The sequence below is a fragment of the Coregonus clupeaformis genome, unplaced genomic scaffold (genome assembly GCF_020615455.1).
Source record: "Coregonus clupeaformis isolate EN_2021a unplaced genomic scaffold, ASM2061545v1 scaf1891, whole genome shotgun sequence".
NCBI lineage: Eukaryota > Metazoa > Chordata > Actinopteri > Salmoniformes > Salmonidae > Coregonus > Coregonus clupeaformis.
The window spans coordinates 9438-81526 of record NW_025535345.1 but is presented as its reverse complement, the minus strand read 5'-3'; the positions used below and the strand labels follow the sequence as shown (position 1 = coordinate 81526).

General features: G+C 41.8%; 1 protein-coding gene across 1 annotated transcript; it reads right to left on the bottom strand.

Annotated features, from left to right (window-relative positions):
- Window positions 1–24182: 24182 nt before the first annotated feature.
- Window positions 24183–63226, bottom strand: LOC121563981 (C-type lectin domain family 4 member E-like). The gene is made up of 6 exons (XM_045218900.1): window positions 62917–63226; window positions 47521–47622; window positions 47126–47263; window positions 24817–24959; window positions 24549–24655; window positions 24183–24427 (listed from the first exon to the last, which is right to left on the bottom strand). The coding sequence occupies exons 1-6, from the start codon at window positions 63017–63019 to the stop codon at window positions 24295–24297; spliced, it is 726 nt and encodes a 241-aa protein (XP_045074835.1). The 5' UTR covers window positions 63020–63226; the 3' UTR covers window positions 24183–24294.
- Between the last annotated feature and the right edge of the window lie 8863 nt (window positions 63227–72089).

The following is a 72089-nucleotide window of genomic DNA, read 5'->3' as shown; positions in this document are numbered from 1 at the left end:
ATTTTGGACCCTATTCCATGTTTAGTGCACTACTTTTGACCAGGGCCCATAGGCCAGATATGTATTATATTATCACACTATAGTTCTGTTCTCACAAAGCAAGGATCATAATTCCTGTAGTTTGTCAAAACTGTTGACACACCATTTTTTTATTTTTTTATTATGCAGTACAAAGAAATGTGCACTCTGTTTACAATGGTCTATTCCTAGACTGTGCATGAGTTTCAAGTTTGGGAAAGTTTACAATTTATCCAATTTCTACTGATCTGCGTGCCAGTTATGATTTTCATATGCATGTTTTAGTGGAACTGTTTCATTTCAATAATAACGTTTTTGTTTTTCAAATAATTGTCACGTGGTTAATAATACAAACCGGAATTACATTTACATGATTTAGGAGACGCTCTTATCCAGAGCGACTTACAGGAGCAATTAGGAGTAAGTGCCTTGCTCAAGGGCACATAGACAGATTCTTCACCTAGTCGACTCGGGGATTCAAACCAGCGACCTTTCGTATACTGGCCCAACGCTCGTCACCGCTAAGCTACCTGCCGCTTCAAACCGGAATTAAAATGATAAACATCTCAAAGTTAAAATTCAACTAATGCAAGAGCACCAGCCTCTGCCATATGGACACATTTATACACAGTGATTCATTGGTGCCTACAGAAATGAGTGCATGCACTAAGAGATAGCCTATAAGACAATGTAGCAGTAAGCCTAAACCTTCTTTGTCAAGTAACTAAAAATAGATTGCCTTCGGAAAGTATTCAGACCCCTTGACTTTTTCCATATTTATTTCCATATTTCAGCCTTATTCTAAAATGGATTAAATAAAATGTAATCCTTAGCAATCTACACACAATACCCCATTATGACAAAGCAAAACAGTTTTTTAATTTTTATGTTTGCACATTTATTACACATAAAGAACAGAAATACCTTATTTACATAAGTATTCAGTCCCTTTACTATGAGAATTGAAATTGAGCTCTGATGTTTCAATTTATCATCTTTAAGATGTTTCTACATCTTGATTGGAGTCCACCTGTGGTAAATGCAATTGATTGGACATCATTTGGAAAGGCACATACCTGTCTATATAAGGTCCCACAGTTGACAGTGCATGTCAGAGCAAAAACCAAGACATGAGGTCGAAGGAATTGTCCATAGAGCTCAGAGACAGGATTGTGTTGAGGCACAGATCTGGAGAAGGGTACCAAAACATTTCTGCAGCATTGAAGGTCCCCAAGAACACGGTGGCCTCCATCATTCTTAAATGGAAGAAGTTAGGAACCATCAAGACTCTTCCTAGAGCTGCCCAACCAGCCAAACTGAGCAATGGGGGAAAAGGGTCTTGAACTGGGAGGTGACAAAGAACCTGATGGTCGCTCTGACAGAGCTTTAGAGTTCCTCTGTGGAGATGGGAGAACCTTCCAGAAGGACAACCATCTCTGCAGAGTGGCCAGACGGAAGACACTCCTCAGTAAAAGGCACATGATAGCCCACTTGGAGTTTGCTAAAAGGCACCTAAAGACTCTGAGACCATGAGAAACAAGATTCTCTGGTCTGATGAAACCAAGATTGAACTCTTTGGCCTGAATGCCAAGCGTCACGTCTGGAGGAAACTTGGCACCATCCCTACGGTGAAGCATGGTAGTGGCAACATCATGCTGTGGGGATGTTTTTCAGCGGCAGGGACTGGGAGACTCCGTCAGGATCGAGGGAAAGATGAACGGAGCCAAGTACAGAGAGATCCTTGATGAAAACCTGCTCCAGAGTGCTCAAGACATCAGACTGGGGCGAAGGTTCCCGTTCCAACAGGACAACGACCCTAAGCACACAGCCAATACAAAGCAGGAGTGGCTTCAGGACAAGTCTCAATGTCCTTGAGTGGCCCAGCCAGAGCCTGGACTTGAACCGGATCGAACATCTCTGGAGAGACCTGAAAATAGCTGTGCAGCAACGCTCCCCATCCAACCTGACAGAGCTTGAGAGGATCTGTAGAGAAGAATGGGAGAAACTCCCCAAATACGGTGTGCCAAGCTTGTAGTGTCATACACAAGAATTCTCGAGGCTGTAATTGCTGCCAAAGGTGCTTCAACAAAGTACTGAGTAAAGGGTCTGAATACTTTTTATTTGTTTATACATTTGCAAAAATTTCAAAAAAATGTTTTTGCTTTGTCATTATGGGGTATTGTGTATAGATTGATGAGGGGAGGGGGAAACAATTTAATCAATTTTAGAATAAGGCTGTAACCTAACAAAATGTGGAAAAGTCAAGGGGTCTGAATACTTTCCGAAGCTGCCAATTACAATCAGAAAATATCCTGATGAAAATGCAGGTCCTTTCAATCGCATTCATCTTGGGACAGACATAGCTGTTTTTGCAGAAAGAGAGATGTGTTCAGGTATTTTGTAAAATTTCCACTGGATATATGGAATCTATGACATTTAGCTCTTTCACAGGAGGACTGGTGATTATCAAGGGGGAGAGTGTTGGAAAGATTGTTCATATACTGTAAGGAACTAACATTCACAATGGATGTTCAAACTGTGTGAGGTGAAGAAAAAATGACTGAGAAGCTTAGCTTATTAGTGGTGTTGAGTTAAGAGGATCAGAAATCAGACATCCCGTAATGGTTACTTTCCTACATTTGCGCAGCAGGCCAATTAGCCTACTTCTATGCGTGCTCTGGCTTGTGCGCTCCGTCAACATTAAGAGGACAGAGAAACCAAACACATGCTAATTGCAATGACCTCATCAGGGAGGAACACAAACATACTGACTTCTTCCTGCATCTGAACAATCTGCAGAGAGAGAGGGAGGAAAGGAGAAATAAACAGGGAGAAATAAAATGGAGAAGGGGAGAGATCAGATCAATTGGAAAACATGTTTATGAACAATAAGAAGTCTTTTAAATGTTTTATACTAGGCTGTGAGAACAAATGAACTGTACTTACTGTACAGCCCAGGTCTGAGTTGATGCCCAATTTCACTGGGTAATGTTCCTAGGTCATCATGGCAATGCAGGTGAGCGCCTCCCCATCTAGCTGGACATCCTCTATCCCTCTACTTTGACTGAACCGAGTTATCCATCTATCCAGACACACACGTAAATATGAGGTGTCGTATCGAGTGAGTGGTGGCAATTATTGCTGATGAACAAAAGGAGTCTGCTCATACTGAACGTTGATCATAAGGTTTATTCACAAGCTTCAGCATGAGTAACAGACTCGCGAGGTCTGGAGAGCAGTGTCCTCCCATTCTAATGGCTGCTCTGCCCTATCTTCTTCGTGTACCCCTATTTATAAACAATGCAACAAGATGGGCTCCCTCTTCTGGCCAATCACCAGTTTACAACACACTTCCTGTCTATTATATGTGACATTATACTAAACATTGCCTTTTGATACTAACATAACCAACATTCCATTTCTTCATGAAAAACATTTAACAAAGACATAATCTTAATACACTACATATTCCCCCCTTCGAGACGAACTAAACGTCTCGAAAACAAACAGAATAGGATTATGACTAGTAACCATTTATCTTATTGAGTATCTTTAACATTAAACCAAAACCATTCTCCTCTAGAGTGTAAATACCTTTCTATGAAATAACTGTTTATGAAATGTGAATACATTACTATCTTTATGAAGTGTGAATACATTACTATGAAATATGAAGAAATCTCTATGGAGTGTAAGAGCGAAAAACTGTCTGGCAGCCATCTTTTCAGATATCCATCCATCAATCAAGACAGTAAAATTCTCTCACGGTCCCTCTGCCCCAGGCAACCACCGTCGGTACTCCAGATAACCTCATAAACCATGTAAATGCATTTTGAAACTATGAAGCAATTAAATACACATGTAAGCCCCTGCAAACAAAATCCTATCCAAAAACATCCACTGTACGGCTGGTCAACCCATCGGATCGCATACAATGAATCTCTCCCTTCCTAGCCTCTCTGTCCCTAAACATTCACGAAATAAACACAAACATCTAAGATCCTCACATGTATTCAATAACATCAAACATCATTCTACAAAAATTAATACCTGAGACTATTACACAATTATGTATTACACATGTCTATATTTCATTGCAGACACTGGAATGTAGTCCACTACACTTCATCTCCCTGTAGTCTTGACTTGGATGAATGGATTGTTGATGATGAAATCAGCCACACCCTCCTTGTTTCATCTCCTCCAGTCATATTGTCCCTTCATATTGTCTTTGTTTGAGTATTTCAATCTCCACATGTTCTCCCAAATGCTTCTGGAATGAAAAGAAAAGAAACGACCAAACAGTATCTTTTGCAAAACAACCCTTTCAAATTAAACATCAATATCCACTAAGAATATAAACTGATATATAAATGATGCATGAATCACATAAACCTATTCCCCCCTTTGATTCATAAATCATACCAACATCACCCCAATATTGAGAATTTTTTTTTGAAAAATCATCAAATAATCAAAATGATATTTATCCATCAGCTCCACTTGTCCATCTTTATCCAGATTAGGAACAGTCAACACCGGCATCTGAGTGTTGTCTCCCGGCATCACTCTCCAACCTATCTCAATATCATAACTTTCTCAAAGGTCAGTAACAAATTACAAACATCACACAGTGTTATCAAAACTGAACCTAAAATCTGACCCATCACTGCCCCTACTGGCCTAACTGATCTTGCAACCAAGTTTTCCAAATGCATCCCTTATTTAACCCCAGTGATATTATCTGAAAGTATAACTAATATTTATCACTATGATTTTCCCAAATGTTACACCATACCATGAATAAAGTCCCCCCTTCTCCCTTAGACTTATCCTTCAATGATAGGCTTGAAGCCTATGACATGTCCCTTTTCATCCTATTTTGAACTCTAGTTTCAAATTGATCTGTGTTCGGTGCTACTCCTCTTTTAATAGTAAAAGCCTCATATGGAAGCTTCAACGTTGACATGTAACCAAATCCTGTCCATTCATAATGTAAGAATATATATTTTATCATCACAAACCCACCAAATATCTCTAAAATTCTCCATAGTCACATTGTCAGTCAAAAGCTAATCGTTTAACCATCAAAGTCCTGCTCTTCTTACTATCTGGTACCTAAAAGTAAGATATTTCTCATTACTACCCTTAAGGTCATGCTTATCCAAAGTTATCATATAACATCCCAATCTGATCTTCCCATAAACACACCCCCTACCTCACATGTTTCATTAGAACAAAAACAACCTTTAGCCCTCAATGTTTCACCTGAATACTTCAGGATTCCGTTGTTACCTGATTTTCCTTTCCCATTTAAAAATTCCCATATTAATTCACTTAACCCAATTCCACCTAACCCTAGGCTTAAACCACTGTTCTGACAACAACATTATTTTATCTGTCAATGACTGTTGCTGATACCACAGTCATGACAAAGCATAAGACTGAACCACACCTGATAGAGGCCGCGCGACCGTCTAACATGTTTGGTGCTGGAATCCTCAACAGACATGGACCCTCAAGATTCCTCACTGATCTTACAGAATGAGTTAATCTATCTCTAATTTCCACAACAGAAGAACGAGCGGTACTGATCAGATACCTCTCCTTGTCTGTCATCAAAATCAAAGATCTCATCCTGTCCTCCATGATGAATCTATATTCTCTCTACTACTATCTGTTCTCCTATTTTAACCCCATTCGTACTATCATTGACAGCACTCTCCATCCGTAACATAACCCATGAGTCTAAAATTCCCCATTTAATTTCAGAAAAGTTGTTGTCGATGTCATACTCCCTCTTTGCTATTGCCATCGTATCACTAATCCCTTCCAAAGTTACCATTAAAGTAGTTGATTTAATAACCTTAATCACTTCTAGTGCAACAGTTCCCATTATCCTCTGTGTATTATCTACTGTTGGAGTGACTACTATAATCTACTCTTCCTGAACTCCCTCGGTGACTGCGGAAGCTTCAACAGACCTCAAATCTTCCATTATAAGCGTCACTTTACGAATTACATAGCCTTTTAACCAATAATTCTTAACCGGAACAACTTCTAATGCTTGCACTAGATAAGCATACATATATTCTCCCTGTCTTTCTCTGTAACATTACGCCAAATAAGTGAACAGTCACTCCTAACCTCTTCCACTTCATATCGTTGTACAAACTATCCCTCCTTTTGACTAGGTGCAACAGCTTCTACTCCTGGTCCTGATAACAATACTTATTCTCCATAATTATCTCTCCATATGGGAGGAACGTCCCCCATCCTAACCCTAATAAGTATTCTTTCCCTAACATTGGTGCTGTATTGATTCCCTTATAATCAAATGCGATATATTTATGGCTTTAATAACTATCAATGTTGAAAGAGTTAAATTGCTTCTCACTGTTGTTATAATAGACTGAAGTGTTAATGTCCTTAGTTACTCCTAATTTCCCCAGTTTTCCCCTAAGACTTTGAACTCTTTACTTGTACTTCCCTCTATCACCACTAGTGTCACTTTTTCCCCAAATCTCAGTCCTTTCTCTAAATCCCTGACTTTCAAACTTTTGATTACACAAAATACACCTATAATTACCTTGATCTTCCTGCTGGGAACTGTAACTATAGATACTCAATCACCCTCAAGCTTCTCTTATCAATGCATCGGCTCCTAACAGATCTAAACTCCTACCATATCTTCCCACTAAACTTTAAAATGTCCTTCATCACTGTTCTCTCTCTCTCTTACTACTAACTTTGAAACTTAGCTTACTGTCTCAGAGTTCCTTCAACCCTAATCTACTCCTAACTTATTTTAATCCAATCTTTTCTCTCATAACTTTTAAACCTTTTTCCACTGATATATTTACAAAATCCCTTTACCACCAAATGTTAGAATATGTGATTGGGAAAGTTCCCAACTGCCTTTGACTTTTTACACACACTTGGCAAATGACTAAACACATTTTAGCCTAGCCTGAAATCTCTTAGTGTAAGAATGTAACCCAGAATAAACAGTCACCCCTTTTAACTTTGTAGACAGATTGTCTAATAGACAGAACAATAGATTATCATCCTTCCTATGATATTATCTTTTTTAAGCACATGATTCCCAAAAACCCAGTCGTCTAGTGTACATCTTATTGTACAATTCAATTTAAACAATGCATCTCTTCCCAACACTGCCATAACAGTATCTTCTAATATTAGTATGTCTATTTTGATTAACTGTTTTACTACCTCAAATCCCTATCCTAATTAGTTAGCAATTAGTGAGATGTTTAACCTCTTTAGGCTGAACCCAGATAAGTTTTCCCCTATTCACTATCCCTTCTAATGGTCGGTTGTTTCAACTGTTAGCTATTTTGTCTTCTTCTCTAATCGATGCTCTCAGCAATGCACCCCCCTTCCGGATCTCCTAGGCACTAACAGGTGATCTTCACTTGCTCCTTCATCTTCCTCTGTTGTTTTCTCCTGATGCATTTCCATCCCAGGTAAAGTAACCAATCTGTCCACAATTATAACAGTCTTCTGAAAGTTGCTGGAAGTGTAGCTGAAATCTTCCTCCTATTTCTTCTTTGTTCTTCTCCAATTCTTGGGATCCTCTCAGCAGTTTCTCCTCTTCTGTATCTTCAGCGTCTCGAGCTGTTCCTCTAGCTCTCTTACCTCTCCCAAAGTCATCGCTTCCTCCAGGCCTGATACGCCTCGGTCTATATCTCCTATTTCTTCTTTGCCAGTCATTGTAGGATAAAATCCTCTTGAACATAAAGCACCCTTAATCTCCAAATCTTCATCGCTCTCTTCATCAGAGATCAAATCTCGTGTATCCTTCTTCGTTTCTCTCTTGGCAACTTCCTTCTGATCACAGAGTCATATCCACCCATAACCTCTTCATCATCATCCTCATCTTCTTCAACCTCACTCTTCTCTTCCATACATCACATTTTCTTTCTTCTGGAGTTCTGGATTCATCTTCATTGTCGTTTCTGCTTGTCCTCTATCTATTATTCGTCTTCATCTCTGATGCCATAATCACCCTGCTGGATGATCACTGAAAGCTGAGGATAAACCTCCCTAAGCTGTACTTTTTGCTGAATCCGTATGTGAGAAAGGTGTACTAACTTCTGCCATTAGTTTTTCTAACCCTACTTTCTAACCCTACTTTAATTAAAGGATTACTATTTTACTCAATTTTCCCCTATATCAAGCCTTTTATATTCCTTTATTGTGAACTATCTTATTTTAGACTGTATAGCCTAAGGCTTCCCCCCTTAAATTATTAATATAACCCTAACAACCCCCCAAAAAAAAATATATATATATATATAGATTTTTTTTTCCCTCCCCAAAAAATAAAATAAAATAAAATATGAATATTAAAAAATTCAATTAAATGCCTTATTCAAAAACCATTTAATTAAAAATAAAAACCAATTAAAAACTCCATTAAAAATTATGAATAATTTAAAACCAATTTTTTATTCCTATATCACCAATTTATCAATTAGTGTTGGCTATCTTACCACAACCCATCAACTGCAAGTAAATGCAAGTTAGTCATCTTCAGACTAAAATACCCATAAACAAAGCCTTTAACCCCTTGCTCTAACCCCTAATTATCATAAATTTACCGAAGAATGTCAGTCTTCGATTCCCAACACATCTGTAATTAACTCAAGTGATGCACATAGCCTCCAAAATGCAACTTTTAATGAAATAGCATTTGCCAAGCCTATGTAAAATCGTCACAACATCACATATTCTGTCAAAGATGATTCTATGAACTAGCCTGATATCTGATCCTCTCGTCTGCCTCGTCACACCTTGTCACGTCACGTCACGCACACGTTAGCCCCCCTCTCTCTCCTTTGCTCCGTTCTATAGGCTCATATGACAAGGAAAGAAACCAGTACAGACAAGCATTCAAAGTTTATACACTTAATCAAGTTATCCACATTCAATATTCCCCACTCATATTATTCCCTCTAAGACTAAAATCAGAACTAAATAGATCGCTCAAAAACATTTTTATTTTATTTTAATCCGTCATTTAATTCAATTAATTCAATTCATTATACTTCGCCAACATATATTTAATGTATAAATTTACTACATCTCAACAACTAGTGTAACGTTCGAATAACAGTTACTTTAACTATTTAAAAGATTCGTGACCATCTTCTCTTTATCTGTAGCTATCCCACCCCTGAAGAGAAACCCCTTAAAAAACCTATGACCTTAAGCCACCATTTTGTTTTGTAGGCTCAGCGCGACCACATGTCGTAGTTTTAGCCCTGTAAAATCAAACGCATGCGCACATCCATTCAAGCCCATGCTTACCACACAACAGAACGATAGCATTCCGCTACAACCTCACTATTTCATACCTTATAATCACACAATTACACATAACAGAGCTCACATTTGCGTAAAACTTTAAATTCTACACACACATACATATTTTAAGAGGCTTAGTCCATCGCAATGGAGTCTCTAAGGATACATTAGCATGTAGCACACAACACAATTAGCATTTAGCATTAGCCGCCATGTACCATGTAGCATGAAACACACTCCCATCTAGCCCTAACATTAGCCTTAGCCTTTAGCTAACTGCGGCCTACCCAGCCCTAAGTAACCTTGCATTGTCCCCAAATCATTATCCATATATCTCCGTCTAACTTTATGCTGCCTTGAATTATGAATATCATATCGAGAGGTTACCCCCCTGCCAATTTCCCGTCGGCCAGAGGAGGAGTATAACATAGATACAATCGTTCACCTCATGGTTCCCAGAACCAACCTGACCAAGTCGAATACTTCGCCCGGATTTGTAGCCCACTCAATAATAATAATTATTATTATTATTACGAGTCGCCCCGTTTCGAGGTCTTTCCAGATTGACAATGCCCTAAAATGCATACGTATTCCTGACTTCATTCTGCCAATATCTGCCGTTAATATCTCTACCATCGATTGCTCTAAAATTATTTACCGTTTACCCATCAACCAAATTTAGAAATTTTTCAGACTCCTAGTCAACAGCCATAACGCCACCCGAAACACGGTCGTAATGGTACATTCCTCCAGTGTACACAAGCAGTAACAAAACTAACAACTTAGCTGTGTCTGGTCGGGTCATGACTCCAAACCGAAGTCAGCTTGAGTCAGCTTGGCGACTCCAAATGCAGCAAAGAAGGATTGCAAAACCATCTCCTGGCAAGCTCGCCATTTGTCGTATCAAGTGAGTGGTGGCAATTATTGCTGATGAACAAAAGGAGTCTGCTCATACTGAACGTTGATCATAAGGTTTATTCAGACCACAAGCTTCAGCATGAGTAACAGACTCGCGAGGTCTGGAGAGCAGTGTCCTCCCATTCTAATGGCTGCTCTGCCCTATCTTCTTCGTGTACCCCTATTTATAAACAATGCAACAAGATGGGCTCCCTCTTCTGGCCAATCACCAGTTTACAACACACTTCCTGTCTATTATATGTGACATTATACTAAACATTGCCTTTTGATACTAACATAACCAACATTCCATTTCTTCATGAAAACATTTAACAAAGACATAATCTTAATACACTACAGAGGCGATAGGTGAAAGGTGAAAACAACTTCAGGAGATGAAATAAGGACTTGAACCCCAGACCTCTAGTATCTTTGAAGTTGGCAACACCCAGAGCAACCAAGCCAGCACTTCTTCCCAGGGGCTGTCAGGATGTGATCCACCTCGCCGTCAGTCTGGTTGATTGTATAAATGGTCATGCCTGTTTTCAATCTTTCCACTAGGTGGCTCCAACGCTCAATTTTTTGTAAATTTACATTTACATTTACGTCATTTAGCAGACTCTCTTATCCAGAGCGACTTACAGTAAGTGAGTGCATACATATTTTTTTTTATACTGGCCCCCGTGGGAATCGAACCCACAACCCTGGCATTGCAAACGCCATGCTCTACCAACTGAGTTACATCCCTGCCGGCCATTCCCTCCCCTACCCTGGACGACGCTGGGCCAATTGTGTGCCGCCCCATGTGTCTCCCGGTCATGGCCGGCTACGACAGAGCCTGGATTCGAACCAGGAGATGCTCAGTACAACGCTCATGTGCTTTCAAATTGGTCCCGATATTCTTCCGGTAACCGCTGCTTGACTTGGGCAGGAGCTCACCGGAGCTGAGTACCGGCACTTCAAATGTTCTACTGCTTGAGCTCCTGTTTCTTTCCTAACCTGCTGCATAAATTCTCCTAACCTGCTACGCAAAGTCAAATCTGACGGTAATTGAACAAAAGCTGGATCCCTTCTAGCCATGACCCAGCAGCACGGGAACTCTAGTCAGGGTGGAATAGTCCATTATATGAACCAGTCCGTGGGTTATTCATGACACTTGTTTCTACTATTATGAGAAAAACTTGGATTTATTAATATTTATATGAAATGAATGTATATGTAGGTAAATAAATTATTTATCTGTTATTAATTATTATTCGGCTGTATGGATTCATTTACTTTTTTGTAGGCCTTTTTTGTTGACAAAGTGGCCTCATTAACCTGGGCACAGTGGGCGAGCAGAGATTTTATTGTATTATTTTTATTTTTTGTTAATATGCCCAGCTCATGAGGCCCCTTGATGATGTGAGGCCTGAGGCCTCGTCTGCCGAATGGTAAGTCTGCCACTGTCGATCCCAGGTATAGGCCTGTTACTTACCTTCTTCTTCTCACTGGTCAATGGTGCATGAAGATCCCCACGGTTGTATCCCCAGGGTAAAGTGTACAGATCCAATGGTGTAGCTGTGGGTTGTATCATAACTCTTTCGTAACTCATTAACAGCCCTCCTCCACACAATAAAATGGATAATACCGCTCTATAACAAAAACATGAAGGGTATGGATAAATCCTATGCAGTCAATGTACTGTCATTTCTTATTTCCCATGCATAAATCATTTATGAACATTCCTAACTTAAAGTAAAATAATACAGACACAGCACATTTAAGGAAATATGGAAATTGAATTTCCATTTTCTAGAAAACAAGAAAATCCTGAAGAATCCTATTATTTAAAAAAATCAGTTTTCCTTACTTTATTGACAGCTAACAGAGATTCAAATTGAACTCCCCATTTTAGACTCATAGCATTAACTATTTTAGTGAGTGAAACGTTGCTACTAAACAAGGGTGGGTAATCTAGCTAGCTGACATCCCTTCATTGTCCACTAGCTAGATAGCTAAGCCCCTACCTCATTGTTTTTAACACGTTTTCCAAATCTGATCTCAAACTCATGAAACAATTCGTTAACAATTTTATTTTACTATTCTAAGACTTAAATTGTACTTATGCAAATTACAAACATTTTAAAACAGTGACCTTTTAAGAAGACAAATTGTAGAAATACAGTGGGGGGAAAAGTATGTAGTCAGCCACCAATTGTGCAAGTTCTCCTACTTAAAAAGATGAGAGAGGCCTGTAATGTTCATCATAGGTACACGTCAACTATGACAGACAAATTGAGAGAAAGAAAATCCAGAAAATCACATTGTAGGATTTTTATTGAATTTATTTGCAAATTATGGTGGAATATAAGTATTTGGTCACCTACAAACAAGCAAGATTTCTGGCTCTCACAGACCTGTAACTTCTTCTTTAAGAGGCTCCTCTGTCCCCACTCGTTACCTGTATTAATGGCACCTGTTTGAACTTGTTATCAGTATAAAAGACACCTGTCCACAACCTCAAACAGTCACACTCCAAACTCCACTATGGCCAAGACCAAAGAGCTGTCAAAGGACACCAGAAACAAAATTGTAGACCTGCACCAGGCTGGGAAGACTGAATCTGCAATAGGTAAGCAGCTTGGTTTGAAGAAATCAACTGTGGGAGCAATTATTAGGAAATGGAAGACATACAAGACCACTGATAATCTCCCTCGATCTGGGGCTCCACGCAAGATCTCACCCCGTGGGGTCAACATGATCACAAGAACGGTGAGCAAAAATCCCAGAACCACACGGGGGGACCTAGTGAATGACCTGCAGAGAGCTGGGACCAAAGTAACAAAGCCTACCATCAGTAACACACTACGCTGCCAGGGACTCAAATCCTGCAGTGCCAGACGTGTCCCCCTGCTTAAGCCAGTATATGTCCAGGCCCGTCTGAAGTTTGCTAGAGTGCATTTGGATGATCCAGAAGAGGATTGGGAGAATGTCATATGGTCAGATGAAACCAAAATATAACTTTTTGGTAAAAACTCATCTCGTCGTGTTTGGAGGACAAAGAATGCTGAGTTGCATCCAAAGAACACCATAACTACTGTGAAGCATGGTGGTGGAAACATCATGCTTTTGGGGTGTTTTTCTGCAAAGGGACCAGGACGACTGATCCGTGTAAAGGAAAGAATGAATGGGGCCATGTATCGTGAGATTTTGAGTGAAAACCTCCTTCCATCAGCAAGGGCATTGAAGATGAAACGTGGCTGGGTCTTTCAGCATGACAATGATCCCAAACACACCGCCCGGGCAATGAAGGAGTGGCTTCGTAAGAAGCATTTCAAGGTCCTGGAGTGGCCTAGCCAGTCTCCAGATCTCAACCCCATAGAAAATCTTTGGAGGGAGTTGAAAGTCTGTGTTGCCCAGCGACAGCCCCAAAACATCACTGCTCTAGAGGAGATCTGCATGGAGGAATGGGCCAAAATACCAGCAACAGTGTGTGAAAACCTTGTGAAGACTTACCGAAAACGTTTGACCTGTGTCATTGCCAAAAAGGGTAAATAACAAAGTATTGAGAAACTTTTGTTATTGACCAAATACTTATTTTCCACCATAATTTGCAAATAAATTCATTAAAAATCCTACAATGTGATTTTCTGGATTTTCTTTTCTCATTTTGTCTGTCATAGTTGATGTGTACCTATGATGAAAATTACAAGCCTCTCTCATCTTTTTAAGTGGGAGAACTTGCACAATTGGTGGCTGACTAAATCACATTTTTTTCCCCCACTGTATCTATGACTCTAACTTACTTTTACTTATAGTATTAACTTACTGTTTGATTACCTTTCTAACTGACTGAGAAGTAGTTTGTCATATGTGTCTAAACCCTGTACTTCTCTGTTCTCTGTCTGTGTCCAACAGCTGGATGTTTCAAGGCGCCATCCACCTATAAGAAGGAGACTCTTAAGATGTGTCTCAAATGGCACTACATAGGGAAATGGGGTACCATTTGGGATGCAACATTTTAGACCAGACAGTTTTTTGATTTATAATTCATTATGTAGCATTATGTACAGTCTAAGCCCTGTCTAAGCCAGTGGGAGGAGCTATTGCATCTCTCATGGGAAACGTATGTTAACATTGCCAAAGCAAGTGAAGTAGATAGTAAACACAAGTGAAATAAACAATAAATATGATCTATTATCTCTCTCTCTCTGCTGAGTTGTTAAGTGATGTTGCCACCTAGTGGTTAGAGAGAGAGATAGAGAGAGATAATAGAAGTGGAGACTGCATTAACAATGTTGTTTTCTGTCACAACAGACATTTATCAATGGGTTTGAATCAGTCAGTTATGTCTGGATTGATCTGATTTACTTTGTTACTGAGGGGACCTGGAAATGGGTGGACGGCACCCCACTGACCACCCCAAGGTAAGAGACTCCTGCTCTAATAACACTGACCACAGCGGAAGGAGTAGGACTGATTCTCTGTGTTGTTCATATTCTAGGTTTGGAGAGACTGGCCGCTGCATGTATTGACAACTGTGTGTTGTTACCTCACAGGTTATCAGGCCAATGGTGGGCCAGTCGCTGTTCCTTTTCATACAACTGGATCTCTGAGAAATTGGCTTAGGTCTGCACATTATTCCCATAGAAACGCATTTGGCTTTTAGTGGACATATTTTGGTGAGTCCTCTCGCTTTGCCTCTTCCTCTCTGCTGAAACTCTGTAACCGGGAGTAAGCAACCGAGCGAGCGAAACAGCGCCCCTCTGTATGTAGCCCATGTATCTGATAATGTCTGGCCAAAAATTGTATGACATCCCATACTCTTTTGGTCCAGACAGCATCAGATACATGGGTCTACACATACTGAAACAGAGGGGCGCAGTTTTGCTCAGCTTGGATGCTTTAACTGAGATTGATGCTTCTTTGTGTTGGCACACTTCTCTGTCAAATAAATGATCATTATTTCAATATTTTATTTGGAGTGGTAAGGAGATAGGGTAGGGTGGGCCAGGCCCCATAAAGCCTGGCCATAACACCGGCCATGATAAAAATCAGCCAGTTTAAGCTAAATATATAAGTTTTTTTGCATTGGATGCGTCTCAATCCATGCATTCACCAATGTCACACTTCCACTCTTGGCCATGGTATATTCAACATATACCACAAAGCCCGAGGTGCCTTATTGCTATTATAAACTGGTTACTAATGTAATTAGAGCAGTAAAAATAAATGTTTTGTCATACACGTGGTATATGGTCTGAGATACCACGGCTGTCAGCCAATCAGCATTCAGGGCTCGAACCTCCCAGTTTATAATGTGATATATGAATCTCTCACATTATTACAATCTTTCACAATAATACTCAAAGCAGTTTATCAAAATTGGATTCGTTTTCTAATTCTTTGTGGGTCTGTGTAATCTGAGGGAAATATGTGTCTCTAATATTGTCATACATTTGGCAGGAGGTTAAGAAGTGCAGCTCAGTTTCCACCTCATTTTGTGGGCAGTGTCCTGTTGGTAGCAAATCCGCCATTGGAGGTCATCCATCTTATTATCAAGTGACTGAATGGAGGCAAGAGGTGGCCGGTTTTCCCTTCACCTTTATCTCGCCAGGATACCCCCTCTCTTGCCTCTGTATCGCAGGCGTTTCCTCTTGGATTCCCTGAAAATTGGGTCGGAATTACATAAAGAGCCCAAATTGAGGTTACTAACTCCCGATCTGATGTTCAAAAGTTATTGTCTATCATAAGAAACTATAGTGGATACATTTAGTGAAAATAAAGAATCACAAAACAGCAAAGTTGGGTCGGAGCTCGCACAGTGTGTGTGTGTGTGAGTGTGCAATCTTATCTGAATGTTGAGCAACAACTCCATCTCTTGGACTGGGCTTGAAGGCTCTTACGTTGCCACATAATTGGCCATCAATGTCCGTATTCTTCATTGCATTAGGTTCATTGTCTTCAAATCCATCTGGGATTTCATAGACTCCCTCTGACATCTTAACACACTTGTGGTCAAATACAGTAATTTCTACTTCTTACCTCAACTCTAATATACGTCTGTACCTTTGTCTTGCGTCTATGTGAATTATTATAGTGACACAATTTTTCTTTGTCTTGGGTCAGTTTTGCATTTCCACCACAAATAGTTAAGGTTAAGATTGGGGGAGGGAAAGCTGATCCTAGATCTGTACCTAGGGGAAACGTCACCACACAGTGTGACCGGCCACCGATGACCACAGTTTTTTTTTTTGTATTTATGCTGTCTCTGAAGAGTTATTCAGAATGAAACTCTTGCGGTCAACTTGGTTTAGAGGGGAATTTCACCAAAAGCAGAAGTTGTGACAATATCTCCATAGTTTCAGTTTGACAGATTTAACAGACTAGAAAGAAGAATTAAAACCCTTCACATGTATTATGACAACAAGTTCATATTTCCACCCTGTCTTTTAGTACAACATCACCAGTGGAGGCAGGTGGGAAGAGTGATAGGAGGTTGGGCTCATTGTAATGGCTGCAATGGAATGAATGGAATAGTATAAAATGCATCAAACATATGGAAACCACATGTTTGACTCCGTTCCTTTAATACCATTCCAGCCATTACAATGAGCCTGTCCTCCTATAGCTCCTCCCACCGGCTTAGACAGGGCTTAGACTGTACAAAAAATAAATCAAAACTATGTCTCCTGATCTTTCTGATATCTCTCAGACACTTCAGAACAAACTTTAGATTTGGGGACTATGTGTTGTTCCATGTAGTGAATATGTTATTCAATGTATAGGCTAATAGCAGTAAGGCCAAAACACATTTTTTATGAAATATTTTTTACATATTTTTTTTATACTTCTAGGGGTCTGACAATTCAAAATCAAATAGCCAAATGATTTTTGGTATGACCTTCTTTAAGAAATTCCATATAGCTTAGTAGTCTGTCTGCTCTCCTCCCAGGTTTTAGTCTCCATAGAGAGGAAGCAACAGCTGCAGTAAAGTTCTGCCAGCTGTTAGGACAAGGTTGTTCTGCAAGATGAACACATGAATTGCCTTCAACTTATCACACTGTACACTTAATGAAAGAATACAGTCGTGGTCAAAAGTTTTGAGAATGACACAAGTATTGGTCTCCACAAAGTTTGCTGCCTCAGTGTTGATGATGGCAATTTGCATATACTCCAGAAAGTCAGGAAGACTGATCAGATGAATTGCAATTCATTGCAAAGTCCCTCTTTGCCATGAAAATGAACTTAATCCCAAAAAAACATTTCCACTGCATTTCAGCCCTGCCACAAAAGGACCAGCTGCCATCATGTCAGTGATTGTCTCGTTAACACAGGTGAGATTGTTGACGAGGACAAGGCTGGAAATAATCTAATTGTTCTTCCTCTGTCAACCATGGTTACCTGCAAGGAAACCTGTGCCGTCATCATTGCTTTGCACAAAAAGGGCTTCACGGGCAAGGATATTGCTGCTAGTAAGATTGCACCTAAATCAACCATTTATCGGATCATCAAGAACTTCAAGGAGAGAGGTTCAATTGTTGTGAAGAAGGCGTCAGGGCGCCCAAGAAAGTCCAGCAAGTTCCAGGACCGTCTCCTAAAGTTGATTCAGCTGCGGGATCGAGGCACCACCAGTGCAGAGCTTGCTCAGGAATGGGTGCAGGCAGGTGTGAGTGCATCTGCACGCACAGTGAGGCGAAGACTTTTGGAAGATGGCCTGGTGTCAAGAAGGGCAGCAAAGAAGCCACTTCTCTCCAGGAAAAACATCAGGGACAGACTGATATTCTGCAAAAGGTACAGGGATTGGACTGCTGAGGACTGGGGTAGAGTCATTTTCTCTGATGAATCCCCTTTCCGATTGTTTGGGCCATCCGGAAAACACCTTGTCCGGAAAAGACAAGGTGAGCGCTACTATCAGTCCTGTGTCATGCCAACAGTAAAGCATCCTGAGACCATTCATGTGTGGGGTTGCTTCTCAGCCAAGGGAGTGGGCTCACTCAAAATTTTGCCTAAGAACACAGGCATGAATAAAATGGTACCAACACATCCTCCAGAGAGCAACTTCTCCCAACCATCCAAGAACAGTTTGGTGACAACCAATGCCTTTCCAGCATGATGGAGCACCTTGCCATAAGGCAAAAGTGATAACTAAGTGGCTCGGGGAACAAAACATCAACATTTTGGGTCCATGGCCAGGAAACTCCCCAGACCTTAATCCCATTGAGAACTTGTGGTCGATCCTCAAGAGGCGGGTGGACAAACAAAAACCCACAACTTCTGACAAACTCCAAGAATTGATTATGCAAGAATGGGCTGCCATCAGTCAGCATGTGGCCCAGAAGTTAATTGACAGCATGCCAGGGCGGATTGCAGAGGTCTTGAAAAATAAGGGTCAACACTGCAAATATTGACTCTGCATAAACTGAATGTAATTGTCAATGAAAGCCTTTGACATTTATGGAATACTTGTAATTATACTTCAGTGTACTATAGTAACTACTGACAAAAAGATCTAAGAACACTGAAGCAGCAAACCTTATGGAGACCAATACTTGTGTCATTCTCAAAACCTTTGACCACGTCTGTACAAACTTATGATCAGGTGTGTGTGATTAATGACATTATCATTTATTCCTGTAGCTTTGCTCACTGAGATTTGTAAGACTCCCACTAAGAAAATATATCTGTCTGTAGCTGGTCTCTCTCTTTAGTCAGGGTGTTGTAACTGGTCTGTAGCTGGTGTCTCTCTTCAGATGAGTTGGTCTTATAGGCTAAGAAGCTCTTAGAGACCCCATCATCTGCCACAACAAAAATGTTTCTAATTTAAACTAGATGATCGCATCACTGCTGTGAGTTGTAGGAATAATATAATGTAAACTCCCAGTAGACAGACAGGCCTATGATCCCAGCCAGTAGAACACACATCAGCCCCAGACACACTGCAGCAACTAGGAAGGATCTCTTCCCTTTGCTATTAGGCTCTGTGGACACATACAAATATGTGCATATAGAATTTGTGTGTGTGTGTGTGTTACCTGAGTGCTGGTCTCCTGGTCCATTATTAGGAGCAGTGTCTGCTGTCTCTTCTGTCTTGGTGCTGGTCTCACCGTCTCTCAGGGTGTTTGCACGGACGTAGATATCAACAATCCTGTCCTCCATCTCACCTCTGTCAAACTTGACCTTCTTGGTCATATCTGGCTTGGCATAGATGGCCTCAGACATCTTCAACAATGTTTTCTGACTATAGCTAAGGTGCTTTAATGCACGCAAGACAAATCCACTGGTTCAGCAGAGCATTTCTGCCCTGTGTCTGTGTCGAACTGCTTTTGACCCTGTTGTAGGTGGGGGTTATCCCCAGCACACAGGAAGTATCAAATATCGAAAGACGAAGACAACAGCATTTACATGGATTTGTAGAACAGAAACATGTTCTGGCTGGTTATAGTTGGGACACTTTCTTCTTCTTCTTTCACCTTTTGATCTGATTCCTGAGTAACTTCCTGGTCTACTGGGGGAAGTTCCACCCACATACACCAGGTACACACACCCTCTACATCAGGGTTCTTCAATTCCGGTCCTGGAGGGCCGAAACACCTCTGTTTTTCATCCTCTCCTTCTAATCTGGGGCTAATTCAGACCTGGGACACCAGGTGAGTGCAATTAACTACCAGGTAGAAAGACTACCAGGTAGAGGTGTGGTCCTCTGTAGCTCAGATGGTAGAGCACGGCGCTTGTAACGCCAAGGTAGTGGGTTCGATCCCCGGGACCACCCATACACAAAAATGTATGCACGCATGACTGTAAGTCGCTTTGGATAAAAGCGTCTGCTAAATGGCATATTATATTATTATTAAATAAAAAACAGAAGTGTTTCGGCCCTCCAGGACCGGAATTGAAGAACTCTGCTCTACATGGTCTCCTACTCTAACTGTATACATCTTAATAATGTCTCTGGATGCTTGAAAAAAATAACTAATAACCAGACCTGGGTTTAAACACTATTTGAAATCTGTCATGCTTTGAGCATTTGGGACTATTCTATTGGTTTCATTAAGCCAGGCAAGTTCAATCAAGCATAGCTAAAGTATTTTGGTCGTATTCATTAGGCACCAAACGGAAGAAACCAAACTGAAACAGGGAGGGACTAACTATACCTGTCCAATAAGAATAACGTGTTTTCATTTTGTTGTAAAACATTGTGCTCTGGTGTGCCCTAATGAATATGTGGCCCAGTTCTGCTAATAACCAGCAACCACTGACAGACAAACAGACAGACAGGAAGCAACACATGCGGAAATCAACTGAAATTACAATTCAATAGGTGCTCCAGCAATAACTTCCTTAAACTTACTGTGTCCCAGATGGCACCCTATAGTGATCGGCCAAAGGTAGTGTACACTATGTAGGGAATAGGGTGCCATTTGAGACGTACGCTTAATGTCAATAGTTTACATTCTATGTCGGCCTTATGCACTCTACCTCTATTAAAAACACAGGCCACATTCCATCCATGGATATAAGGTTATCACAATAATGTTATTTCATCATACAACGCAAGGTTTCTCATGTTTCATTTCGGAATATGTTAACAATAGATGAAGGTTAGGGTTAAGGGTTTGGTTAAGGTAAGGGTCAGGTTTAGCTGTCAATGGGATGCTAGTCAGAAAAGTCCCTTATGTTAAGTCTTGTTCACACTGACCAAATCAGATTTCTGTGTGTTCAGATGGTAGTCATTTGCTGACAAGGCTATGCTAGTTGTCATAGTAATGACGGGTGTGTGTGCAGTGGTGTAGTCTGATTGGTGGTGGTGCTTAGGTTTGCTATCACTCAGAAGTTATTTAGCAAGATAAGGTGACAAAAATGCCTTCCATGGATGTTTCCCATTTGCATTGAATGTTCCAAATCATAGTGTAAGCATACTTTTAAAGCCTCAAAGTATAAGATGATCCAACTTTCCAAACAAGTCCATTTTGGCTAGCCACATCAGTCAAGTAGCTAGCTAGGTAGCTGTTTAGCTTTCTAGCACATTCACTCATTTGTTTTAAACAATTAAAGCTGCAATATGTAAGTTGTTGGGCGACCCGACCAAATTCACATAGAAATGTGAGTTATAGACCTGTCATTCTTATTAAAAGCAAGTCTAAGAAGCAATAGATCTGTTCTATGGGCACTATTTCTATGCTTCCTGTTAAGTTTTGTTTCTTTTACTATTGGTTTTCTACATCAGCTTCAAACAGCTGAAAATACAATATTTCTGGTTATGGAAAATATATTTCACGGCGGTTTAGATGGTACAATGATTGTCTACACTATTCATCCTTGTTTTGTTACATAAACTGATATTAGGCTACCAGGAAATGGCGAAGTGAATTCTGCACAGTGCATCTTTAACAAGCTAGTTAGCTACCACATGTTCTTGTCAAACTGTTAACAGAGTAGCTAGAAAGCAACAAGATATGCCAAATAACAGTCTAAAAACCACTTGAGGGCAAACAAATCAGATTTGACCGTTCAGACACAAGTCGCATGGCAAGGAACCAGATTTGTATCTGACTACAAACCAACTAGGAAGGTGGTTTGAAATGTGGCTTGAAATATCCAATTCCATTTGGCTTTTGGCTGTTCAGACTGCAGGAAAAGGAACAGATTTGAATCAGATATGCAAAATAATAGGATTTTAGTCATTTCAAACTGCCAATGTGAACAAGGCTTTAGTCTTTCCTGTTACATGTGTATGAATACCTACTTTTAGTAGTGTTTGTCTCCCCCTACTGGCTGTTTTCTACAAGCTCAGTTTCTTAGCTGTCATGCCATGTGACCTCTTAACAGGAAGTTGATGTTTCTGATGGAGGATAACCTCATGTTTGATTCTGCAGTCTGCATATATGTAATCACCATCAATCTGCATATCTGTTGTAATCACCATCAATCTGCATATCTGTTGTAATCACCATCAATCTGCATATCTGTGGTAATCACTATCAATCTGCATATCTGTGGTAATCACTATCAATCTGCATATATGTGGTAATCACTATCAATCTGCATATCTGTGGTAATCACTATCAATCTGCATATATGTGGTAATCACTATCAATCTGCATATCTGTGGTAATCACCATCAATATGGAAACGTGTAATGCCTTTGGTCTACTATATGTATGGTTCTGCCTCTACCCGAAAATCGGTCTTCTCACGAAAACTTATGTAGTGTCCGAACGGTTTGACCGCCAAACTATTATGACCCCACTATGGAAAGGGGTATTCAAGGCTTGTATTCTCCAATGTGTTTTGAGAAGGAGGCGAGGAGGAATCGAGGAAAGATTAATTGAGAAAGAGACCATTGGCAAGTTTTTAATAACCCTATTTAACCACTATGGTGAGTTCATCGCTCACTTTAACCACTACAGTGCCTTCAGAAAGTATTCATACCCATTTACTTATATATATATTTTTTTGTGTTACAGCCTGAATTCAAAATGGATTAAATTGATTATTTTTCTCACCCATCTACATACAGTGCCCCACAGTGACTATGTGAAATCATGTTTTTAAGAATATGAGCAAATGTATTGAAAATTAAATATACCTATATCTCATTTACATAAGTATTCACACCCCTGAGTTAATACTTTGTAGACGGACCTTTGCCAGCGATTATTAGTCTTTCCACACCTGGATTGTGCAACATTTGTCCATTATTATTTTCAAAATTCTTCAAGCTCTGTCAAATCGGTGGTTGATCATTGCTAGACAACCATTTTCAGGTCTTGCCATAGATGTTCAAGTAGATTTAAGTCAAAACTGTAACTCGGTCACTCAGGGACATTCTCTGTCTTCTTGGTAAGCAACTCCAGTGTAGATTTGGCCTTGTGTTTTAGGTTATTGTCTTGCTGATAGGTGAATTCATCTCCCAGTGTCTGGTGGAACGCAGACTGAACCAGATTTTCCTCTAGGATTTTTCCTGTGTTTAGCTCTATTCCGTTTATTTTTTATCCTGAAAAACTCCCCACTTCTTAACGATTACAAGCATACCCATAACATGATGCAGCCACCACTATGCTTGAAAATATGGAGAGTGGTACTCTGTAATGTGTTGTATTGGATTTGCCCCAAACATAACAAACATAACACTTTGTATTCAGAGCCAAAAGTTAATTGCTTTGCCACATTTTTTGCAGTTTTACTTTAGTGCCTTGTTACAAACAGGATGCATGTTTTGGATTTTTTTTAAATTATGTACAGGCTTCCTTCTTTTCAATCTGTCAATCAGGTTAGTATTGTGGAGTAACTACAATGTTGTTGATCCATCCTCAGTTTTCTCCTTTCACAGCCATTCAACTCTGTAACTGTTTTAATGTCACCATTGGCCTCATGGTTTTCTTCCTCTCTGGCAACTGAGTTAGAAAGGACGCCTATATCTTTGTAGTGACTGTGTGTATTGATACACCTTCCACAGTGTAATTAATAACTTCAACATGCTCAAAGGAATATGTAATACCTGCTTTATTTTATTTTTTTACGCATCTACCAATCAATGCCCTTCTTTGCGAGGCATTGGAAAACCTCCCTGGTCTTTGTGGTTGAATCTGTGTTTGAAATTCACTGCTCGACTGAGGGACCTTACAGATAATTGTATGTGTGGGATACAGAGATGAGGTAGTCATTCGAAAATGTTCATGATAATTAAACACTAATATTTCACACAGAGTGAGTCTATGCAACTTATTATGTGTCAAGGTTAAGCACATTTTTACTCCTGAACTTATTTAGGCTTGCCATAACAAAGGGGTTGAATACTTACTGACTCAAGACATTTCAGCTTGAAATCTTTTATTAATTTGTTATTTTTTTTTTGAAAAACATATTTCCACTTTGACATTATGGGTTATTGTGTGTAGGCCAGTGACAATAAAGTCTCAATTTAATCCATTTTAAATTCATGCTGTAAAACAACAAAATGTGGAAAAAGTCAAGGGGTATGAATACTATCTGAAGGCACTGTAGGTGACATCATGACGTTCAGCACGACCATCAACATGATATCTACGAGAGAGCGAGAGATAACTATATCTCACAGATCCAGAAACTGTTAGATGAACACGGATTGATATGCCATGTTCCTTGGCTTGATGACCTGTAAGGTACCACAACACAGTTCTCCACTCCACCACCATTAGGCTCTCCACTCCCCCAATAGCTGCAGTAGAAACAACAGAGTTAGACTGGGCACTCTCTCAGAACCTAGAGTATGAACAACACAGAGAATCAGTCCTACTCCTTACACTGTGGTCAGTGTTATTAGAGCAGTAGTCGCTTACCTTGGGGTGGTCAGTGGTGTGCCATCCACCCATTTCCAGGTCCCCTCAGTAACAGTCAGACCAATCCAGGTATTCTTGACTCTTTGAAGCCTATTGATGAATGTGTGCTGTTGTGACAGAAAACAACATTATTAATACAGTCTCTCTCTCTCTCTCTCTCTCTCTCTCTCTCTCTCTCTCTCTCTCTCTCTCTCTCTCTCTCTCTCTCTCTCTCTCTCTCTCTCTCTCTCTCTCTCTCTCTCTCTCTCTCTCTGTCTCTCTCTCTCACCCATTCCTCTCTGTTGTTTATGATCACCAGGTCTGCTCCTCTTTCCAGACAGTCCTGTCTGCTCTCCCTCCAGGTTTTAGTCTCAGTAGAGATGAAGTACCAACTGGATCCAAACTTCTGCCAGCCTTCAGGATAGGTTTGTTCTACAAGACAAAAACATGAATTTCCATCTTATTATTCTGCACCTATTATTGAAGAATACAAACACAAGTTGACTGCATATTAGGCATGTGATGTTATGATCATTTATTAGGTGAACTCACTCAGATTAGAGAACTTTCTCTTGAGATCATCTCTCTCCTTCTGTAGCTGGCCTCTCTCTGTAGTCAGGGTGTTATAACTGGTCTGTAGCTGGTCTCTCTCTTCAGTCAGGGTGTTGTAACTGGTCTGTAGCTGGTCTTTCTCTTTAGTCAGGGTGTTGTAACTGGTCGGTAGCTGGTCTCTCTCTTTAGTCAGGGTGATGTAACTGGTCTGTAACTGGTCTCTCTCTTTAGTCAGGGTGTTGTAACTGGTCTGTAGCTGGTCTCTCTCTTTAGTCAGGGTGTTGTAACTGGTCGGTAGCTGGTCTCTCTCTTCAGTCAGGGTGTTGTAACTGGTCTGTAGCTGGTCTTTCTCTTTAGTCAGTTTGTTGTAACTGGTCTGTAGCTGGTCTCTCTCTTCAGTCAGGGTGTTGTAACTGGTCTGTAGCTGGTCTTTCTCTTTAGTCAGGGTGTTGTAACGGGTCTGTAGCTGGTCTTTCTCTTTAGTCAGGGTGTTGTAACTGGTCTGTAGCTGGTCTTTCTCTTTAGTCAGGGTGTTGTAACTGGTCTGTAGCTGGTCTCTCTCTTCAGTCAGGGTGTTGTAAATGGTCTGTACTTGGTCTCTCTCTTTAGTCAGGGTGATGTAACTGGTATGTAACTGGTCTCTCTCTTTAGTCAGGGTGTTGTAACTGGTCTGTAGCTGGTCTCTCTCTTTAGTCAGGGTGTTGTAACTGCTCTGTAGCTGGTCTCTCTCTTTAGTCAGGGTGTTGTAACTGGTCTGTAGCTGGTCTTTCTCTGCAGTCACATTGGTGTTATATTCCATGCCTCTGTTATCTGGAAAGGATTGATACATATAGCTACTGGTAAATTCGCTCACGAAACAGTAATTCAAGAATATCTAAATGCATATTCCCATGAAATGATTGAGATGATTGGCATGATGTTTGGACATTTCACCAGTAAAGCGTGAATAATTATCATTCAAGATTGACATTGATGTTTACCTATATTTAAATTAGGTATGCCTAACTTGGTGTAGGAAGGTATTAAAAATGGAACATTTTCTTGAGACAATATGGATAGAGGCAGACGTTGCAATCGGAGGATGCATTTTGTGCATATTCTATAATGATATTCAATAGGCGACATCTGCCGGTACAAACTTTGATTGAGAAATGATGACGTCCATTAAAGAAAAATGTTGTGCTCCCTTGCCTAAACAAATATCACTACACCACTGGTTACAGTGCCTCCATAATACATGATTGACATTGGCAAAAGAGGATGGAATATCAGCTGATCATTAATGTTGATGAAGTAAATATGCTAGTCAGCTAAATCAATATTGTTTTCACTGATTGTGATTAATCTTCAACGCTCTTAAATAATAACTTCATAATATAGCCTGACCTTGATTTCAATGACGTTCAGCTTATAAAGGCTTCATAAAGCCTATTCAGTGGAGAGGGTGTGTGGTCCAAGTCTGGGGTTAAGGGTCTCTTTTTTCCAAGCTTAAAAGGATAAACATTCCCCTTGCAACACCATGGGCCAGAAAAGGTTGAATACATTGGCCATGCTGTCAATCCAGCATGACTTATTCCACATTAAAACAACTGGAAACTCTGAACTGGGAAATCTCAGACTTCAGTGAGTTCAAGAGAACTGGGAACTCTGAAAAAAATTTGCTCTGTCTGAAGAAATACGTTTTGAATGGTCATCCAACTCGGAATTCCAAGTCGGGAAGAACTCTTTCTAGAGCTCCGACCTGAAGATCACTGACGTCATGATTCGACCTTGTTTTTTTCTAAGTTCCCAGTTGTCGTGAAAGCCCCACAACTCCAGAGAATGCCAGACTTTGACGACAAAGTTTGATGACAAAATTTGCCCAGAAGAGGGACCTCCACGCCACCTTCCTGTTCAAGTGAGCACAGCACAACAAGGTGAGTCCAAAATGTATTGTATGCTGCTGCATAAATTATGTAATATGCCAGGGAGATATGTATACTGTAGCTAAGAAAGTAATACTACAGTGCCTTGCAAAAGTATTCAACCCCCTTGGCGTTTTTCCTATTTTGTTTCATTACAACTTGTAATTTAAATGGATTTTTATTTTGGATTTCACGTATTGGATATACACAAAATAGTCCAAATTGGGAAGTGAAATGAAAAAAATAACTTTCAAATTCTAAAAAATAAATAACGGAAAAGTGGTGCGTGCATATCTATTCACCCCCTTTGCTATGAAGCCCCTAAATAAGATCTGGTACAACCAATTACCTTCAGAAGTCACATAATTAGTTAGATTGCACACAGGTGGACTTTATTTAAGTGTCACATGATCTGTCACATGATCTCAGCACATATATACCTGTTCTGAAAGGCCCCAGAGTATGCAACACCACAAAGCAAGGGGCACCATGAAGACCAAGGAGCTCTCCAAACAGGTCAGGGACAAAGTTGTGGAGAAGTACAGATCAGGGTTGGGTTATGAAAAAATATCAGAAACTTTGAACATCCCACAGAGCACCATTAAATCCATTATTAAAAAATTGAAAGAATATGGCAACAAAACAAACCTGCCAAGAGAGGGCCGCACACTAAAACTCATCGACCAGGCAAGGAGGGCATTAATCAGAGAGGCAACAAAGATACCAAAGATAACCCTGAAGCAGCTGCAAAGCTCCACAGCGGAGATTGGAGTATCTGTCCATAGGACCACTTTAAGCCGTACACTCCACAGAGCTGGGCTTTACGGAAGAGTGGGCAGAAAAAAGTAATTGCTTAAAGAAAAAAATAAGCAAACACGTTTGGTGTTCGCCAAAAGGCATGTGGGAGACTCCCCAAACATATGGAAGAAGGCACTCTGGTCAGATGAGACTAAAATTGAGCTTTTTGGCCATCAAGGAAAATGCCATGTCTGGCGCAAACCCAACACCTCTCATCACCCCGAGAACACCATCCCCACAGTGAAGCATGGTGGTGGCAGCATCATGCTGTAGGGATGTTTTTCATCGGTAGGGACTGGGAAACTGGTCAGAATTGACGGAATGATGGATGGCACTAAATACATGGAAATTCTTGTGGGAAACCTGTTTCAGTCTTCCAGAGATATGAGACTGGGACGGAGGTTCACCTTCCAGCAGGACAATGACCCTAAGCATACTGCTAAAGCAACACTTCAGTTGTTTAAGGGGAAACATTATACATTTCTTGGAATGGCCTATTGGAATCCAATTGAGAAACTGTTGTATTACTTAAAGATTGCGGTACACCAGCGGAACCCATCCAACTTGAAGGAGCTGGAGCAGTTTTGCCTTGAAGAATGGGCAAAAATCCCAGTTGCTAGATGTACCAAGCTTATAGAGACATACCCCAAGAGACTTGCAGCTGTAATTGCTGCAAAAGATGGCTCTACAAAGTATCGACTTTGGACGGGTGAATAGTTATGGACACTCTGGTTTTCTGTGTTTTTGTCTTATTTCTTGTTTGTTTCACACAAAAAAAATGTTTGCATCTTCAAAGTGGTAGGCATGTTGTGTAAATCAAATGATACAAACACCCAAAAAATCCATTTTAATTCCAGGTTGTAAGGCAACAAAATAGGAAAAATGCCAAAGGGGTTGAATACTTTCTCAAGCCACTGTAAGTGTATGTTGAGTAGTAAGCTGTTAGTAGCCCATGTGCCTCACCCTAATAACTTGGTCCCTTTCCCTCTCAGAACTTGGGCTAACGTTCTGAGTTGATGGTGCACATGTAGCCTATAGCCTGTTTTAGAGAAATGTCATAATTTAATATTTTAAAAGCTTTCATTGTCTGCTTATATGCCCCCTTTATTTATCCTACGGTTCTGACTTGGTGCACAGTGCAAAGCTGTCATCAAGGCAAAGGGTGGCTACTTTGAAGAATCTCAAATATAACACTTTGTTTTGGTTACTACATGATTCCATATGTGTTATTTCATAGTTTTGATGTCTTCACTAGTATTCTATGATGTAGAAAATAGTGAAAATAGAGAAAAACCCTGGAATGAGTAGGTGTGTCCAAACTTTTGACTGGTACTGTACATAAGTATCAAAATTATAAATCATTTCAAATTGCTTATATAAGCAAACAAGACGGCACCATTTTCTTGTTTTTAAAATGTATTGATGGATAGCCAGGGGCACACTCCAACACTCAGACATAATTTACAAACAACACATTTGTGTTTAGTGAGTCTGCCAGATCAGAGGCAGTAGGGATGACCAGGGATGGAAGTTCTCACGGGGGGCCAGTTTGAAAAATGTATGCACTCACTAATTGGAAGTCACTCTGGATAAGAGCGGCTGCTAAATGACTAAAATGTAAAATAATACCCACCAACAATAATTGTAACTCTTGAACCGTTCGAGCTAGAGACATCAAACCAACTTTCACATGTTCAGGCTATCCTATCAACCACCAATCAATCAATCAATATTTTAATCTAATAACTTTTTCCACTATATCCAGTCACCACCATTACTACTGCAGACACTACCACTACTATAACCTATTTCAAAACCATACATACTTTAAAACAAGCTAGCAAGCACACAACATTTTCTTCAGGAAATGTACTTTTCAGTGATCATTGTTAGCCTAAATAGTTTATTTATTAGATAGAACTACAGCTAGCTATCAGTAGGTCTACATATTCTACAGTTCTTTAACTACCACAAAATTACTTTTAAGAGCTGTCATCACTAGACGCACCATCATATGTCTCTCCCCAAATAATAGCCTAAAACTTTCTAATCATTACATCACCATTCACCTAAAATAAAACGTTTTACAAAAGTGAATTGTGCATCTATTTATCTGAAACCACAGCCTGAATGATTCAGAGATGCTTTGATTTCCTAACAGTGATGTACACAACCCACAATCCTAATATTTGTGTAAACTCTTCACAGTTGTGTTCCGTGTGTGTAACTGAGTAGACTGATTCCCCCATTTCATTTATCCACAATCCATAGGTAAGGCTGTACAGAGAAATACAAGTATGCCCCAATTCAATTGTAAAGTCTAATACATCCAAAGTGTGATTTCAACTTACTTGTACTTTTTTGCCAAATTAACTTTTGTTGAATTTATATCACAACATTCCAAGCTTGATTGGCATTATCTAGTCCAAATGTGGCATGATTCCACTATTTGTATCCATTTGCATGACTTTCAATGAGGGACTTTAATTTTGAAGGCAAACCTTAAATTCCACTATTGTGGCTAATCCGTATTGTGGCTATCTTCACATATGTGAGAAGATAGAGGTCAGTGATATAAAGAGTTATGATATGACCCACAACTACACGATTTGATCTGTAAACTTTACCCTGGGGATTCACCACTGTGGGGATCTTCATGCACCATTGATCAGTGAGAAGAAGAAGGTAAGTAACAGTGTGGTCCTCTGTAGCTCAGCTGGTAGAGCACGGCTCTTGTAACGCCAAGGTAGTGGGTTCGATCCCCGGGACCATCCATACACAAAAAATGTATGCACGCATGACTGTAAATCGCTTTGGATAAAAGCGTCTGCTAAATGGCATATTATTATTATTATTAACAGGCCTATACCTGGGATCGGCAGTGGCAGACTTACCATTCGGCAGAAGAGGCAACTGCCTCAGGCCTCCCATCATCAAGGGGCCTCATGAGCTGGGCATATTAACAAAAAAATAATTAATACAATAACATCTCTGCTCGCCCACTGTGCCCAGGTTAATGAGGCCACTTTGTCGACAAAAAAAGGCCTCCAAAAAAAGTAAATGAATCCATACAGCCGAATAATAATTAATAACAGATAAATACTTTATTTCCCTACATATACATACATTTCATATCAATATTAATATAACCCAAGTTTTTCTAATAATAGTAGAAACAAGTATCATGAATCACCCACGGACTGGTTCAGATAATAGACTATTCCACCCTGACTAGAGTTCCCGTGCTGCCGGGTCATGGCTAGAAGGGATCCAGCTTTTGTTAAATTACAGTCAGATTTGACTTTGCGTAACAGGTTAGGAAAGGAACAGGAGCTCAAGCAGTAGAACATTTGAGGTGCCGGTACTCAGCTCATGGTGAGCTCCTGCCCAAGTCACGCAGCGGTTACTGGAAGAATATCGGACCAATTTGAAAGCGTATGAGCGTTGTACTGAGCATTTACAAAAATGGAGCGTTGGTGCCACCTCGTGGAAAGATTGAAAACAGGCATAACCATTTATACAATCAACCAGACTGACGGCGAGGTGGATCACATCCTGACAGCCCCTGGGAAGAAGTGCTGGCTTGGTTGCTCTGGGTGTTGCCAACTTCAAAGGTACTAGAGGTCTGGGGTTCAAGTCCTTATTTCATCTCCTGAAGTTGTTTTCACCTTTCACCTATCGCCTCGTATTTACGTGTGTGTCTGGATAGATGGATAACTCGGTTCAGTCAAAGTAGAGGGATAGAGGATGTCCAGCTAGATGGGGAGGCACTCACCCGCATTGCCATGATGACCCAGGAACATTACCCAGTGAAATTGGGCATCAACTTAGACCTGGGCTGTACAGTAAGTCCACAGTTCATTTGTTCTCACAGCCTGGTGTAAAACATTTAAAATACTTCTTATTGTTCATAAACATGTTTTCCAATTGATCTGATCTCTCCCCTTCTCCATTTTATTTCTCCCTGCCTATTTCTCCTTTCCTCCCTCTCTCTCTGTAGGTTGTTCAGATGCAGGAAGAAGTCAGTATGTTTGTGTTCCTCTCTGATGAGGTCATTGCAATGTGCATGTGTTTGGTTTCTCTGTCCTCTTAATGTTGACGGAGCCACGAGCCAGAGCACGCATAGAAGTAGGCTAATTGGCATGCTGCGCAAATGTAGGAAAGTAACCATTACGGGATGTCTGATTTCTGATCCTCTTAACTCAACACCACTAATAAGCTAAGCTTCTCAGTCATTTTTTCTTCACCTCACACAGTTAGAACATCCATTGTGAATGTTAGTTCCTTACAGTATATGAAAAATCTTTCCCCCTTGATAATCACCAGTCCTCCTGTCAAAGAGCAAAATGTCATAGATTCCATATATCCAGTGGATATTTAACAAAATACCTGAACACATCTCCCTTTCCGCAAAAACAGCTGTGTCTGTCCCGAGCTCACTGCCGCAAAACAACTCTGAGAATCCGGAATATGCTAGTTGATAAAATGTTGCATGTTCGCTAGCATCAGCTTCGGGCTGGAACTTCATATATACAGTAATTGGGCTGGACCCAGTTGATTGATTTTATACAATGATGCACTTCACTAGCTAATTGATTTGATAGAATGTTGCACTTCACTACTGATAGCGCAAGCCAAAACAGATAGAAAGCGAGGCAGACATGCGAAGTAGAGAGATGAATGCAATTGAAAGAACCTGCATTTTCATCAGGATATTTTCTGATTGCAAATGGCAGCTTTATGTACAGTGCCTTCGGAAAGTATTCAGACCCCTTGACTTTTTCCACATTTTGTTAGGTTACAGCCTCATTCTAAAATGCCCCCCCCCCCCCTCATCAATCTACACACAATAACCCATAATGACAAATCAAAAACAGGTTTGTAGAAATGTTTGCACATTTATAAAAAAAATTAAACAGAAATATAACATTTACATAAGTATTCAGACCCTTTACTCAGTACTTTGTTGATGCACCTTTCGCAGCGATTACAGCCTGAATTCTTCTTGGGTATGACACTACAAGCTTGGCACACCTGTATTTGGGGAATTTCTCCATTAATCTCTACAGATCCTCTCAAGCTCTGTCAGGTTGGATGGGGAGCGTCGCTGCACAGCTATTTTCAGGTCTCTCCAGAGATGATAGATCGGGTTCAAGTCCGGGCTCTGACTGGGCCACTCAAAGACATTCAGAGACTTGTCCTGAAGCCACTCCTGCGTTGTATTGGCTGTGTGCTTAGGGTTATTGTCCTGTTGGAACGGGAATCTTCGCCCCAGTCTGAGGTCCTGAGCGCTCTGGATCAGGTTTTCATCAAGGATCTTTCTGTACTTTGCTCCGTTCGTCTTTCCCTTAATCCTGACTAGTCTCCCAGGTCCTGCCGCTGAAAAACATTCCCACAGCATGATGCTGCCACCACCATGCTTCACCGTAGGGATGGTGCCAGGTTTCCTCCAGACGCTTGGCATTCAGAACAAAGAGTTCAATCTTGGTTTCATCAGACCAGAGAATCTTGTTTCTCATGGTCTCAGTGTCTTTACGTGCCTTTTAGCAAACTCCAAGTGGGCTATCATGTGCCTTTTACTGAGGAGTGGCTCCCATCTGGCCACTCTACCATAAAGGCCTGATTGGTGGAGTGCTGCAGAGATGGTTGTCCTTCTGGAAGGTTCTCCCATTTCCACAGTGGAACTCTAGAGCTCTGTCAGAGCGACAATCGGGTTCTTGGTCACCTCCCAGTTCAAGACCCTTCTCCCCCCATTGCTCAGTTTGGCTGTGCGGGCAGCTCTAGGAAGAGTCTTGGTGGTAAAATGTATTCACTCACTACTGTTAGTCGCTCTGGATAAGAGCGTCTGCTAAATGACGTAAATGTAAATGTTGCAAACTTCTTCCATTTAAGACTGATGGAGGCCACCGTGTTCTTGGGGACCTTCAATGCTGCAGAAATGTTTTGGTACCCTTCCCCAGATCTGTGCCTCAACACAATCCTGTCTCGGAGCTCTATGGACAATTCCTTCGACCTCATGGCTTGGTTTTTGCTCTGACATGCGCTGTCAACTGTGGGACCTTATATAGACAGGTATGTCCCTTTCCAAATGAGGTCCAATCAATTGAATTTACCACAGGTGGACTCCAATCAAGTTGTAGAAACATCTTGAAGATGATCAATAGAAACATGAGGCATCAGAGCTCAATTTCGAGTCTCATAGCAAAGGGTCTGAATATATATGTAAATAATGTATTTCTGTTTTTTATGTGTAATAAATGTGCAAACATTTTTTTTTAAACGGTTTTGCTTTGTCATTATGAGGTATTGTGTATAGTTGCTGAGGATTGAATTTCATTTAATCCATTTTTGAATAAGGCTGTAATATGGAAAAAACTATGGAAAAAGTCAAGGGGTCTGAATACTTTCCGAAGGCACTCTATTTTTACTTACTTGACAATAGTAGTTTTAGGCTTACTGCTACATTGGCTTATAGGCTAACTCTTAGTGCATGCACTCATTTCTTTAGGCGCCAATGTATCACGGTGTATAAATGTGTCCATATGGCAGAGGCTGGTGCTCTCGCATTAGTGGAATTTAAACTCTGAGATGTAATCATTTTAATTCCGGTTTGAAGCGGCAGGTAGCCTAGCGGTGAAGAGCGTCGGGCCAGTATACGAAAGGTCGCTGGTTTGAATCCCCGAGCCAAATAGGTGAAGAATCTGTCGATGTGCCCTTGAGCAAGGCAATTACTCCTAATTGCTCCTGTAAGGTCGCTCTGGATAAGAGTGTCTCCTAAATCATGTAAATGTAATTCCGGTTTGTATTATTAACCACGTGACAATTATTTTGAAAAACTAAAACGTCATTATTGAACTGAAACTGTTCCACTAAAACATGCATATGAAAATCATAACTGGCACGCAGATCGGTAGAAATTGGATAAATTGTAAACTTTCCCAAACTTGAAACTCATGCACAGTCTAGGAATAGACCATTGTAAACAGAGCGCACATTTCTTTGTACTGCATAATTAAAACTTTTGTTTTTTGTGTGTGTCAACAATATTGACAAACTACAGGAATTATGATCCTTGCTTTGTGAGAACAGAACTATAGTGTGATAATATAATACATATCTGCCCTATGGGCCCTGGTCAAAAGTAATGCACTAAACGTGGAATAGGGTCCCAAATGGAATAGGGTCCCAAATGGAATAGGGTCCCAAATGGAATACGGTCCCAAATGGAATACGGTCCCAAATGGTATAGGATCCCAAATGGAATAGGGTCCCAAATGGAATAGGGTCCCAAATGGAATAGGATCCCAAATGGAATAGGATCCCAAATGGAATAGGGTCCCAAATGGAATAGGGTCCCAAATGGAATATCGTCCCAAATGAAACAGGGTCCCATGTGGAATACGGTCCCAAATGGAACACGGTCCCAAATGGCACCCTATTCCCTGCATAGTGCACTGTCAAAAGTACTGCGCTAATAGGGTGTCATTTGGGACTCACTCACAGAAAGCCAGCCTCAGGGAGATGTTGAGAGTGACTTGTAGAACACACAGGACTCCAAAACACACGGCAGCCAGGCTGTAGAGTCTTGGTTTTCCATCTGCAGAGGAACACACACATACAAACACACACACACACACACCATCATCACTAATGATTTAGATTAAAACAGAACACACGTCATCCCACAAAACCTTAACTAATTCTGAGAACCTAACATTTCCAATGTGTCATTGGTTTTACCCCAAATGTGGTTTGGCAGCAACAGTTTGCTCAAGAGTGTGGTCATCTCAAATCTGATGAACAGGAAGCTACTGTATGATGACATTACCAAAATTACACAATATAGCTGTCTCATGATTTAAAGAGGCTATCTGCGATCGCTGCATACGTATTTAGGACTTTGAAATGTATGATATTTACCCATTCATTCTTCAAGAATGTAACTTATAAATGCCAAATGAGCTTAGTTTAACCTTCTAACCCCATAAGGACCCAAAATACACACTGAGTGGAGAAAAGGCATCACTCTCAAATTCATAGACAGAGCTATGTATGCAAGGACTGCCCATCCATGAGCTCAAAATGATTGTTTTAACCATTTAAAGATGCCCTATGCAGAAAAAAATTAAAATAAAAAAATCGCTCCGCCATTTCCTGGTTGCTAGAATTCTAATATGTTATGTGACAAAACAAGCAGTCATTGTGTAAAATAAATATGGTATATTCAGCTGTTTGAAGTTGCTGTACAAAACCTAAAGTAAAAGACGCAAAAATGAAACTTTATAAAGGGAAGCATAGAAATAGCACACATAGAACAGATCTACCACTTCTTAGACTTGCTTTGGATGGGGATGAAAGATCTATAACATTCATGTGAATTTGGTCGGGTCGCCCAAAAATGTACTGTAGCTTTAAGGCAATACAAAGTTTGTACAATTCCATAATTTACAATTCCAGAGTAAAACAAGCTTACACTGAGCATACATAGCTCTGTCTATGAATTGATTGCTTACGCGATAGATAATTCTTAGTTCATACCTGAGCGAAGGGTCTCAGTCTTCAAGCTCCTCATTGCTCTGTTCCGGTTTTCTTCATTCCTCTTGTTTAATTCAATAACTTGTTTGTTGACATAGTTGGCCATCTTAACTAACTGTACCGAATATATCAATGATTACCCCAATCAATCAATTAAACAACTAATTCAGTATGTCTGACCTCTTATTGTAATATCTATGATTCTAACTTACTTTTCCTTATAGTATTAACTTACTGTATGATTACCTTTCTAACTGACTGAGCAGTAGTTAGTCTGATGTGTCTAAACTCTGTACTTCTCTGTTCTCTGTCTGTGTCCAACAGCTGGATGATTCAAGGCTCTATCCACCAATAAGAAGGCTGTAGGTGTCAGGATGTTTCAAGGCTCTTCCACCAATAAGAAGGAGACTCTTGAAATGTGTCTCAAATGGCACCCTAATCTCTATACAGTGCACTACATAGGGAAATAGGGTACCATTTGGGACACAGCATTTTAGACCAGACAGTTTTTTGTAACACCCTGTTCATCCCCCTTGTTCATTCTGTTCTGTGGTTTCTTTTTTCATCTTTATAAAGTTTTTTATTTTTTCAATGTTAATATTTATAATTCATTATGTAGCATTGCATCTCTCATGGGAAACGTATGTTAACATTGCCAAAGCAAGTGAAGCAGATAGTAAACACAAGTGAAATGAACAATAAATATTATATATTCTCTCTCTCTCTCTCTCTCTCTCTCTCTCTCTCTCTCTTTGCTGAGTTGTTAAGTGATGTTGTCACCTAGTGGTTAGAGAGAGAGATAGAAAGAGAGAATAGAAGTGGAGACTGTATTAACAATGTTGTTTTCTGTCAAAACAGACATTTATCAATGGGATTGAATCAGTCAGTTATGTCTGGATTGATCTGATTGACTCTGTTACTGAGGGGACCTAGAAATGGGTGGACGGCACCCCACTGACCACCCCAAGGTAAGAGACTACTGCTCTAATAACACTGACCACAGTGTAAGGAGTAGGACGGATTCTCTGTGTTGTGGTCTGTCGTACGGCAATTTGGTAAAAAGACAATTTGACATTTACTCAGTACATTGTTTTCACTGAGGAAATGTACGAGTCTGTTGTTAATGATAATGGAGAGGATTTTCCCAAGGTTGCTGTTGTCACATATCCCACGGTAGTTATTGGGGTCAAATTTGTCTCCACTTTTGTGGATTGGGGTGATCAGTCCTTGGCTCCAAATATTGGGAAAGATGCCAGAGCTGAGAATGATGTTAAAGAGTTTAAGTATAGCCAATTGGAATTTGTTGTCTGTATATTTTATCATTTTATTTAGGATATCATCAAGACCACAGGCCTTTTTGGGTTGGAGGGTTTGTATTTTGTCCTGTAGTTCATTCAATGTAATTTGATAATCCAGTGGGTTCTGGTAGTCTTTAATAGCTGATTCTCTACACATAGTTACTAGCTAAAACACCAGGTAAATAGGCCTAGTAACCAGCACTTCTTACAACTAGGTGATAAGCCATGAACCTGGACAGAAACTCACAGTAGACAGACATGCCTATGATCCCAGCCAGTAGAAGAACACACAGCAGCACCAGACACACTGCAGAAACTATGGAGGATCCCTTCCCTGAAGAACATCTCTTCCCTGAGCTATCAGGCTCTGTGGACACATCAAATATACTTTTATGTGAGTCTATGTGCTGATGTGTGTCTTGGTGATGGTCTCACTGTCTCTCAGGGTGTCTGCACTTGTGTAGATATCCACAATCCTCTCCTCAGCTTCACCTCTGTCAATCTTGAATGTATACAACAGTTACGATAACGGCTGAAAACTCCTTATGAGGGGTATCTTGTCTGAAAGCCATGTTTCAGAAAAAGCAGAGAATACTGCAGTTACCTGAGTCCCGTCATCCATCTTATTATCAAGTGACTGAATGGAGGGAAGAGGTGGCCGGTTTTCCCTTTGCCGTAATCCCTCCAGGACTCCCCCTCTCTTGCCTCTTTATCGCCGGTGTTTCCTCTTGGATTCCCTGAAAATTGGGTCGGAATTCCATAAAGAGCCCAGGGCAGATGAGTCAAAGTTGAAAATGGAATTGAGGTTACTAACTCCCGATCTGATGTTCAAAAGTTATTGTCTATCATAAGAAACTATAGTGGATACATTTAGTGAAAATAAAGAATCACGAAACAGTAAAATTGGGTCGGAGCTCGCACAGTGTGTGTGTGTGAGTGTGCAATCTTATCTGAATGTTGAGCAACAACGCTATCTCTTCGACTGGGCTTGAAGGCTCTTACGTTGCCATATAATTGGCCATCAATGTCCATGTTCTTCATTGCATTAGGTTTGTCGTCTTCAAATCCATCTGGGATTTCATAGACTCCCTCTGACATCTTAACACACTTGTGGTCAAATACAGTAACTTCTACTTCTAACCTCAGCTCTAATGTACATCCTGTGTCTTCTCCCTGCACTGTACTTCCTCTGTGTGATTTATGGTAGTGAAACTATTTATTAATCCACAGTGGATTAGAAACACTGGCCACCACGTGACTCCCACCAGCCTTAGTTTGATAATATAATACATGATATGACTCTATACCATGTTATATGATGTATATCTGAATTCACAGGGTCCCAATTTTAGATATGCTAACATAAATTGGGATCCTGTTAATTGACATATAAACTACATATATCCTTACTGAGTTTACAGCACCACCAGCCTTGCGTCTATGTGACTTACTGTATTGACACTCTTTTTCTTTGTCTTGGGTCAGTTAAGCATTTCCACCACAAATAGTTAAGGTTAAGATTGGGGGAGGGAAAGCTGATCCTAGATCTGTACCTTGGGGAAACGTCACCAAACAGTGTGACCGGCCACCAATGACCACATAGTTTTTTTTTGTGTGTATTTATGCTGTCTCTGAAGAGTTATTCAGAATGAAACACTGGTGGTCAACTTGGTTTACAGGGGAATTTCACCAAAAGCAGAAGTTGTGACAAGATCGCCATAGTTTCAGATTGACAGATTTAAGAGAATAGAAAGAAGAATTAAAACCCTTCACATGTATTATGACAACAAGTTCATATTTCCACCCTGTCTTTTAGTACAACATCACCAGTGGGGGCTGGTGAGAAGAGCGATAGGAGGTTGGGCTCATTGTAATGGCTGCAATGGAATTAATGGTATAGTATCAACCGCATCAAACATATGGAAACCACATGTTTGACTCCGTGCCTTTAATACCATTCCAGCCATTACAATGATCCTGTCCTCCTATAGCTCCTCCCACCGGCTTAGACAGGTCTTAGACTGTACAAAAAATATATCAAAACTATGTCTCCTGATCTTTCTGATATCTCTCAGACACTTCAGAACAAACTTTAGATTTGGGGACTATGTGTTGTTCCATGTAGTTAATCTGTTATTCAATGTACAGTGGGGAAAAAATTATTTAGTCAGCCACCAATTGTGCAAGTTCTCCCACTTAAAAAGATGAGAGAGGCCTGTAATTTTCATCATAGGTACACGTCAACTATGACAGACAAAATGAGAATTATTTTTCCAGAAAATCACATTTTAGGATTTTTAATGAATTTATTTGCAAATTATGGTGGAAAATAAGTATTTGTTCAATAACAAAAGTTTCTCAATACTTTGTTATATACCCTTTGTTGGCAATGACACAGGTCAAACGTTTTCTGTAAGTCTTCACAAGGTTTTCACACACTGTTGCTGGTATTTTGGCCCATTCCTCCATGCAGATCTCCTCTAGAGCAGTAATGTTTTGGGGCTGTCGCTGGGCAACACGGACTTTCAACTCCCTCCAAAGATTTTCTATGGGGTTGAGATCTGGAGACTGGCTAGGCCACTCCAGGACCTTGAAATGCTTCTTACGAAGCCACTCCTTCATTGCCCGGAGGGTGTGTTTGGGATCATTGTCATCCTGAAAGACCCAGCCACATTTCATCTTCAATGCCCTTGCTGATGGAAGGACGTTTTCACTCAAAATCTCACGATACATGGCCCCATTAATTATTTCCTTTACACGGATCAGTCGTCCTGGTCCCTTTACAGATAAACAGCCCCAAAGCATGATGTTTCCACCCCCATGTTTCACAGTAGGTATGGTGTTCTTTGGATGCAACTCAGCATTCGTTGTCCTCCAAATACGACGAGTTGAGTTTTTACCAAAAAGTTATATTTTGGTTTCATCTGACCATATGACATTCTCCCAATCCTCTTCTGGATCATCCAAATGCACTCTAGCAAACTTCAGACGGGCCTGGACATGTACTGGCTTAAGCAGGGGGACACGTCTGGCACTGCAGGATTTGAGTCCCTGGCGGCGTAGTGTGTTACTGATGGTAGGCTTTGTTACTTTGGTCCCAGCTCTCTGCAGGTCATTCACTAGGTCCCCCCGTGTGGTTCTGGGATTTTTGCTCACCGTTCTTGTGATCATTTTGACCACACGGGGTGAGATCTTGCGTGGAGCTCCAGATCGAGGGAGATTATCAGTGGACTTGTATGTCTTCCATTTCCTAATAATTGCTCCCACAGTTGATTTCTTCAAACCAAGCTGCTTACCTATTGCAGATTCAGTCTTCCCAGCCTGGTGCAGGTCTACAATTTTGTTTCTGGTGTCCTTTGACAGATCTTTGGTCTTGGCCATAGTGGAGTTTGGAGTGTGACTGTTTGAGGTTGTGGACAGGTGTCTTTTATACTGATAACAAGTTCAAACAGGTGCCATTCATAAAGGTAACGAGTGGAGGACAGAGGAGCCTCTTAAAGAAGAAGTTACAGGTCTTTGAGAGCCAGAAATCTTGCTTGTTTGTAGGTGAACAAATACTTATTTTCCACCATAACTTGCAAATAAATTCATAAAAAATCCTACAATGTGATTTTCTGGAGAAAAAAAATCTCAATTTGTCTGTCATAGTTGACGTGTACCTATGATGAAAATGACAGGCCTCTCTCATCTTTTTAAGTGGGAGAACTTGCACAATTGGTGGCTGACTAAATACTTTTTCCCCCACCGTGTAGGCTAATAGCAGTAAGGCCAAAACACATTTTTTATTAAATATTTTTTACATATATTTTTTTTATACTTCAAGGGGTCTTAAAATTCAAAATCAAATAGCAAAATGATTTTTGGTATGACCTTCTTTAAAGAAATTCCATATAGCTTAGTAGTCTGTCTGCTCTCCTCCCAGGTTTTAGTCTCCGTAGAGGGGAAGTAACAGCTGCAGTAAAGTTCTGCCAGCTGTTAGGACAAGGTTGTTCTGCAAGATGAACACATGAATTGCCTTCAACTTATCACACTGTACACTTAAAGAAAGAATACAGACTTATGATCAGGTGTGTGTGATTAATGACATTATCATTTATTCCTGTAGCTTTACTCACTGAGATTTGTAGGACTCCCACTAAGAAAATCTCTCTGTCTGTAGCTGGTCTCTCTCTTTAGTCAGGGTGTTTTAACTGGTCTGTAGCTGGTCCAGAACAATCTGGTTCAAGTTATTGCTGGTATTGAAGTGATCAATCACATAATGGAAAATACATTATTATTATAATTATTATTATTATTATTTTAGGACATGTCCCTCTGCACAGTTGACATGGTAGCTAAGGTGAGCTGTGTTAAGGTGAGTTCAGAGGTGTGGCCTCATTGGTCTAGCCAATCTATCCAGAGTTTGGGTGTATTTGCATACTGATGTGATTCTGCCGTAGAAATGCCATGTATCCAACTCCAGCTACCTCCAACTTATGCTGGGTGACAGACAGAAAGCCTGTTAATGGCAGCATTATGGGGAAGTATGGAACTGAACCAAACAAGTGCTTTTGTGAGTCAGGGAAAATGTATGGAGCAAAAATTACATGATTTTCTTTAGGAATGTAGTGAAGTAAAAGTTGTCAAAAATATAAATAGTAAAGTACAAAAAAAAATATATATATATACTTAAGTAGTATTTAAAAGTATTTTTACTTAAGTACTTTATACCACTGTGGGTGACCGACAGAAAGCCTGTTGATCCCAGCATTATTGGGAACTTAGGACCTGACCAGTAAAGGTCAGTAGCAGACCTGCTATATTCAGTTCTAATGTTGGCTTCTTAGTACACTCTGGAATGTTTCCTCCAATCTCCATGTCAAACATACAAAGAGAAGCTACTGAAGTGTTAAGGAGCTGGTGGCTTCCAGGCAAGTGTCTGAGGGAGAGCTGTCTGGCCCATTCGGCTGGACTAGATATTCCATGTATCCAACTCCAGCTCCCTCCAACTTATGCTGGGTGACAGAAAGAAAGCCTGAGAGTCTGATGCACCCATGCGTCAATCTAAGTAACGTAATACAAAAATCCCCATCAAAATCCATCAGTTTAACTTAGAGATTGGCTGCGTCTCAATCCTCCGCATCCGCCTATGTCAGCCTTCCGCATCTGCGGTGGAAGGTGGCAGAGCTACAGCGGTGTTTGTCAGACCATGAGACATCCCGAAAATCGCTCTTCTCACGAAAACGTCTGTAGGGTCCGAACGGTTTGACCGACAAACTATTATGACCCCACTATGGAAAGGGGTATTCAAGGCTTGTATTCTCCAATGTATTTTGAGAAGGAGGCGAAGAGAGAGAGGATGCGAGGAGGAATTGAGGAAAGATGAATTGAGAAAGAGACCATTGGCGAGTCTTTAATAACCCTATTTACTACTATGGTGAGTTCATCGCTCACTTTAACCACTACAGTGCCTTCAGAAAATATTCATACCCCTTGACTTATTAAAAATGCTGTTGTGTTACAGCCTGAATTTAAAATTGATTAAATAGATTTTTTTTCTCCCACAGTACCCCACAGTGACTAAGTGAAATCATGTTTTTAGAAATTTGAGCAAATTTTTTTAAAATGAAATATATATACAGTGGGGAAAAAAAGTATTTAGTCAGCCACCAATTGTGCAATTTCTCCCACTTAAAAAGATGAGAGAGGCCTGTAATTTTCATCATAGGTACACGTCAACTATGACAGACAAATTGAGAAAAAAATTCCAGAAAATCACATTTTAGGATTTTTAATGAATTTATTTGCAAATTATGGTGGAAAATAAGTATTTGGTCACCTACAAACAAGCAAGATTTCTGGCTCTCACAGACCTGTAACTTCTTCTTTAAGAGGCTCCTCTGTCCTCCACTCGTTACTTGTATTAATGGCACCTGTTTGAACTTGTTATCAGTATAAAAGACACCTGTCCACAACCTCAAACAGTCACACTCCAAACTCCACCATGGCCAAGACCAAAGATCTGTCAAAGGACACCAGAAACACAATTGTAGACCTGCACCAGGCTGGGAAGACTGAATCTGCAATAGGTAAGCAGCTTGGTTTGAAGAAATCAACTGTGGGAGCAATTATTAGGAAATGGAAGACATACAAGACCACTGATAATCTCCCTCGATCTGGGGCTCCACGCAAGATCTCACCCCGTGGGTTCAAAATGATCACACGGTGAGCAAAAATCCCAGAACCACACGGGGGGACCTAGTGAATGACCTGCAGAGAGCTGGGACAAAAGTAACAAAGCCTACCATCAGTAACACACTACGCTGCCAGGGACTCAAATCCTGCAGTGCAAGACGTGTCCCCCTGCTTAAGCCAGTACATGTCCAGGCCCGTCTGAAGTTTGCTAGAGTGCATTTGGATGATCCAGAAGAGGATTGGGAGAATGTCATATGGTCAGATGAAACCAAAATTGAACTTTTTGGTAAAAACTCAACTCGTCGTGTTTGGAGGACAAAGAATGCTGAGTTGCATCCAAAGAACACCATACCTACTGTGAATCATGGGGGTGGAAACATCATGCTTTGGGGCTGTTTTTCTGCAAAGGGACCAGGACGACTGATCCGTGTAAAGGAAAGAATGAATGGGGCCATGTATCGTGAGATTTTGAGTGAAAACCTCCTTCCATCAGCAAGGGCATTGAAGATGAAACGTGGCTGGGTCTTTCAGCATGACAATGATCCCAAACACACCGCCCGGGCAACGAAGGAGTGGCTTCGTATGAAGCATTTCAAGGTCCTGGAGTGGCCTAGCCAGTCTCCAGATCTCAACCCCATAGAAAATCTTTGGAGGGAGTTGAAAGTCTGTGTTGCCCAGCGACAGCCCCAAAACATCACTGCTCTAGAGGAGATCTGCATGGAGGAATGGGCCAAAATACCAGCAACAGTGTGTGAAAACCTTGTGAAGACTTACAGAAAACATTTGACCTGTGTCATTGCCAACAAAGGGTATATAACAAAGTATTGAGAAACTTTTGTTATTGACCAAATACTTATTTTCCATCATAATTTGCAAATAAATTCATTAAAAATCCTACAATGTGATTTTCTGGATTGTTTTTCCTCATTTTGTCTGTTATAGTTGACGTGTACCTATTATTAAAATTACAGGCCTCTCTCATCTTTTTAAGTGGGAGAACTTGCACAATTGGTGGCTGACTAAATACTTTTTTTCCCCACTGTACGTATATCTAATTTACATAAGTATTCACACCCCTGAGTTAATACTTTGTAGAAGGACTTTTGGCAGTGATTACAGCTGTTAGTCTTTCCACACCTGGATTGTGCAACATTTGTCCATTATTCTTTTCAAAATTCTTCAAGCTCTGTCAAATCGGTGGTTGATCATTGCTAGACAACCATTTTCAGGTCTTGCCATAGATGGTCAAGTAGATTTAAGTCAAAACTGTAACTCGGCCACTCAGGGACTGTCTTCTTGGTAAGCAACTCCAGTGTAGATTTGGCCTTGTGTTTTAGGTTATTTTCTTGCTGATAGGTGAATTCCCCAGTGTCTGGTGAAATGCAGACTGAACCAGGTTTTCCTCTAGGATTTTAACTGTGCTTAGCTCTATTCCTTTTTTTTTTTATCCTGAAAAACTCCCCACTCCTTAACGATTACAAGCATACCCATAACATGATGCAGCCACCACTATGCTTGAAAATATGGAGTTTGGTACTCTGTGATGTATTGTATTGGATTTGCCCCAAACATAACAAACATAACACTTTGTATTCAGGACCAAAAGTTAATTGCTTTGCCACAGTTTTTGCATTATTACTTTAGTGCCTTGTTACAAACAGGATGCATGTTTTGAAATATTTGTTATTATGTACAGGCTTCCTTCTTTTCACTCTGTCAATCAGTTTAGTAACTACGATGTTGTTGATCCATCCTCAGTTTTCTCCTTTCACAGACATTCAACTCTGTACTGTTTTAATGTCACCATTGGCCTCAGGGTTTTCTTCCTCTCCGGCAACTGAGTTAGGAAGGACACCTATATCTTTGTAGTGACTGTGGGTATTGATACACCATCCAAAGTGTAATTAATAACTTCACCATGCTCAAAGGGATATTTAATACCTGCTTTATTTTATTTTATTACCCATCTACCAATCAATGCCCTTCTTTGCGAGGCATTGGAAAACCTCCCTGGTCTTTGTGGTTGAATCTGTGTTTGAAATGCACTGCTCGACAGAGGGACCTTACAGATAATCGTACATGTGGGGTACAGAGATGAGGTAGTCATTCAAAAATGTTCATGTTAATTAAACACTAGTATTTTACACAGTTAGTCTATGCAACTTATTATGTGTCTAGGTTAAGCACATTTTTTTCTCCTGAACTTATTTAGGCTTGCCATAACAAAGGGGTTGAATACTTGCTGACTCAATACATTTCAGCTTGAAATATTTTATTAATTTGTAAAAAAAAAAATGGAAAAACATATTTCCACTTTGACATTATGGGTTATTGTGTGTAGGCCAGTGACAATAAAATCTCAATTTAATCCATTTTAAATTAATGCTGTAACACAACAAAATGTGGAAAAAGTCAAGGGGTGTGAATACTTTCTGAAGGCACTGTAGTTGGCATCATTGACGTTCAGCACGACCATCAACATGATATCTACGAGAGAGTGATAGATAACTATATCTCACATATCCAGCATCTGTTATATGAACATGGATAGTCCTGCCATGTTCCTTGGCCTGATGACCTGTGTTCGAACAACACACAATTCTCACGTACACCACCACTAGGATCTCCTCTCTCCCAATACCTGCAGTAGAAACAACAGAGTTAGACTGGCCTCTCTCTCAGAACCTAGAGTATGAACAATGCAGAGAATCAGTCCTACTCCTTACACTGTGGTCAGCGTTATTAGAGCAGTAGTCTCTTACCTTGGGGTGGTCAGTGTTATTAGAGCAGTAGTCTCTTACCTTGGGGTGGTCAGTGTAATTAGAGCAGTAGTTTATTACCTTGGGGTGGTCAGTGTTATTATAGAGCAGTAGTCTCTTACCTTGGGGTGGTCAGTGGGGTGCCGCTCACCCATTTCCAGGTCCCCTCAGTAACACAGTCAGTCAGACCAATCCAGACCTGACTGACTGTTTTAAACCTATTGATGAATGTCTGTTGTTGTGACAGAAAACAACATTATTAATACAGTCTCTCTCTCTCTCTCTCTCTCTCTCTCTCTCTCTCTCTCTCTGTCTCTCTCTCTCACCTGTTCTTTATCACTGTTTACGATGACCAGGTCTGCTCCTCTCTCCAGACAGTCCTCTCTGCTCTCCATCCAGGTTTTAGTCTCAGTAGAGATGAAGTACCAACTGGATCCAAACTTCTGCCAGCCTTCAGGTTAGGTTTGTTCTACAAGACAAACACATGAATTTCCATCTTATTATTCTGCACCTATTATTGAAGAATACAAACACAAGTGAGACATGTGATGTTATGATCATTTATTAGGTGAACTCACTCAGATTAGAGAACTTTCTCTTGAGATCATCTCTCTCCTTTTGTATCTGGTCTCTCTCTTTAGTCAGGTTGTTGTAACTGGTCTGTAGCTGGTCTCTCTCTGCAGTCACAATGGTTTTATCTCCCATGCCTCTGTTATCTAGAAAGGATTGATACATATACTGTAGCTACTGGTGAAAAGGCCATTTCTTACTGCTACTGTAAGTGGCAGGCGTTAAAAACTGAAGGTCTATACAGTCTGCTAAAAGTGGACAGAATATCTGAGATGTGGTTTGTTAGTTCTTTGAACATGTCTAACAGAGGAGGAATTTAGTTATACAGATAACAACATTCATCTGAATTTGGGACCTTGTGAAAAACTGATATAGTGTAATGATTAGATAACAATACACTCACAGACTAGTCTCAGGGAGATGTTGAGCGTGACTTGTAGAACACACAGCATCCCAAAGCTCACAGCAACCATCCTGTAGAGTCTTCTCCCTGGATCCTCAGGTCCTGAGGAAAGACACACTAATGTGAGAACACACATACACAACGTACCCATTCACACATACACACACATACGCACACTCACACACACACAAACAAACACACGTAGAAGAGGGTGGGGTTTGTACATGACCAGCTACAAGAGGACTGTTTCTCAATGTTGTTTTAGAGGAGGTTACCATATCAGTATGACATGTTAGAAGCACATAATTACATTAATACATCTAAATACACTGAAAACATACAGCTATTTGCATTTTCACATTCAAGGTAAAATCATTATAAAAACTTCCACTGGGACTTGCTATGAATTAGCATTTTTCAGTGTTTTTGTGTCATGTGTAAGTCTTTGTCTTTGTGTGTGTGTGTGTGTGTCTGTGTGTGTGTGTGTGTGTGTGTGTGCGCGCGTGTGTGTGTGTGTGTGTCTGTGTGTGTGTGTGTGTGTGTGTGTGTGTGTGTGTGTGTGTGTGTGTGTGTGTGTGTGTGTGTGTGCGTGTGTGTGTGTGTGGGGGGTTCTGTGTGTATGTGTCTGTATGTGTCAGACCTGAGATATCTATAGTTTTAATTATACTTTGTGGAAAGTAACTACAGTGAGGAAAAAAAGTATTTGATCCCCTGCTGATTTTGTACGTTTGCCCACTGACAAAGACATGATCAGTCTATAATTTTAATGGTAGTTTTATTTGAACAGTGAGAGACAGAATAACAACAAAAATATCCATAAAAACGTATGTCAAAAATGTTATAAATTGATTAGCATTTTAATGAGGGAAATAAGTATTTGACCCCTCTGCAAAACATGACTTAGTACTTGGTGGCAAAACCTTTGTTGGCAATCACAGAGGTCAGACGTTTCTTGTAGTTGGCCACCAGGTTTGCACACATCTCAGGAGGGATTTTGTTCCACTCCTCTTTGCAGATCTTCTCCAAGTCATTAAGGTTTCGAGGCTGACGTTTGGCAACTCAAACCTTCAGCTCCCTCCACAGATTTTCTATGGGATTAAGGTCTGGAGACTGGCCTGTCCATTCCAAGACCTTAATGTGCTTCTTCTTGAGCCACTCCTTTGTTGCCTTGGCCGTGTGTTTTGGGTCATTGTCATGCTGGAATACACATCCTCGACCCATTTTCAATGCCCTGTCTGAGGTAAGGAGGTTCTCACCCAAGATTTCACGGTACATTGCCCTGTCCATCGTCCTTTGATGCGGTGAAGTTGTCCTGTCCCCTTAGCAGAAAAACACCCCCAAAGCATAATGTTTCCACCTCCATGTTTGACGGTAGGGATGATGTTCTTGGGGTCATAGGCAGCATTCCTCCTCCTCCAAACACGGAGAGTTGAGTTGATGCCAAAGAGCTCAATTTTGGTCTCATCTGACCACAACACTTTCACCCAGTTCTCCTCTGAATCATTCAGATGTTCATTGGCAAACTTCAGACGGCCCTGTATATGTGCTTTCTTGAGCAGGGGGACCTTGCGGGCGCTGCAGGATTTCAGTCCTTCACGGCATAGTGTGTTACCAAATGTTTTCTTGGTGACTATGGTCCCAGCTGCCTTGAGATCCTCCCGTGTAGTTCTGGGCTGTTTCCTCACCGTTCTCATGATCATTGCATCTCCACGAGGTGAGATCTTGCATGGAGCCCCAGGTCGAGGGAGATTGACAGTTATTTTGTGTTTCTTCCATATGCGAATAATCGCACCAACTGTTGTCACCTTCTCACCAAGCTGCTTGGCGATGGTCTTGTAGCCCATTCCAGCCTTGTGTAGGTCTACAATCTTGTCCCTGACATCCTTGGAGAGCTCTTTGGTCTTGGCCATGGTGGAGAGTTTGGAATCTGATTGATTGATTGCTTCTGTGGACAGGTGTCTTTTATACAGGTAACAAACTGAGATTAGGAGCACTCCCTTTAAGAGTGTGCTCCTAATCTCAGCTCGTTACCTGTATAAAAGACACCTGGGAAACAGAAATCTTTCTGATTGAGAGGGGGTCAAATACTTATTTCCCTCATTAAAATGCAAATCAATTTCTAACATTTTTGACATGCGTTTTTCTGGATTTTTTTGTTGTTATTCTGTCTCTCACTGTTCAAATAAACCTACCATTTAAATGATAGACTGATCATTTCTTTGTCAGTGGTCAAACATACACAATTAGCAGGGGATCAAATACTTGTTTCCATCACTGTATTTTTCCGGGGGAAGAAATAGTTTATTTGTCACTACAACAGTTTGAATACAGATCCCAAAAAATGACAACTCTTTAAAACTATTTGAAAATAGATCTGAGAAAGCAACCACTCAGTCGTGGTCTCAACATAGTAGAGAATACACAATGGGAATACACAATGGGAATACACAATGGGCAATTTGGAAATTTGGTTGTGCATCAGCAGTTTTTCTCTTGTTATTTCAGTCAGTCCCTCTACTAGCCTTGTCTGCTAACAATTTTTTGATTGTCAGTTAGTCTAGCCAGCTATCTAAACTCTTTGTAATCTTGGCCGAATACCGACCGGTCACATAGGATATGTGCCCAGGGGCCCTGGCCATTTACTTATTTTGTCACTCTCACTCGTATATCATTAACATGTCATAAGTCTTGACAAAATATGTACAATTGCAGGAAACGTGCTTTAAAAATGCAAAAATGTCTCTCTAGTCCATGGCAAAATGGTTAGAATTGCAGAAAGCTTGCTTTACACGGCAACATTTTCTCTACTCCTTATGGCAAAATGTGTAACATTTCAGGAAATTAACTTTAAACCTAAAAGTTATTGACCAGGAGGGGGGAGCTCCCCTCTCTCCCCGGGTCACCCCCCTCTCATGCTCACTTTTTGTTGCGGCAAAATCCCAATATTACAAATTAAGAACACAGGTAGTCTAGACTCTAGCTAACCACCATATAGCCCACTCAAATATCCACACAAGCCACTAGCCAGCCATATATCATGATTTAGAAGATTATGAACATTAGGCTATATTATGAAGTTATTATTTAAGAGCATTGAAGACTAATCACAATCAGTAAAAAAAAAAAGCAGATTAACATCAATCATCAAAATCAATGATTAGCTGATAGCCTACCCTCTTTTTCCGATGTCAATCATGTCTTTAGGAACCACTGTAACTAGTGGTGTAGTGATATTTGTTTAGGTGAGGGAGCGCAGCAAAAAAAAAAAAAAATTACGTCATCATTTCTCAAAGTTTGTATAACCTCAAAACACCAAGTTAGGCATACCTAATTTTAAAATAGGCAAACATCACTGTCAATCTTGAATGATAATTCTTCACGTTTTACTGGTGAAATGTCCAAACGCCATTCCAATCATATGTCAGGGTGTCCGTGTAGCGGGAGGACGGAGTCTGGCGCAGGACACAGAACTGAGTAAAAACGTACTTTACTCTAATAAGGAAATAGGACATCACTTTCCACGCAGGGAAAACACACCAGCTCACAGAAGTCTGACACGAAACATAAAACAAACACGCACAAAACGATGAGGGAACCAGAGGGTTAAATAGGGAACTGATGACAACATAATGGGAACCAGGTGTGTACAATACAGACAAAACAAATGGGAAAAGAAACATGGATTGGTGGCAGCTAGAAGACCGGTGACGACGAACGCCGAAACCTGCCCGAGCAAGGAGGAGGGGCAGCCTCGGCTGAATTCGTGACAGTACCCCACTCTTGACGCGCGGCTCCAGCTGCGCGCCGACTCCGGCCTCGGGGACGACCCGGAGGACGAGGCGCTGGACGATCCGGGTGGAGACGGTGAAATTCCTGCAGTAAGGAAGGGTCCAGGATGTCCTTCACCGGCACCCAGCATCTCTCCTCCGGACCGTACCCCTCCCACTCCACGAGGTACTGAAGCCCCCTCGCCCGACGCCTTGAGTCCTTGAGGGCTCGCACAGTATACGCCGGAGCCCCCTCGATGTCCAGAGGGGGCGGAGGAACCTCCTGCACCTCAGACTGCTGGAGCGGACCACCCACCACCGGCCTGAGGAGAGACACATGGAACGAGGGGTTAATACGGTAATCAGGTGGAAGCTGTAACCTATAACAAACCTCGTTCAGTCTCCTCAGGACTTGAAATGGCCCCACAAACCGCAGACCCAGCTTCCGGCAGGGCAGGCGAAGGGGCAGGTTTCGGGTCGAGAGCCAGACCCTGTCCCCCGGTGCATACACCGGGGCCTCACTGCGGTGGCGGTCGGTGCTCGCCTTCTGTCGTCTGATGGCCCGTTGCAGGCGCACATGGGCAGCGTTCCATGTCTCCTCCGAGTGCCGAAACCACTCCTCCACCGCAGGTGCCTCGATCTGGCTCTGATGCCACGGTGACAGGACCGGCTGATAACCTAGTACACACTGAAACGGAGACAGGTTAGTGTAGGAGTGGCGGAGGGAGATTTGGGCCATCTCTGCCCAGGGAATGAACGCCGCCCACTCCCACTGACGGTCCTTGCAATAGGACCACAGAAACATACCCACATCCTGGTTTACTCTCTCCAACTGCCCATTACTCTCGGGGTGAAACCCTGAGGTCAGGCTGACCAAGATCCCCAGACGTTCCATGAACGCCCTCCAGACCCTCGATGTGAACTGGGGACCCCGATCAGACACTATATTCTCAGGCACCCCGTAGTGCCGGAAGATGTGTGTAAACAGAGCCTCCGCAGTCTGTAGGGCCGTAGGGAAACCGGGCAAAGGAAGGAGACGGCAGGACTTAGAAAACGATCCACAATGACCAGGATCGTGGTTCCCAGCTGCGCCTGAATCTACTAGCGCCTTATTATGGGAATGTGGGGAAAACTCAGGAAATTCTATGCTTAACCACATGTGCATAACAGGGAGCTCTGGGTGAGTCGGGTGCCTACACACCTGGGATGATCCACCAGTGCACTGCCTGCTGCCTCGACTCCCTGGGGAACCCCCCCAGCAGTGTGCCCTCTGCGGCCACAGTTGGTGCAGGAAACGGCCCCCCCTCCGGTCACCCTAGGGGCAGCACCTCCGAGCTCCATAGGTGTAGACATGGAACGGACAGACCCCAATTCCACCAGCTTGTCGAGGGTGAGGGTGGTGTCCCTGCAGGCCAGCTCCCGACAAACGTCCTCACGGGGACTGCACCGGTAATGGTCGATCAGGGCCCTCTCGTTCCATCCCGCGCTGGCAGCCAGGGTCCTGAAGTCCAGGGCGAAGTCCTGTGCACTCCTCATCCCCTGTCTGAGCTGGAACAAGCGTTCCCCCGCCGCTCTCCCCTCCGGTGGATGATCGAATACCGCCCGGAAGCGGCGGGTGAAGTCCTCGTAGCGAACCAACGCTGCGTCTATTCCTCCCCATTCGGCGTTGGCCCACTCCAGCGCTTTCCCCGACAGACAGGAGATGAGGGCGGACACGTTCTCGTATCCCGAGGGAGCCTGGTGGATGGTCACCAGGTAGAGCTCCACCTGGAGCAGGAACCCCTGGCACGCGGCAGCCCTCCCTTCATATGCCCTCGGGAGCGAGAGCCGAATCCCACTGGGTCCAGGTAACGGAGGGGTGGACAGTGGTGTGGGTGGAGGTGAAGTAGATAGGGGTGTGGGACAACCTGGCTGTGCCAAGCTTGTGTAGCATCGTCGCATGCTGCTGGACGCGCTCCTCCACCGGTAACGGAGGACTGGATGCACCTGCTGACTCCATAGTAGGTGCGTGTTTCTGTCAGGGTGTCAGTGTAGCGGGAGGACTGAGTCTGGTGCGGGACACAGAACTGAGTAAAAACGTACTTTACTCGAATAAGGAAATAGGACATCACTTTCCACGCAGCGAAAACACACCAGCTCACAGCCGTCTGACACGAAACATAAAACAAACACTCACAAAACCATGAGGGAACCAGATGGTTAAATAGGGAACTGATGACAACATAATGGGAACCAGGTGTGTACAATACAGACAAAACAAATGGGAAAATAAACATGGATTGGTGGCAGCTAGAAGATCGGTGACGACGAACGCCGAAACCTGCCCGAGCAAGGAGGATGGGCAGCCTCGGCTTAATTCGTGACATCATCTCAATCATTTTCATGGGAATATGCATTTAGATATTCTTGAATTACTGTTTTGTGAGGTAATTAACCCTGATGGTGTTAACATAACTATTAGCCTTTCTTGTAGGCCTATTTTGTTTCAATCAAAGCATATATCCTGCCTACAGTGCTGTTGAGTTCTTCAGATAAGAAATGACTGAGGAGGTGTTTTTGGTGTAACATATTAAATCAAATCAAATCCAATTTTATTTGTCACATACACGTGTTTAGCAGATGTTATAGCGGGTGTAGCGAAATGCTTGTGCTTCTAGCTCCGACAGTGCAGTAATATCTAACAAGTAATATCTAACAATTTCACAACATATACCTAAAACACACAAAACTAGTAAGGAATGGGATTTAAGAATATATACACATATATGGACAAGCAATGACAGACTAAGATACAGTAGAATATTATAGAATAGAATACAGTATATACATATGAGATGAGTAGTGCAAAATATGTAAACATTATTAAAGTGACTAGTGTTCAATTTCTTAAAGTGGCCAGTGATTTCAATAGGCACCAGCAGCCTCTAATGTGCTAGTGATGGCTATTTAGCAGTCTGATGGCCTTGAGATAGAAGCTGTTTTTCATTATCTCGGTCCCAGCTTTGTTGCACCTGTACTGACCTCGCCTTCTGGATGATAGCGGGGTTAACAGGCCGTGGCTCGGGTGGTTGATGTCCTTGATGATCTTTTTGGCCTTCCTGTGACATCGGTGCTGTATGTGTCTTGGAGGGCGGGTAGTTTACCCCCGGTAATGCGTTCGGCAGACCGCACCACCCTCTGGAGAGCCCTGCGGTTGCGGGCGGTGCAGTTGCAGTACCAGGCGGTGATACAGCCCGACAGGATGCTCTCAATTGTGCATCTGTAAAGGTTTGTGAGGGTTTTAGGTGCTAAGCCGAATTTCTTCAGCCTCCTGAGGTTGAAGAGGCTCTGTTTCTCCTTCTTCACCACACTGTCTGCGTGGGTGGACCATTTAAGTTTGTTGGTGATGTGTACGCCAAGGAACTTGAAGCTTTCCACCTTCTCCACTGCGGTCCCATCGATGAGGAGAGGGGGGTGCACCCTCTGCTGTTTGATGAAGTCCACGGATCATCTCCTTTGTTTTGTTAATGTTGAGTGAGGTTATTTTCCTGGCACCACACTCCCAGAGCCCTCACCTCCTCACTGTAGGCGGTGTCGTCATTGTTGGTAACCAAGCCTACTACTGTTGTGTTGTCTGCAAACTTGATGATTGAGTTGGAGGCGTGCTTGGCCACGCAGTCATGGGTGAACAGGGAGTACAGGAGGGGGCTGAGCATGCGCCCTTGTGGGGCCCCAGTGTTGAGGATCAGTGAAGTGGAGATGTTGTTTCCTACCTTCACCACCTGGGGGCGGCCCGTCAGGAAGTCCAGGACCCAGTTGCACAGGGCAGGGTTCAGACCCAGGGCCTCAAGGTTAATGATGAGCTTGGAGGGTACTATGGTGTTGAATGCTGAGCTATAGTCAATGAACAGCATTCTTACATAGGTATTCCTCTTGTCCAGATGGGATAGGGCAGTGTGCAGTGTGATGGCGATTGCATCGTCTGTGGATCTATTGGGGCGGTAAGCAAATTGGAGTGGGTCTAGGGTGACAGGTAAGGTAGAGGTGATGTGATCCTTGACTAGTATCTCAAAGCACTTCATGATGACAGAGGTGAGTGCTACAGGGCGATAGTCATTTAGTTCAGTTACCTTTGCTTTCTCGGGTACAGGAACAATGGTGGCCATCTTGAAGCATGTGAGAACAGCAGACTGGGAAAGGGAGAGATTGAATATGTCCGTAAACACACCAGCCAGCTGGTCTGCGCATGCTCTGAGGACGTGGCTAGGGATGCCGTCTGGGCCGGCAGCCTTGTGGGGGTTAACATGCTTAAATGTCTTAATCACATCGGCCACGGAGAAGGAGAGGCCACAGTCCTTGTTAGTGGGCCTCGTCAGTGGCACTGTGTTATCCTCAAAGCGGGCAAAGAAGGTGTTTAGCTTGTCTGGAAGCAAGACGTCGGTGTCGTGGCTGGTTTTTATAGACCTACTATGCTACAGTACAGTGCTTATAGAAAGTCTACACCCCCTTGATCTTTTTTTCCACATTTTGCTGCCTTAAAATGACATCTTAAAAGGGTTTAATTCGATTTCTGTTCTACAGATCTACACAACATACTGCACATTTTCAAAGTGAAAGAAGGTTAGAGAACAAAGAAAACTGAAATATCATAATTGGATACGTCTCCACCCCCCTGAGTTAATACTTGGTGGAAGTACCTTTTGCTACAATTACAGCTGTGAATCATTCGAAATCGGTATGTTTTCTTGCGTCACTATGAGTAAACATTAGTTGTGGCTCTTCCACAGTATTGAGTCACTTCCACAAGTCCATTTCCTCCTCCACTGAACATTTAAAAAAAGTAAATGATGCTTCTCTTTATCTGAAACCCACAGCCTGAATGATTCAGAGATGCTTTGATTTCCTAACAGTGTTGATCCACATGATCCTGCTTGTTGTTCCCATCTTCTGACAGATCTCTTTGTCCTTTGTCTTCTTTCTGTTTTCACTCAACAACTGTAGTTTAGACATGTTTGTGATCTAACTAATCCACAATCCTAATATTTGTGTAAACTCTTCACAGTTGTGTTCTGTGTGTGTAACTGAGTAGACTGATACCCCCTTTCATTGATCCACAATCCATAGGTAAGGCTGTACAGTGAAATACAAGTATGCCCCGAGTCGTGGCTGAACAAGGACATGGTAAATATGAATCTAGCTGTTTTTTCTGTACACCGGCAGGACAGAACGGTGGCGGCGGAAAACTGAAATCTGTTTTACCTCATTTCTACTAGCACGTCAGCTGTGCAACTTGAAGTGAAAAAAACTCTAAATCACCTTTACTCCACACACAGAGACACATACAAAGCTCTCCATTGCCCTCCATTTGGCAAATCTGACCATAACTCTATCCTCCTGATTCTTGCCTACAAGCAAAAACTAAAACAGGAAGTACCAATAATGCGCTTAATACAGAAGTGGTGCAATGAAGTGAATGTTAAGCTACAGGACTGTTTCTCTACAACAGACTGGAATATGTTCTGGGATTCATCCTATGGCATTAAATAATTTACCACATCAGTCATCGGCTTCATTAATAAGTGCATCGATGACATCTTCCCCACAGTGACCATACGTACTTATCCCAACCAGAAGCCATGGATTACAGGGAACATTGGCAGTGAGCTAAAGGCTAGAGCTGCCACTTTCAAGGAGCGGGACATTAATCCAGACCCTTATAAGAAATCCCGCTACCTCCTCTGATGAACCATCAAACAGGCAAAGCTTCAATACAGGACCAAAATCGAATCCTACTACACAGGTTCTGACGCTCGTTGGATGTGGCAGGGCTTGCAAACTATTACAAAGGGAAACCCAGCAGCGATCTGTCCAGTGACGCAAGCCTACCAGACAAGCTAGTTACACTATATATACAAAAGTATGTGGACACCCCTTCAAATGAGTGGATTCTGATATTTCAGCCAAATCCGTTGCTGACAGGTGTATAAAATCGAGCACACAGCCATGCAATCTCCATAGCAAAGACGTTGGCTGTAGAATGGCCTTACTGAAGAGCTCAGTGACTTTCAATGTGGCACCGTCATAGGATGCCACCTTTCCAACAAGTCAGTCAAATTTCTGTTCTTCTAGAGCTGTCCCGGTCAACTGTGAGTCTGTTATTGTGAAGTGGAAATGTATAGGAGCAACACCAGCTCAGCTGTGAAGTGGTAGGCCACACAAGCTCACAGAACGGGACCGCCAAGTGCTGAAGCATGTAAAATCGTGTGTCCTCGGTTGCAACACTCACTGCCGAGTTTCAAACTGCCTCTGGAAGCAACATCAGTACAATAGCTGTTCGTTGGGATCTTCATGAAATGGGTTTCCGTGGCCGAGCAGCCGCACAGAAGCCTGAGATCACCATGTGCAATGCCAAGCGTCGGCTAGAGTGGTGTAAAGCTCGCCGTCATTGGACTCTGGAGCAGTGGAAACGTGTTCTCTGGAGTGATGAATCACGCTTCACCATCTGGCAGTCCGACGGACAAATCTGGGTTTGGCGGATAACAGGAGAACGCTAACTGCCCGAATACATACTGCCAACTGTAAAGTTGGGTGGAGGAGGAATAATGGTCTGGGATGGTTTTTTATGGTTCGGGCTAGGCCCCTTAGTTCCAGTGAAGGGAAATCTTAACGCTACAGCATACTATGACATTCTAGACGGTTCTGTGCTTCCAACTTTGGGGCAAAAGTTTGGGGAAGGCCCTTTGCTGTTTTAGCATGACAATGCCCCTGTGGACAAAGCGAGGTCCATACAGAAATGGTTTGTCGAGATAGGTGTGGAAGAACTTGACTGGCCCGCACAGAGCCCTGACCTCAACCCAAATGAGCACCTTTTGGATGAATTGGAATGCCGACTGCGAGCCAGGCCTAATCGACTAGCATCAGTGTCTAACATCACTAATGCTCTTGTGACTGAATGGAAGCAAGTCCCCGCAGCAATGTTCCAACATCTAGTGGAAAGTCTTCCCAGAAGAATGGAGACTGTTATTGCAGCATAGGGGGGACCAACTCCATATTAATGCCCATGATTTTGGAATGAGATGTTCGACAAGCAGGTGTCCACATACTTTTGGTCATGTTGTGTACCTTCTATGCTTGCTTTGAGGCTAGCAACACTATACCATGCAGGAGAGCACCAGCTTTTCCGGACGACTGTGTGATCACGCTCTCCATGACTAAGACCTTTAAACAGGTTAGCATTCACAGACAAATTACCAGGACACATACTCAGAGCATGCGCTGATCAACTGGCAAGTGTCTTCAACGACATTTTCAAACTCTCCCTGACCCAGTCTGTAATACCTACATGTTTCAAGCAGACCACCATAGTCCCTGCGCCCAATAATGCCTAATTAAACTCTCTAAATGACTATCACCCTGTAGCACTCACCCCTGTAGCCATGAAATGCTCTGAAAGGCTGGTCATGGCTCATATTAACACCTTCATCCCAAACACCCTGGACCCACTCCAATTCGCATACCTCCCCACAGATCCACAGATGATGCAATCTCTATGCTGTTCATTGACTACAGCTCAGCGTTCAACACCATAATGCACTCCAAGCTCTTCACTAAACTAAGGACCCTGAGATTAAACAACTCCCTCTGCAACTGGATCCTGGACATCCTGACGGGCCGCCCCCAGGTTGTGAGGGTAGGCAGTAATATATCCGCCACACTGACCCTCAACATGGGGTCCCTCAGGGGTGCATGCTCAGTCCCTTCCTGTACTCTTTGTTCACCCATGACTGCGTGGCCGCGAACAACTCCAACACCATCATTAAGTTTGCCGACGACACGACGGTGGTAGGCCTGATCACCGACGACGATGAGACGACCTACAGTGAGGAGGTCAGAGACCTGGCAGTGTGGTGCCAAGATGAGTTTTGTTTTATTTCATACGATCAGTTACGAGTTCTGTAAATGTTTTCATTGTGTTTTGTTAGAGCGCGCCATGTGAGCAATGAGCATGTTTCTGGTTTCTCTGTCCTCTTAACGTTGATGGAGCGTGTGAGCCAGAGCATGCATAGATGTAGGCTAACTGTCCTGCTGCGTGCAAGTGTAGGTAAGTGCCATTTGTTGATGTCTGATTTCTGATTGCCTTAACTCACCATCACAAATAAGCTGAGCTTCTCAGTATATTTTTTTCACCACCACACACAGTAAGTCAACGAAGTCAATATTTTTGAATTTCAATTGTGAATTTTAGTTCCTCAAAGTATTTCAAAAATCTTTCCAACACTCTCCCTTTCGATAAACACCAGTCCACGGTGTGAAGCAGCAAAATGTAATGTTCTGAAGATAGCATATAAAATACCTGAACACATCTTTGCGTGAAAACAGCTGTGTCTGTCCCGTGCTCACTGGCAGAAAAAACTCTGAGGGCCCGGAATAGGCTAGTTAATAAAATGTTGCAAGTTTGCTATCGTCAGCTTCCGGCCGTACCTTTATATATACAGTCATTGGGCCGGACCCAGTTGATTGATTTGATACAACGTTGCACTTCACTAGTGATAGCACAAGTCAAGACTGAAAGGGAGGCAGACAGGCAGAGTAAAGAGATGAATGAGATTGAAAGAACCTGCATTTTCATCAGGATATTTTCTGTTTATATTTCTGGGGTTTATGCATTTTTACTTAGTTGACAATGGAAGTTATACTACTACTACATTGGCCTATATGCTATATTGCTTAGTTCCATGCGCTAATTTATTAAGCCACCAATGGATCAAGGTGTATCAATGTGTCCATATGGCAGAGGCTGGTTGATTTTGAGAAACCAAAATGGTATTTAAATTAAACTCTTCCACAAAAATAAACATGAAAATCATAACTGGCTCGCAGATCAGTAGAAATGCTAGGGTAAACTTCCCCAAACTTGAAACTCACGCGCCACAAAATAATAGACCGTTGTGAACAGGGTGCACGTTTCTTTGTGCTACATAATTACAACAGGTGTGTTTTTGTGTGTCAAGAATATTGAAACATTTCTGGAATTATGATACTTGCTTTGTCATTACTTAACTACATTGTGATAATACAATATATATATACAGTGGGGAAAAAAAGTATTTAGTCAGCCACCAATTGTGCAAGTTCTCCCACTTAAAAAGGTGAGAGAGGCCTGTAATTTTCATCATAGGTACACGTCAACTATGACAGACAAAATGAGAAAAGAAAATCCAGAAAATCACATTGTAGGATTTTTTATGAATTTATTTGCAAATTATGGTGGAAAATAAGTATTTGGTCAATAACAAAAGTTTCTCAATACTTTGTTATATACCCTTTGTTGGCAATGACACAGGTCAAACGTTTTCTGTAAGTCTTCACAAGGTTTTCACACACTGTTGCTGGTATTTTGGCCCTTTCCTCCATGCAGATCTCCTGTAGAGCAGTGATGTTTTGGGGCTGTCGCTGGGCAACACAGACTTTCAACTCCCTCCAAAGATTTTCTATGGGGTTGAGATCTGGAGACTGGCTAGGCCACTCCAGGACCTTGAAATGCTTCTTACGAAGCCACTCCTTCGTTGCCCGGGCGGTGTGTTTGAGATCATTGTCATGCTGAAAGACCCAGCCATGTTTCATCTTCAATGCCCTTGCTGATGGAAGGAGGTTTTCACTCAAAATCTCACGATACATGGCCCCATTCATTCTTTCCTTTACACGGATCAGTCGTCCTGGTCCCTTTGCAGAAAAACAGCCCCAAAGCATGATGTTTCCACCCCCATGCTTCACAGTAGGTATGGTGTTCTTTGGATGCAACTCAGCATTCTTTGTCCTCCAAACACGACGAGTTGAGTTTTTACCAAAAAGTTCTATTTTGGTTCCATCTGACCATATGACATTCTCCCAATCCTCTTCTGGATCATCCAAATGCACTCTAGCAAACTTCAGACGGGCCTGGACATGTACTGGCTTAAGCAGGGGGACACGTCTGGCACTGCAGCATTTGAGTCCCTGGCGGCGTAGTGTGTTACTGATGGTAGGCTTTGTTACTTTGGTCCCAGCTCTCTGCAGGTCATTCACTAGGTCCCCCCGTGTGGTTCTGGGATTTTTGCTCACCGTTCTTGTGATCATTTTGAACCCACGGGGTGAGATCTTGCGTGGAGCCCCAGATCGAGGGAGATTATCAGTGGTCTTGTATGTCTTCCATTTCCTAATTATTGCTCCCACAGTTGATTTCTTCAAACCAAGCTGCTTACCTATTGCAGATTCAGTCTTCCCAGCCTGGTGCAGGTCTACAATTTTGTTTCTGGTGTCCTTTGACAGCTCTTTGGTCTTGGCCATAGTGGAGTTTGGAGTGTGACTGTTTGAGGTTGTGGACAGGTGTCTTTTATACTGATAACAAGTTCAAACAGGTGCCATTAATACAGGTAACGAGTGGAGGACAGAGGAGCCTCTTAAAGAAGAAGTTACAGGTCTGTGAGAGCCAGAAATCTTGCTTGTTTGTAGGTGACCAAATACTTATTTTCCACCATAATTTGCAAATAAATTCATAAAAAATCCTACAATGTGATTTTCTGGATTTTTTTCCCTCAATTTGTCTGTCATAGTTGACGTGTACCTATGATGAAAATTACAGGCCTCTCTCATCTTTTTAAGTGGGAGAACTTGCACAATTGGTGGCTGACTAAATACTTTTTTCCCCACTGTAGTATATCTGCTCCATGAGCCCTGGTAAAAAATAGCGCATTAGAAAAGGGGAAGTCCCAAATGGCCCCCTATTCCATATATGGTGCGCTACGTTTGAACAGAGCCCTGTGGGCCCTGGTCAAGGCAACTGTGCTAATAGGGAAGCATTTGGGACTATATTGAGATTGAGGGTTGGCAGCAACAGTTTGCTCAAGCTTGCAGTCATCTCAAATATTATAAACAGGAAGGTACTGGAAGACATTACCAAAAATTACACAATATAGCTGTAGCATGATTTAAATGTGCAAACTGTGATTTTTATATATATATTTTTAAAATGCTTTAAAATGAATGATATTTCCCCATTGATTCTTGAAGAATGTAACTTATACTGCAAATGCCTCATAAGCTTAGTTTAACCGTCTAACCCCATCACGACCCAAAATATACGCTTGTTTCACGATGAAATTGTAAACAAACACCATATAGCCTCAGATGGTTAAAACAATCATTTTGATCTCGTGGATGGTCAGTCCTTGCATACATATCTCTCTCTATGAATTTGAGAGTGGTTAAATTTTTCCAGCCCCGTCCTTTAGCTGTTTACCAAACAGTGGCGGGGTGTCCCCTGTGTTGTTGTTTAAAAAGGTTATTTTCAATTGATCGTCTTTAAATAGTTCCAAATAGTTTCGATAAGTGAAGTAAAAAAATACATTGAATTGATACATTTTAGTGTACGTGACCCCAGCTGGTTTTGAACCACACGCTCTGTAACAACTGAACCAAGGAGAAGACAGAACCCAAAAAAATGTACAAGTGTTTTTCTATTATGTGGTATTAGTGTGTGTGTGTGTGTGTGTGTGTGTGTGTGTGTGTGTGTGTGTGTGTGTGTGTGTGTCGTGCGTGCGTTCAGTTAGTGCGTTCATAACTGCCTGCCTCCGCGTGTGAGAGAGTGAAAGATAGAGATCATTCTTTGTACCTGAGAGATGGGTGTCAGTCTTCACGCTCCTTGTTGCTCTGTTACGGTTTTCTTCAGTAACTTCGTTTAATTCAATCACCTGTTTGTTGACGTAGTTGGCCATCTTAATTAACTGTACCGAATATCAATGATTACCCCAATCAATCAATTTATCAACTAATTCAGTCTGTCTGACCTCTTATAGTGTTAACTTACTTATGATTACCTTTCTAACTGACTCGTAATGGTAATATCTACTGAATGATTCTAACTTCAACGACCAGTAGTTGAGTAGCTGCTCTGATATGCGTCTCTATTGGTACCTCTATGATGTCTGTCTGTGGTGCACTGCAGTTGATAGAATGTTTTAAGTATTCCAATCACTTTCAAGCAGGATGTCATATTTCGCAAGGCCTGTCTGTGGCATTGCTCATAAGGAAGTCACGTTAAGTCTTGCACTCCTTGACTGGCCATCGATGTCCAAATAGGGGGCTTGTTTTCTATCAATGCTGTCTGTGTGTGACATCAGTGTGAGGAAATATTCAGAAGTGTGTTTAAGAAATCTGTTTGCACCATTATCAGAGGTTTTAAAGGGGAACTTCACAGACGTGCATGCGTTGGTGGGTGCGTGCGGGTCTGCCTGCGAACAGTGTGTGTCCTCTAAGTTCTGTTCTGCCCTCTGCCTGTGCCTCAGTAACTGGTCTCTTTCCCTCTCTAGCTGGTTCATGTGCTTCCGACGCTGGTCTATCTCCTTCTGCAACTGGTCTCTCTCTGTATACAGGTCAGTGATACCACTACTGGTATCTGGCTGGTCTCTGTCTTGTGCCAGTCCTGTGGTGTTGTAACAGGCCTCTAACTGGTTTCTCTCATCGTTAGAGCGGGCTGAAAATAAAAGAAGTTCCTGCATGCAATGCGTCCCAAATGACACCCTATTCCTTCCATAGTGCAGTACTTTCTACCAAAGCCCTATGTGCCCTGGTCAAAAGTAGTGCACTTTAAAGAGGATAGGGTGCCATTTGGGACACAGCCATGGTTGTTGTGTATCCATTGTACACCGTGTTCAGTGACTTACACAAGGCCAAGGGCACCAGTTACCGTAGTTACTACATTTTCCGTTGACAATGTCGACATTCTTTTTTTTGTGTGTCAACAATATTGACAAACTACTGGTCCCACAAGCCATGTAAAGTCAAGTCTGAATTGTGATCCTTGCTTTGAGAGATCAGAACTACAGTGTGATATAAAATACATATCTGTCCTATGGGCCCTGGTTAAAAGTAATGCAGGAAATATCTTCCCGCAAGATATTGTGTTGTTTCACACTACAAATGGTAAAGAGTGCGAGAAAAGTGGGAGACAGGCAGACAGGCAGGGAGACAGGCAGACAGGCAAGGAGCGAGGCAGACAGGCAGGCAGACAGGCAGGGAGACAGACAGGTCTTGGTGCTATGTTGAAACAGCAGGCTCAGGGAGGAGGAAGACAGAGTGAAGGCACACAGCAAACCTTTTTCTTTCATTTTTGCTTGTTTTCACCTACACACTTTTCCATACTTTTATTACCGTCGGGTCCAGTGGACCAAAACACCACATATGTAATATAAATGTGTAGGGGGGTGCACAGTGTGCACTCAATGAAAATGTGTTCTTTAACATGTTCTTCACAGAAAATGAGCCAAAGCCAATGAGTCTCAGGTTGAAAAAATAATTCATTGTATCATTTTTCTTTTAGTAAACATTGAAAATGGGTCCCACAGACCCGAACACCACACAACAACTAGATGTCAGTCCATACCATAGTGATTCCATTAGTCCTTAACAACTAGATGTCACTCCATACCATAGTGATTCCATTAGTCCTTTAACAACTATATGACCTTACTTCTCACTTCTTTTTGTATTTTCAGACTAATTAAGCTATAATATATTGTAATGTATGAATGTGAACTCTGTATGAATGTTAAATTACAACATACTGTATTAGAGTAGCTGGTCTGTAGCTGGTCTCTCTCCTCAGTCAGGTTGTTGTAACTGGCCAGTAACTGGTGTGGGTGGGTGGGTGTGTGTGCTTATGTGATGCACACGGGGATGTGTGAAACTTACTCCTCAGCCTGAAGTGTCTTCACTTGTGCCAGCGAATAGCTAGCTTTTCATTTTCATATCGTCGACTGCTAAGACTCTTCAGGGGGGCTTAGCATAGATGACCTCAGAGATCTCCAACACAGTACTGTGTTTTCTGTCTTTCTGAGTGCATGCTTCCATGTGTGTGTGTGTGTGTGTGTGTGAGCCTTTCTCTCCTACGTCTAGTTCAGAGTGCCATTCTACCAAAATATATCATCAGTCTTCAGAGTTCCTCAAACAGCAGTGACTACAAAGAGCCTTTTTCACAGATCCAGTACTCTGGATATGAACACTGATAGTCCCACCATTCTCCTTGGCCTGATGAACTGTAATGTACCACCAAACAGTTCTCCACTCCACCACCATTAGACTCTCCACTCCTCCAATAGCTGCAGTAGAAACAACAGAGTTAGACTGGCCTCTCTCTCAGAACCTAGAGTATGAACAACACAGAGAATCAGTCCTACTCCTTACACTGTGGTCAGTGTTATCAGAGCAGTGGTCGCTTACCTTGGGGTGGTCAGTGGTGTGCCGTCCACCATTTCCAGGTCCCCTCAGTGACAGGGTCAGTCATACCAATCCAGGCTCTCTTGTTGAGGCCAAAGAGAAACTCCTGTTGGTGAGAAAGATACTGATATTGCCAACTGCAATAGACTACATGTGTTAAATACTGGAAGATACATTACTGACCAAGGGATTCTCTCTCTCTTTGTCTCTCTGTCTCTCTCTCTGTCTCTATCTCTGTCTCTCTCTGTCTCTCTCTGTCTCTCTGTCTTTCTCTCTCTCTGCCTCTCTGTCTCTCTGTCTCTCTCTCTCTCTCTCTCTCTCTCTCTCTCTCTCTCTCTCTCTCTCTCTCTCTCTCTCTCTCTCTCTCTCTCTCTCTCTCTCTCTCTCTCTCACACACTCACACTCACACCTGTTCCTCCTTGCTGTTTATGATCACCAGGTCTGCTCCTTTCTTTAGAGAATCCAGTCTGCCCTCCTCCCAGGTTTTAATCTCAGTAGACAGGAAGTAACAGCTGGATCCCAACAGCCTCCAACCCTCTGGACAAGTTTTCCAGATTTTCTGACAAATGTTTTGCTCTGTTGAAGAAATATACTTCATATGTGAAATATATAACACCTGTGTATTGTATTGAATAATTGTTTTATGTTGTCATTTAACTATTGGTGAATTCATGATTGTTGTGCACTGCACACAGTGTCCAAATGCACACTTCAAGTTCCACCCTGGACTCAGGAACAGACGTAACATGTTAAACGTAAATCTGGCTCCCTCCATTTAGTATGATATGTTACATTTCACATGTATTCATTTGTGGATATCCATCATCCATTTCACATGATATTTTATGAATTTCACTTTGTTGTGGCTAACGTTAGCTATATGGCTAGGTTACTAACGTTATCTAGGTTAGGGATGGTATCTGGCTGGTCTCTGTCTTGTGCCAGTCCTGTGGTGTTGTAACAGGCCTCTAACTGGTTTCTCTCATCGTTAGAGCAGGCTGAAAAAAAAAAAGTTCCTGCATGCGATGTGGCCCAAATGACACCCCCTTCCTTCTATAGTGCAGTACCCTTGTCAAAAGTAGTGCACTTTAAAGAGGATAGGGTGCCATTTGGGACACAGACCTGGTTGTGGTGTGTACAATGTACACCGTGTTCAGTGACTTACACAAGGCCAAGAGCACGAGTTACCGTAGTTACTACACGAGTTGCAGTATTTACTCAATTTTCTGTGGATGATGTTGACATTCTTTGTTGTGTGTGTCAACAATATTGACAAACTAATGGTCCCACAAGTCTGAATTGTGATCCTTGAATTGTGAGTACATAACTATAGTGTGATAATGAAATGCATATCTGTCCTATGGGCCCTGGTCAAAAGTAATGCATTACAGTGCATTCAGAAAGTATTCAGACCCCTTTTCTTTTTCCACATTGTGTTACGTTACAGCCTTATTCTAAAATTGATTAAATAAAAAATTTTCCTCATTTATCTACACACAATACCCCATAATGATAAAGCGAAAACAATTTTTTCTCAAACATTTTTGTACATTTATTACAAATAAAAAAAAACAGAAATACCTTATTTACATAAGTATTCAGATCCTTTGCTATGAGACTCGAAATTGAGCTCAGGTGCATCCTGTTTCAATTGTTAATCCTTGAGATGTTTCTACAACTTGATTGGAGTCCACCTGTGGTAAATTCAATTGATTGGACATGATTTGGAAAGGCACACACCTGTCTATATAAGGTCCCACAGTTGACAGCGCATGTCAGAGCAAAAACCAAGCCATGAGGTCGAAGGAATTATTATTATTATTATTATTGTCCATAGAGCTCAGAGAGAGGATTGTGTCGAGGCACAGATCTGGGGAAGGGTACCAAAACATTTCTGCAGCATTGAAGGTCCCCAAGAACACAGTGGCCTCCATCATTCTTAACCATTGTGTGGTGTTAATGTTTATGTTATTCACCTAGTGTTCACAGGTCTGATGGACCCACAGCATTATTGGGATTTTAGAACAATACAGCCATAACAAATTACCTAAAAATACTTAATACTTAGATGTTGACTTATATCAATTACAAGCAGTATAGACATCATACATGGTTAATATTTGCCATTTACCTCTGCTAGATCACATTTATCAAAAGCGATATTATTTTTGTTTTGATAAAATGTGATTTTTGTAAACAAAAATCAATTATAATCAAGACATGGGTGGAATAAATCATGTTTATCTTGAACAAATATAAATTAAACAAGGTTTTCATCACTATTGATGTTAATTGCTTTGAACTGAACACATTGGAAGGACACATTTTACATACAGTATTTTATAGAAATGATAAATGCGCCCAATTGAACAGAAATTTAGGCCGGTTTACACCCCACATGAGGGACAAATGTTTACTGTGTGTGTCGCAAATGCATTTCTTGCACTTGATGCATGTGTACTGTGTCTTCCTGTCATTCTTGGGTCCACACACATTGCAGCGCTTCTTCTTCTTGTTGCTACCAGCTGCAATCTAGAATGATGAAAACACTTAGTTCTGGAAATTTACTAACAACTATCTCACTCACTCACTCACTCACTCACTCACTCACTCACTCACTCACTCACTCACTCACTCACTCACTCACTCACTCACTCACTCACATACACTACCTGTAACGATCCCGGCAGTCTGAGTCGGGTCCTGTCTGGTGACTAGTTTTTTCCTGTTCGTGATCTCCAGTTTCCCGAGGGTTCGGGAACGCTCCGGGGAGCTCTCTTGTTTTCCGCACCTGCATCCCATCAGCAATCTGCACACCTGGTCCTGATCATCACCCTTCTTAGGCTCTGGCCAAACATCCAGTTCCTGCCGGATCGTTAGCCATGAACAGTAGGTTTATCAGAAGTATCAGTCCTAGAGTTTCTAGCGTTAGTTTTGTTGTTTTGTACCTTGTTGGTTTATTGTTTACTTACCTCCGTTTTTGTTCCATCTGCAGTCACTCGTCCGGACCCTTCACCCTACCTCTGCCTGATGGTCGGCGGCTGCCGAGCCATCACTGGACCAACAACTGCACCCTCAACAACTCATCCACGCCGCCCGCTCTGTTCCCTGGATTATTCTGCACCTTTTTGAATCTGTAATAAACCCTCACCTTCGTTCAACTCTCCTTGTCCTGGTCTGCTTCTGGGTTCTGTCTGAGGGAACCGTGACACTACCAGTGAACAGTTTGGACACACCTACTCATTCAAGGGTTTTTCTTTTCTTTTAACTTTTTTTTTTACATTGTAGAATAATAGTGAAGACATCAAAACTATAAAATAACACATATGGAATCATGTAGTAACCCAAAAAGTGTTTATATTTGAGATTCTTCAAATAGCCACCCTTTGCCTTGATGACAGCTTTGCACACTCTTGGCATTCTCTCAACCAGCTTCATGAGGTAGTAACCTGGAATTGATTTCAATTAGCAGGTGTGCTTTCTTAAAGTTTAATTTGTGGAATTTCTTTCCTTCTTAATGCATTTGAGCCAATCAGTTGTGTTGTGACAAGGTAGAGGGGGTATACAGAAGATAGCCCTATTTGGTAAAAGACCAAGTCCATATTAAAGGCAAGAACAGCTCAAATAAGCAAAGATAATGACAGATTAATTTGTATTTTAAGAATAATGACTAAAGGATTTCACCCCAAATACAGTATAAATGTGTGAGGTGTTAGAGTTATAATGTCGTGTGAACCCACTAACAGAGGGGGGGAGTTAGAAACTGTTGAAAGCATTCCAGGGTGAAGGGGACTACGAAACGGTTTATAGGTGGGTGGAGCAAAGTGCCTTTGTGTGTCAAGGGATATAAAAGCTGTATGTATGTTTTTTGACGCCAGAGCTCTCCATGATTAAAAATACAGATTATTCTTGCTGGTTGCGGACCTTTGTTTAATTCATGATTAAACCAGAGAATTTACACCCTCTGGGGATTAATCAGAGCATTAAGTTTGATTAATTAGGGATAGAAATTATCGTGACAGATAAACAACCTTCATTACTTTAAGACATGAAGGTCAGTCAATATGGATAATTTCAAGAACTTTGAATGAAGTCGCATAAACCATCAAGCGCTATGATGAAACTGTCTCTCATGAGGACCGCCACAGGAATGGAAGACCCAGAGTTACCTCTGCTGCAGAGGATAAGTTAATTAGAGTTACCAGCCTCAGAAATTGCAGCCCAAATATATGCTTCACAGAGTTCAAGTAACAGACACATCTTAACATCAACTGTTCAGAGGGTATTGTGTGAATCAGGCCTTCATGGTCGAATTGCTGTAAAGAAACCACTACTAAAGGACACCAATAAGAAGAAGAGACCTGCTTGGGCCAAGACACACGAGCAATGGACATTAGACCGGTGGAAATTTGTCCTTTGGTCTGGAGTCCAAATTGGAGATTTTTGGTTCAAACCGCCGTGTCTTTGTGAGACGTGGTGTGGGTGAACGGATGATCTCCGCATGTGTAGTTCCCACCGTAAAGCATGGAGTAGGAGGTGTTATGGTGTGGGGGTGCTTTTCTGGTGACACGGACTGTGATTTATTTAGAATTCAAGGCACACTTAACCAGCATGGATACCACAGCATTCTGCAGCGATACGCCATCCCATCTGGTTTAGGCTTAGTGGGACTATCATTTGTTTTTCAACAGGACAATGACCCAACACACCTCCAGGCTGTGTAAGGGCTATTTTACCAAGAAGGAGAGTGATGGAATGCTGCATCAGATGACCTGGCTTCCACAATCCCCGGGATCAACCAAATTGAGATGGTTTGGGACGAGTCGCACGGCAGAGTGAAGGAAAAGCAGCCAACAAGTGCTCAGCATATGTGGGAACTCCTCAAGACTGTTGGAAAAGCATTCAATGTGAAGCGAGTTGAGAGAATGCCAAGAGTGTGCAAAGCTGTCATCAAGGCAAAGGGTGGCTATTTGAAGAATCTCTAATTGTTTAACACTTTTTTGGTTACTACATGATTCTATGTGTGTTATTTCATAGTTTTGATGTTGTCACTATTATTCTACAATGTACAAAATAGTAAAAATAAAGAAAAACCCTTGAATGAGTAGGTGTGTCCAAACTTTTGACTGGTACTGTATATACAGTGGGGAGAACAAGTATTTGATACACTGCCGATTTTGCAGGTTTTCCTACTTACAAAGCATGTAAAAAAAATCCAGAAAATCACATTGTATGATTTTTAAGTAATTGATTTGCATTTTATTGCATGACATAAGTATTTGATACATCAGAAAAGCAGAACTTAATATTTGGTACAGAAACCTTTGTTTGCAATTACAGAGATCATACGTTTCCTGTAGGTCTTGACCAGGTTTGCACACACTGCAGCAGGGATTTTGGCCCACTCCTCCATACAGACCTTCTCCAGATCCTTCAGGTTTCGGGGCTGTCGCTGGACAATACGGACTCTCAGCTCCCTCCAAAGATTTTCTATTGGGTTCAGGTCTGGAGACTGGCTAGGCCACTCCAGGACCTTGAGATGCTTCTTACGGAGCCACTCCTTAGTTGCCCTGGCTGTGTGTTTCGGGTCGTTGTCATGCTGGAAGACCTAGCCACGACCCATCTTCAATGCTCTTACTGAGGGAAGGAGGTTGTTGGCCAAGATCTTGCGATACATGGCCCCATCCATCCTCCCCTCAATACGGTGCAGTCGTCCTGTCCCCTTTGCAGAAAAGCATCCCCAAAGAATGATGTTTCCACCTCCATGCTTCACGGTTGAGATGGTGTTCTTGGGGTTGTACTCATCCTTCTTCTTCCTCTAAACACGGCGAGTGGTGTTTAGACCAAAAAGCTATATTTTTGTCTCATCAGACCACATTACCTTTTAATTACTTAAAAATCATATAATGTGATTTTCTGGATTTCTGTTTTAGATTCCGTCTCTCACAGTTGTAGTGTACCTATGATAAAAATTACAGACCTCTACATGCTTTGTAAGTAGGAAAACCTGCAAAATTGGCAGTGTATCAAATACATGTTCTCCCCACTGTAGTTACAGCAGGCCAAGGTAGGAGATTCAGACACACGCATGAAACAACATCACTCACACTTACTTCCGGTATTGGAGTTGTTGGTTCTGTGGGTCGGGCGGATGGGGCACCAGCATCCTCCTCCTGAATCCTCCTCACGATGGCTGCAGAAGCTGGGGTCCTTGGGATATGTTGCCTCCTCTGGATTTGAGATCTTACCAATGCCTTGCCCAGCTCCTCCAGAATGAGCTGTCTCCTCTGGAGCTTCCCTCTGTTCCAATCTGGGTTCATTACCATCCAGATGACAAATGCGTTGTATGCCGAGATGTCCAAGATGTTGAAGAATGTCACAAGTGGCCAGCGTAGGGTTCTTCTTTTGTAGCTGTAGCCAGTCACCAGCTTGTCTAATTTGTCCATCCCTCCTTTTGAGGCATTGTAATCCATTATGATTTCTGGTTTTTGATGTTCCTGGCCAGAGATTCTCCCATCCCTATGCAGCGTACTCATGAGTACCACATTTATGCCTTTCTTTGGCACGTAG

Bases quoted from the DNA above. Each gene is read 5' to 3' on its own strand.
- LOC121563981 (XM_045218900.1), bottom strand. From the start codon at position 63,019: ATGGCCAACTACGTCAACAAACAGGTGATTGAATTAAACGAAGTTACT. The intron at 24,960-47,125 runs GTGAGTTCACCT...TTTGTCTTGTAG, and splicing joins GAGAAAGTTCTCTAATCTGA to AACAAACCTATCCTGAAGGC. The intron at 24,656-24,816 runs GTGAGAGAGAGA...CTGTCACAACAG, and splicing joins TAAACAACAGAGAGGAATGG to CACACATTCATCAATAGGCT.